A 72,089-nucleotide genomic window follows, 5' to 3' on the forward strand; every position below is an offset into this window, starting at 1 on the left:
GGTTTAGCACCAATACTCGGTTACAACAAACCACCAGTGTGTTAACACGCCAAGCAGATCATTCGTGTCCGTGTCTAACGTTGTGTAAAGTTTTGGGTTAGTTTTGACAGTTTGAATGAGTCCATCGTCAACTTATTCAGCCAGTTATCTAGTTAGCTAGAATAGTTAGCATACTAGCTAGCCATTGCTCTCTGCCAACGAAAAAAACCCTCCTCCCACGGCACGAACACACAGAGAGAGCCAAGCTAACGTTAACTAGTCACCCATGTCCCGAATTCCCTTGAACGACTCTGGTTACCAGTATGTAAAAACAAAACACAAATGTAGGTTATAACTTACCCTTAGTAGCTACTGTTAGCCAGTTAAGTGCAAAGCTAGCCACTGAATCAATTCAGCCAGTTCGCGTCTGTTCGCTAGGTCGTTCCAGCTATTGTTTAGTTAGCTATCCAGGTAGCAACAAGCTAGCTACATTTCGAGTACAGTAGCTACTAACTACCTAACGTTAACACTTCAGATAATGAGGTTAGAAAAACAGCTGAATGGTAGGCAGCTAGCTGGCATAATTACAGGTACTCTTAAGCGTGAAATAACATTGGAAACAACTATCCACAGTTGCTAATAGTTACCAGTAGCTACCCGCTAGCTAGTCCAGGTAGTGGGTTAGCTAGCCTTGTGCTTCACTGGGCTCAGCCGAATAAAATACTTACCTACAATAATTACCTACAATAACCTACGATAACTACCTAGATAAACTACCTACAATACCTAACTACAATCTACAATCTAAATACATGGTTTAAGTTTTACTCGACACCATATAAGCCAAGCCAAGCCAAGCTTACCTCCTGCCAGAGAGAGACACAACCTCACCCGACGATCCAGGGCTTAGTGATGAGCTTGGAGGGCACTATGGTGTTGAATACTGAGCTGTAGTCGATGAACAGCATTCTTACATAGGTATTTCGTTTGTCGAGGTGGGATAGGGCAGTGTGCAGTGCAATGGCGATTGCATCATCAGTGGATCTGTTGGGGCGATATGCAAATTGTAATGGTTCTAGGGTGTTGGGTAAGTTGGAGGTGATATGGTCTTAACTAACCTCTCAAAGCACTTCATGATGACAGAAGTGAGTGCTATGGGGCGATAGTCATTTAGTTCAGTTACCTTCACTTTCTTGGGGACAGGAACAATGGTGAACATCTTGAAGCAAGTGGGGACAACATTATGTGCGATGCCCAGGGCATGAAAGGTTTCAGTGACTGTTGTAAGCCTGTTTAGAAACATTAAGTTATTTAAAAAGACTGCTTATTGTTTTTTGTTGACCTTTTTGTCAAAAAATGCATCTTCCACTTTAATCTGTTGGTCCTAACTGTCAAATCACGGGAATTCCGAAGTCCATGGTGCTGAATCCGCTTGTTGGCTACATTTGCCTGTTTGTTTGTCTTTTTTTATTTTTTTTTATTTAACCTTTATTTAACTAGGCAAGTCAGATAAGAACATATTCTTATTTACAATGACGGCCTTCCCCGGCAAAACCCGGAGGACGATGGGCCAATTGTGTGCCGCCCTATGGAACTCCCAATCACGGCCGGATTGTGACACTACTGGCCAAATCAACGGCGATGGTAGGCTATAGCTATATATATTTTGTAGAAGTAACGGTCAGTGGAGCGATTATGGTGCCTCTGTAACTGTAGACATAGCCTATTTAAAACAAGTTGTTGTTATATTAGAATTTGATTAGAATTATTCACTGTCGGGCCTCCCGAGTGCCGCAGCGGTCTAAGGCACTGCAGTGCTTGAGAAGTCACTACATATCCGGGTTCGATCCCGGGCTGTGTCGCAATTGGCCCAGCGTCGTCCGGGTTAGGGGAGGGTTTGGCCGTCCGGGATGTTCTTGTCCCATCGCGCTCTAGCGACTCCTGTGGCGGGCCGGGGGCATGCACGATGACACGGTCGCCAGTTGTACGGTGTTTCCTCCGACACATTAGTGCGGGTTAAGCAAGCAGTGCGGCTTGGCAGGGTCGTGTTTCGGAGGACGCATGGCTCTCGACCTTCGCCTGTCCCGAGTCCGTACGGTAGTTGCAGCGATGGGACAAGACTGTCACTACCAATTGGGGAGAAAAAGTGGTAAAAATTAAAAACAAACAATAACAAAAAAATTACATTTATTCACTGTATTTTTAGGTCTTATCAATAGTGAATTTAATCTTGCTTCTTGACAATATTTGGCATGTCCATGGCTCAGACACTAACTGTCACGTCTACTCCTGCTCCCCCTCTCCGGCGCTCGAGGTCGTTGGTCTACTAACCACCGGTCCTGGCAACCCATCATTACGCACACCTGGCAACCTTCATTACGCACACCTGCGCCTCATCATTAGGCACACCCGGACTTCATCACTTCCCTGATTACGCCCCCTTTACCTAGCACTCCGTTGTTATCACCAATCAGGCAGTATTGTTTATGTGTTCATGTTCAGACGCTACTCTTGTTCGTTTATTCATGCGGTTGAGAGTCCTGTGGTTGCCCTCCAGGCCGACATCCTGGAGGTTTACCAGGATCTCCGGGAGGTTTTCTCCAAGACCCGCACCACCTGTCTCCCACCTCATCGCCCCTGGGACTGTGCCATCGACCTGCTAACAGACTCTGTGCAGCCGCGACTACCCCCTGTCGGTGGCTGAAACCAAGGCTATGGAGGAGTACATCCAGGAGGCTCTCCAACAGGGTTTCATCTGCCCATCCACCTCCATTGCGTCGGCTGGTTTCTTCTTCATGGCCAAGAAGGAGGGGGGTCTACGTCCGTGTATTGACTACAGAGGTCTCAATGGCATCACCACCAAGTACCGCTACCCCCTCCCGTTGGTGCTGCCATCGAACAGCTCCGCGGGGCCCGTTTTTTTACTAAGCTGGTCATGCAGAGTGCCTACAATTTGATCCGCATCCGTCATGGGAATGATTGGAAGACGGCCTTTAGCACAATGTCTGGTCACTACGGGTACTTGGTGATGCCTTATGGTTTAGCCAATGCTCTGCCGGTGTTCCAGGCATTCGTTAACGAGTTGTTCCGGGACATGCTTGGGTGTCAGGTGGTCGTGTATATCGAATACATCCTGATCTACTCGGCCACCTTGGAGGAGCACATCGCCCGCATCCGGGTATTACTGGGATGCCTCCTGGAGAACCATCTGTATGTCAAAGCGGAGAAGTGGCATTTCCATCAGGCCGCCGTCTCCTTCTTGGGATATCGGATCAGCCCGCAGGGAGTGGTTATGGAGGAGGTTTGGGACACTGCCCACGTGATGCCCACGTGAGGCTCCAACGCGCCGTACGCTGCCAGAAGGAGCAAGTGGACCGCCACCGCAGTGAGGCACCCATATTCCATCCTGTTGATCACATCTGGCACTCCACCAGGAACCTCCTGCTCCGCCGGAAGCTGAGCCCCCCGTTTGTAGGGCCATTCAAAGTCCTCCGGAGGGTCAATGAGGTAACTTACCGATTACAGCTCCCCACTAACTACCGGATCTCACCTTCTTTTCACGTTATCCTCCTCAGGCTGGTGGTTCCTGGCTGATGCCGTCCCCCACGACACCCCTCCACCTCCCCTGGACATCGAGGTCAGCCCTGTCTATGCTGTCAGATCCCTCCTGGACTCCTGACGTCCTGGGGGTCGGCTCCAGTACCTGGCAGACTGGGAGGGGTATGGTGGATGACATTCTAGATCCCAACATCATCCGAGATTTCCACCTTCGCCGTCCGGACCGGTCAGCTCCTCGCCCTCGGGGCCCGTACTCCTGTCATATCTACTCCCGCTCCCCCTCTCCGGTGCTCGAAGTCGCCGGTCTACTAACCACCGGTCCTGGCAACCCATCATAACACACACCTGGCAACCTTCATTACGCACACCTGCGCCTCATCATTAGGCACACCTAGACTTCATCACTTTCCTGATTACTCCCACTTTATCTAGCACTCCGTTGTTATCACCCATCAGGCAGTATTGTTTGTGTTCATGTTCAGACGCTACTCTTGTTTGTTTATTCACTCTATGTTCGTTCTTATTAAACTCACCGACTGCACCTGCTTCCTGACTCCCTGCGTCTTCGTTACACTAACATTCGAATAGAGTTGATGACAACGCAATACATAACAGACTGTAAATACACAACTTGAAGTAACCACATATTTAGCTATGGAGCACGTTCTGATTGGACAGTGAGGGGTCAAGCCTCGACACACCTTTAACTTGTTTATTCATCAAAACCCAACCCTTTCGCGCAAGCTACTGCACCCATAATTCTGGTTGTGAAATTTGCTAAGATTTTCTGACACACCTGTGAACCTATAGCGCTACCGCCAGCGTTTAGATTTACCATTGTGTTAGGTTTGTTAAAATAGAGCCCCTAATGTCAAGCCACTGCATATAGACTAGCATCCATTGACAGTAGTACAATATATACATATGCTAACAAGTTTTTAAGTGTTTAGATATGTGATACACTGTAAGATACAAATAAATAATAATCTCAAGCATAACGTTGGTAGAAGAATTCACCATTAATGAAAAATGACAGAGCTCAGCACATACATCATCCTAGTGTAAAATGAGATATCCACACCCTCATGTACATAATCACTTATCAATTATTACACAAGAACAACCCAAAACTTCACCACTGGTAGGTCAACTGGTTAAAGATAGTGCTTATCTAGCTTGTAGACCTACAGTGGACAGAGAGCAGAAACCAGACAGCCCACTCCTGCACAGACCTCCTCCTGCTCTCCTCTCCTGCTCTTTATCAGGAAATTAAAAACCACCTCTCCTCCTCCACTTCCTGTATTTGATTAACCCACTGACTCACCCAGCGCTGCAGTCACTATGGTAACCGAGCTACACCGCTAAAGTGTTCTGGTAGTCGTGCTGTGTCATATCTCTCAACTTCTGGGGTCTTCATGAAAGAGAGGCTTTGATGGATATCAAAACAATCAAAAACGTCAATTAAAAAGGCGAGAGAGATTTACTCCTCTGTTCATGGAGATGCAGTTTATCAGTAACACTCTTTAATGTTATCAAAAGAAGATTTACTCCTCTGTTCATGGAGATGCAGTTTATCAGTAACACTCTTTAATGTTATCAAAAGAAGTGTCTTTCTCATGCTTACACATAGATAATATGCAATACCATCACCATGATTAAATATGAAAGCATTTCTTTTTTTACTGACTTTTGACTTTTCACCTAAATTTAAGGCTAGGCCATGGCCCTCTTATTGGTCTTTGATCACTTACAGTATATTTCTCCTTGCAAAGCATTAGTCAGTACAATTCAATAAATACAGACACTGACACAGCTATCGGTCTTGTTGGTTGGTACCTGGTACTAGTAGGTCTACTGTCATTCTTCCATTGCATGGGGCCAGCTCTCTTTCTTCCACATTGTAGGCCAATGTTTTCTGTAATAGGGTAACTGACTGTTATGTCATAACAAAGTTCATAATGTCAAATATTCTGCATTCTTATTTATATCCATATGCTAAAGTAAAAGACCTACATCCAGACCAAATCGCACAAGACCTTGTATAGGCTAATTGCTAGTTTTGCAGGTGCTAATAGGCTATGAAAGAACCATCAATTGTTCAAAAACTCCAAGGTAAAGATATTGCAATAAATACATTATTGGTCAAACATCTATTCATATATGTATCTAAGCTGTTAGCTGCATCTAAATTTAACTAGATAGCTACATTTATACAATCCGCGGCATTGTGTTGTTCCAACGTAACCCATTTGATGTCACGTGACATCCACTTTCCTTCGTCATCATCCCAACGTATTCCACGCGCCAGCAAGCGAGGAAGTACCAGGCAGGCAGACAGTGTATGCATACAGTCGCGAGTTGTTTATTTACTAGATAGACAGTGTTAGCGGTGTAGTTGACGGCCAATCTGCATTTCTCGCCACCTTGAGTGTTTTCTTTCGGTACATCTGCAGACGTAGGAGTCAAATTGGTTGCCGCTATCCGACGAACAGCATCAGCTAACGTTAGCTGGCTAATAGTTAGCGAACAGCGTTTACTTGCCAACAACTCAACTTGGCAAGATTTGCAATCATTTTAGTTCGCCTAAAGGCTATATGAATTGCCATTATTAGCAGTTGCTCTGATGCTGGTTGCAACGAAATTCTTTTAGTAAGGTTAGCCAGCCAGTTGTAGCTAACTATCAAGACGCTACGATGGAACTCATGCTTGCAAGCTCATCCTCCAAAACGTCTTCCAATATAATGAGGTATGCATGCTCTACGTGCGTGTCCCTGCAAGCCCTGTAGCTTGCAAACAGACTGATGTGAAGATATTTCTATAATCGTAATATTGTACAAATAACAATAGTTAACCAATAGCTTCGTTTTCTACAAGGTAAAGGCACACTTTGCTTTATCTTGGCCAGGTCGCAGTTGTAAATGAGAACCTGTTCTCAACTGGCTTACCTGGTTAAATAAAGGTGAAAAAAAAAAAATAATGCTGTAGGGGGTAGGCTATTGTTATTATGTCACCAACACTTCAGTCTTATCACACCATTCCATGCTCATTTCCTGTAGGGAATAGGTAATGATGCAGGATGACTAAAGACCCTATGCACCATGGCACAGACTGAAGTTCATTGGGACCACCAGATACCCTTACCAAAGCTTGCCCCACTCCATGCCAAAATCATTGTGGCACTGGTGGCACTGCTCTGCTTTATCAACAGCTATGATGGAGACTTTGTGTTCGATGATTCCGAAGCCATTGTGAATAACAAGGTAATAATATGATCTACTTATCACATACTCAATACATCTTCTGAGGTACATCTTAAAAGATGCAGTGTCTATAAAAGCATGATCTATTCAAAGACTGTATTGTGTACATCATTTCATCAGTAGCTTAAAATAACCTCATAGCTACAGTGCATACTGCATACAGTACAAAGTATACTTATGTCATATTCCAAGTCTTACTTATACACATCAATGGATGTGTAATAAAATAAAAAAATCCCTGGCCATCTAAAGTTGTTTTTTGTCATGTCTCTTTTCTGATGTGTCTCTCTCACAGGACCTGAACCCAGCCACACCCCTCAACAACATCTGGAGAAATGACTTTTGGGGAAGTAACCTGAGCAGCAACAACAGCCACAAGTCCTACAGGCCGCTCACTGTCCTCACCTTTAGGTAGGTTACACACATGCATGCCATGAACACTCACTCACTCACAAGACTGTCTGCAAGGTAGCTCTGTCAATGTACAGACAGACGGACAGATCAAAAATTTGGCTCATAAATGCCTCAATTCATCCTAACAACTTTCTATCCCATGGCCGAGCAGGCGCACTCAAGCCTAAGATCACCATGCACAATGCCAAGCGTCGGCTGGAGTGGTGTAAAGCTCGCCGCCATTGGACTCTGGAGCAGTGGGAACGTGTTCTCTGGAGTGATGAATCATGCTTTACCATCTGGCAGTCCAACGGACGAATCTGTGTTTGGCCGATGCCAGGAGAACGCTACCTGCACAAATGCATAGTGCCAACTGTAACGTTTGGTGGAGGAGGAATAATGGTCTGGGGCTGTTTTTTATGGTTCAGGCTAGGCCCCTTAGTTCCAGTGAAGAGAAATCTTAACGCTACAGAATGACATTCTAGATGATGCTGTGCTTCCAACTTTGTGGCAACAGTTTGGGGAAGGCCCTTTCCTGTTTCAGCATGACAATGCCCCTGTACACAAAGTGAGGTCCATACAGAAATGGTTTGTCGAGATCGGTGTGGAAGAACTTGACTGACCTCAACCCCATCCAACACCTTTTGCATGAATTGGAACGCCGACTGCGAGCCAGGCCTAATCGCCAAACATCATTGCCCGACCTCACTAATGCTCTTGTGGCTGAATGGAAGCAAGTCCCCGCAGCAATGTTCCAACATCTAGTGGAAATCCTTCCCAGAAGAGTGGAGGCTGTTATAGCAGCAAAGGGGGGACCAACTCCATATTAATGCCCATGATTTTGGAATGAGCTGTTCGGGCAGGTGTCCACATACCTTTGGTGATGCAGTGTAAAAGGGAAAGCAATTAGAGAGATGGGTTGGCTGTCAGTCCTGGTGTGTGTTCACAGAAAACTATGCTAGAACTAGCCTATATTATAAAAGCCATGCACCGAATAGGCTGCAACTGTCTGTGCACAGGACTACTTCACGATTCTAAACCAAACTGCTATTCATTTTGTTGCTGATATTTGGACTCATCACATTAAGTATTACAACCAAACCTGGGTTCAAATACTATTTTAAATATCTAAATTACTTTCACATACATTCGAAGTACACTGAACAAAAATATAAATGCAAGGTCACAGATACCTTAAAAAATTGTAGGGGTGTGAATCAGAAAACCAGTCAGTATCTGGTGTGACCACCATTTGCCTCATGCAGCGTGGGAAATCTCCTTCGCATAGAGTTGATCAGGCTGTTGATTGCGGCCTGTGGAATGTTGTCCCACTCCTCTTCAATGGCTGCTGGATATTGTTTGAGCATCCCAAACATGCTCAATGGGTGACTTGTCTGGTGAGTATGCAGGCCATGGAAGAACTGGGACATTTTTAGCTTCCAGGAATTGTGTACAGATCCTTGCGACATGGGGCTGTGCGTTAACATGCTTTAACATAAGGTGATGGCGGCAGATGTATGGCACGACAATGGGCCTCAGTATCTCGTCACGGTATTTTATCAAATTGCCGTTGAAAAAATGCAGTTTTGTTCGTTTTCTGTAGTTTATGCGTGACACCATGGGGCACTCTGTTCACAACGTTGACATCAGCAAAGCCATACAAGGTTTCTGCCATCTGTCCGGTACTGTTGAAACCGGGATTAATCCGTGAAGAACACACTTCTCCAGCGTGCCAGTGGCCATCGAATGTGAGCAATTGCCCACTGAAGTCGGTTACGACCCTGAACTGCAGTCAGGTCAAGACCCTGGTGAGGTTACATGTGGTCTGCGGTTGTGAGGCCTGTTGGACGTACACTAAAACGACATTGGAGACAGTTTATGGTAGAGAAATGAACAATAAATTATCTTGCAACAGCTCTGTTGGACATTCCTACAGTCAGCATGCCAATTGCACGCTCCCTCAACTTGAGAAACCTGTGGTGTTGTGTGACAAAACTGCACATTTTAGAGTGGCTTTTTATTGTCCCCAGCACAAGGTGCACCTGTGTAATGATCATGCTGTTTAATCAGCTTCTTAATATGCCACACCTGTCAGGTGGATGGATTATCTTTGCAAAGGAGAAATGCTCACTTACAGGCATGTAAACACATTTCTGCACAATTTGAGAGAAATAAGCTTTTTGTGCGTATGGAAAATGTCTGGAATCTTGTATTTCAGTTCAGGAAACATGGGACCAACACTTTACATGTTGTGTTTGTATTTTTTGTTTTGTATAAGTATTCAGATATATTTTTTATTATTAAATAAGTACACAATGTCCCATTGTATCTCTAGCTAAGCCAATTTGATAGTACATGTAGGTACTGTGTTGGTATCATTGTGTATTATTGATATCCCTGTATCATTACTGTTTGTAGAAATCATGCTGTTATCATTGTGTATTGACATCCCTTTATTATGGACGCAGACTCAACTACCTCATGGCTGGTGGGCTGCACCCAGTAGGCTTCCACGTGCTAAACATCGGCCTGCACAGTCTCATATCAGCGCTGATGATCGACATGTTCTCAATACTGCTCGGTGGCTTGGCATACGATGGGAATGGGAACAGGATCAGTCACGCACCCAAAGCCTCTCTCCTGGCTGGTCTTCTCTTTGCAGCGCACCCCGTTCACACCGAAAGCGTAAGTAAACAAAAAATGTATGGGAGGGAGGGATGTAAGAAATAGTGAAAACACACAGACAGGTACTATGAAGCTACCGTTCTTGCATGGCTATCACATAATATTTGTTTGTTTTATTGAGATTGACTTGGGATGAGGAGACCTATGAGATGGATACTGTACGCAAAGATGAAAAGTGGGAGACTTGGGGATTGAACCCGGTCCCATCACAAGGGGCAATGCATAGTCCGGAGTCGGCAGTGCTGTTACTAAAACCTCCGGCACTGGAGCTATGATGACACTGGGTTGTTAGCTCTATAGAATCAGAATGGACTAGAAGGGAAGTCCTCAATCAAAGCAATATTCCGTGGTGGGTAATGGTGTAACGGCGGCCATATCTGGTGTACCATTTGATATGTAACATTTCGAACTGATAGACTTTGTTCAAGTTGCCCATTGTAACTTTGCCCAATTCTATGATTCCCCCTCTGGAAAACAATATCTCTTCACTTACTTTCCAAAATAATAACAGCCTCATATCACAACATGTTCCAACAGCCGTGGGTGTTTGTTGTATTAAACATGCGTTAGAGACATGCCAGGAACAAAGGCCCGTCTCAGTTGGGGTGTGCATCGGAAAGGTGTGCGTTTTGAGCGAGGCCCAGACTATTAGAAGCTTATTCAGACCCGGTGGTGGTGTGTGAGGGCTGCGGTGGCCGGCTGAATGACTGAATTCTGTCTCTCGTACAGCAGTTAAACCCCTCTTTTTCTCTCTAAGGTGGCAGGGATTGTAGGCCGGGCAGACCTACTGTGTGCACTGTTCTTCCAGCTTTCCTTTCTGACCTACTGCAAAGCCTTCAGAGGAGGTGGGTGTCGTATGCATGAAAGATGGTGTGTCATGGTTGCTTGAATGTATACAGAGAGAGTAAGAACATGCTTCACATCTATAGACAATGCACACACATCTCATTCATGTTTTCAGATTTCTTAAGTTAACATCGTTGATCTCTGTCTTGGAAGCATATCCATAAATAAATAAATAAATATATATACAGTGGGGAGAACAAGTATTTGAAACACTGCCGATTTTGCAGGTTTTCCTACTTACAAAGCATGTAGAGGTCTGTAATTTTTATCATAGGTAGACTTCAACTGTGAGAGACAGAATCTAAAACAAAAATCCAAAAAATCACATTATATGATTTTTAAGTAATTAATTTGCATTTTATTGCATGACATAAGTATTTGATCACCTACCAACCAGTAAGAATTCCGGCTCTCACAGACCTGTTAGTTTTTCTTTAAGAAGCCCTCCTGTTCTCCACTCATTACCTGTATTAACTGCACCTGTTTGAACTTGTTACGTGTATAAAAGACACCTGTCCACACACTCAATCAAACAGACTCCAACCTCTCCACAATGGCCAAGACCAGAGAGCTGTGTAAGGACATCAGGGATAAAATTGTAGACCTGCACAAGGCTGGGATGGGCTACAGGACAATAGGCAAGCAGCTTGGTGAGAAGGCAACAACTGTTGGCGCAATTATTAGAAAATGGAAGAAGTTCAAGATACCGGTCAATCACCCTCGGTCTGGGGCTCCATGCAAGATCTCACCTCGTGGGGCATCAATGATCATGAGGAAGGTGAGGGATCAGCCCAGAACTACACGGCAGGACCTGGTCAATGACCCGACGAGAGCTGGGACCACAGTCTCAAAGAAAACCATTAGTAACACACTACGCCGTCATGGATTAAAATCCTGCAGTGCACGCAAGGTCCCCCTGCTCAAGCCAGCGCATGTCCAGGCCCGTCTGAAGTTTGCCAATGACCATCTGGATGATCCAGAGGAGGAATGGGAGAAGGTCATGTGGTCTGATGAGACAAAAACATAGCTTTTTGGTCTAAACTCCACTCGCTGTGTTTGGAGGAAGAAGAAGGATGAGTACAACCCCAAGAACACCATCCCAACCGTGAAGCATGGAGGTGGAAACATCATTCTTTGGGGATGCTTTTCTGCAAAGTGGACAGGACGACTGCACCGTATTGAGGGGAGGATGGATGGGGCCATGTATCGCGAGATCTTGGCCAACAACCTTCTTCCCTCAGTAAGAGCATTGAAGATGGGTCGTGGCTGGGTCTTCCAGCATGACAACGACCCGAAACACACAGCCAGGGCAACTAAGGAGTGGCTCCGTAAGAAGCATCTCAAGGTCCTGGAGTGGCCTAGCCAGTCTCCAGACCTGAACCCAATAGAAAATCTTTGGAGGGAGCTGAAAGTCCGTATTGCCCAGCGACAGCCCCGAATCCTGAAGGATCTGGAGAAGGTCTGTATGGAGGAGTGGGCCAAAATCCCTGCTGCAGTGTGTGCAAACCTGGTCAAGACCTATAGGAAACATATGATCTCTGTAATTGTAAACAAAGGTTTCTGTACCAAATTTTAAGTTCTGCTTTTCTGATGTATCAAATACTTATGTCATGCAATAAAATGCAAATTAATTACTTAAAAATCATACAATGTGATTTTCTGGATTTTTGTTTTAGATTCCATCTCTCACAGTTGAAGTGTACCTATGATAAAAAATTACAGACCTCTATATGCTTTGTAAGTAGGAAAACCTGCAAAATCGGCAGTGTATCAAATACTTGTTCTCCCCACTGTATATATATATATATATATATATATGTATATGTTCCAGGCAAAAGTTTGGACACACCTACTCATTCAAGACATCAAAACTATGAAATAACACATATGAAATCATGTAGTAACCAAAAAATTGTTAAACAAATCAATATTTTATATTTGCGATTCTTCAAAGTAGCCACCCTTTGCCTTGAAGACAGCTTTGCAAACTCTTGGCATTCTCTCAACCAGCTTCATGAGGTAGTCACCTGGAATGCATTTCAATTAACGGGTGGGCCTTGTTAATTTGTTGAATTTATTTCATTCTTAATAAGTTTGAGCGAATCAGTTGTGTTGTGACAAGGTAGGGGTGGTATACAGAAGGTAGCCCTATTTGGTGAAAGACCAAGTCAATATTATGGCAAGAACAGCTCAAATAAGCAAAAAATTGTTTATTAACCATTTTATCGTTTGAATATTTAATGCATAAACCATTTTATCGTTTGAATATTTAATTTATGAACTACGTCTAACTCATCTATGGATGTCTTCTGCAGGTAGTGAGAGAGATGAGAAGTTTTCCATCCATTGGGTTGCTGTAAGCCTCTTGCTGTGCTCTGCGGCTATGCTCTGCAAAGAACAAGGCATCACAGTCCTGGTAGGGGCATCAAAATATCCTCCCCTTACTACTAAATAAATGCGACTTAGCAGCCGCTTTTATCCAAAGTGCATAGATTTTTTGTATGTGTATGTGATCCCTGCGGGTACATTGTGTTTGACTAAGCTTGAGTAATGGAAGCCAAATACATTTGTAGCCTATATTTAACTCTTGTGAACTTGACCCAGCAATTCTCTGATGAAGATGTGTGTCGCTGGTTTAGATTGTGCTTGAATGTCTAATCTCTAATGTTTCTCATCTCTTCTCTCAGGGGGTGAACGCTGCCTTTGATGTCCTTCTGATCTGTAATGTAAATGTCTATGAGCTGAGCCAAACGCTGTTCCTCAGGAGGAAAGCAGAAGATGTGAGTAACTAGCATACTACTTACAGTGCATGCCCAATACATGTCTTCATTCTACAAGATATGCTAGTGTGGACCTTGGAACAGTGACACTCCCTAGGGTTAGTCGGTATCCAGATTTCCATACCTTCATAATGTTCCTGTACCATACCGGGGTATACGGTACTACCAGCACTGCACACAGGGGGCGCTATTCCTTTCCAAACGTAAAGAATATATATTATGCTAACAAATGCTTACAAAGTACTAGCGAGTTCCCATAGCAGACGCTAGCTAAATACTAATAAGCGCAAGCGAACGAACAATGCAAGGAAAGACAACCCAGCTCATAAAGTTATACAATTATCTCAAAAGGCTACTTGCACTTGATCCAGGAGGGGATTGATTGTCTCTGCTGTTACCAATAAGTTTGATAGCTTGACAAGCTAGCCACCTATAGCTAGCAAGTTAGCTAGGTTTCTCAACTCCACGATATGTTCATCTCGGTGGAGTTGGGTTGCGATAACTGTGGGCGGAGTCGCTGTCAGTCGATACAAGGTGGTTGTATTTGACAAAAGTTTTATTAAAGTATGGATTTCAGCAAACAAAGGAACGTAGCTACAGAGAACAAACACGACTCAACGTAGTCGGCGGTTCAATCCTCCCACAGTCATCTCCGCCAACTCCATTGATGTGATGTACAGTGCATTCGTAAAGTATTCAGACACCATATCTTTTTCCACATTTTGTTACGTTACAGCCTTACTCTAAATGGATTAAATTGTCCCCCCCATCAATAAGACAAAGCAAAAACAGGTTTTTAGAAATTTTTGCAAATTGATTAAAAACTGAAATATAACATTTACATAAGTATTCAGACCCTTTACTCAGTACTTTGCTGAAGCTCCTTTGGCAGAGATTGCTGCATCGAGTCTTCTTGGGAATGACTCTACAAGCTTGGCACACCTGTATTTGGGGAATTTCTCTCATTATTCTCAAGCTCTGTCAGGTTGGATGGACAGCTATTTTCAGGTTTCTCCAGAGATGTTAGATCGGGTTCAAGTCCGGCCTCTGGCTGGGCCACTCAAGGACATTCAGAGACTTGTCCCGAAGCCAATCCTGCGTTGTCTTGGCTGTGTGCTTAGGGTCATTGTCCTGTTGGAAGGTGAACCTTCGCCCCAGTCTGAGGTCCTGAGCGCCCTAGAGCAGGTTTTCATCAAGAATCTCTCTGTACTTTGCTCCGTTCATCTTTCCCTCGACCCCGACTAGTCTCCCTGCCACTGAAAAACATCCCCAATGCTGCATAAATGTTTTGGTACCCTTCCCCAGATCTGTGCCATCGACACAATCCTGTCTCTGTGCTCTACAGACAATTCCTTCGACATCATGGCTTGGTTTTTGCTCTGACATGCACTGTCAACTGTGGGACATTATATAGACAGGTGTGTGCCTTTCCAAATCATGTCCAATCAATTGAATTTACCACAGGTGGACTTCAATGAATTTGTAGAAACATCTCAAGAATGATCAATGGAAACAGGATGCACCTGAGCTCAATTTTGAGTCTCATAGCAAAGGGTTTGAATACTTATGTAAATAAGGTATCAATTTTATTCGTAATACATTTGCATACATTTCTAAAAACTTGTTTTCGCGTTGTCTTTATGGTGTATTGTGTGTAGATTGAGGAAAAACATGTATTTAGTCCATTTTAAAATAAGGCTGTAACAACATGTGGAAAAAGGGAAGGGGTCTGAATACTTTCCGAAGGCACTGTATATTGTGGAGTAGAGAACTAGCAAACCAAATGTGACCGACTGGCTCAAATCGGTCTTATGTAGCAACATTTGAAATTGTGTTTTTTACATTGGATAAAAGTAGAGACTCAGAGCTACAAAAGTGTATATCATACACTGCATTTGAGGAACAATGGGAAAGTAATTCTGCTTTGAAAGTTGATAAACTTGTAAAATGGCCTTTGAATGTTTTGATACCTACTGGAGAGCTCTCCTTTCTCTACACCCATTCAGCATTGCTCTTAAGCCAGCCTCACCCACCAATCTCTTTAAGGATTCACATGTGAGGTCATGTGCTAAACAGTGAGTAGTGTAGTAAAGATTAAGACTAAAAGTAGTAGCCTACAATAAGGAAAAATTCCAGGTAAACAGAAAATGTCCAGATAAAAATATTTTATAAATATTAGATGACGCTTACCCAGACACGCTTATCTAAATTCATGTGAAAGAAATGCTATAAGCCCCAGCCACATCTTGCTAAGTGGATGGGTCTCTACAGAAGGTGTAAACGGTACAGCCAAGTGGTTACTTGCATAGTAGCAATATCAGAAATAGTGTCAATATAAATAAAATAATATACAGTATGTACAATAACGATATCAGTGATAGATGATGTTACGAACCCCGTGGCTTTGAACGTCTAGGGTGATGGACATGAGACCCGTAACATAATTCATGTAAATTATAAGTGTGACATGGAACAGTGAGAAGGAAAAACTACACGACAACCATAAACTACCGTCAAACACAAATGGTTTATTTCTGAACACACGGTAACGGTTTGGGAAAAAGGGCTGAGCAGGACCCAAGAAATGAAACAATAGTGTAAAACACACCTAAACTGATCTTGCCTGCCTCAAGAACCGCTAGGCTACTGCTACCATACCAAAATACAGTGGGTGGTCCGCTCAGGTCTAACTAGTGTTTATAGACAGTTCTTTCTACGGGAAATGTATGCCCAAGGGCAGCTAGCTCAAACTCCCCTTTTCCCAGAAACACACAATAGTTACCAAACAGAGTAACCAGCAACTTAGTGAGTACTCTAAACACAGGACATCACAGTATCCATTACTCACATACAAAACAGTGGTCTAACAGAATTACCAATCATAGTAACCAGCAACTTAGTGAGTAACCAAAAACAGGACACCACCGTGTCCATACTCACATACTGAAATATTCTCTCTCTCTCAACAAACACAAGACTGGTTTTTATACAATGGGATGTGTGATTGAAAAAACGAGTAACAGGTGGTGCACTGCACAGGAATGTTCACTGATTGGTCCAATCAGCAGACACCTCAACGACCACCAATCAGGAACATACAGGACACCTGTGATTAGGGCAGAAGGAGAGAAACACACAAAAACACAGGATACCTGTATCCGTAACACTCCCACCCTTAAAAGAGCAAACCACAATGGTTTGCGACACACGTACCATCACAACACCCAAAATTCACTAATCATCCTGCCGGGATAAAAAAAAACCTAGATCATTACACACGAGACAAAGCATCTGCCAACACATTATCCAACCCCTTTTTGTGGCGGATCTCCAAATTATAATTTTGCACGACAAGTGCCCAACGCATAAGGCGTTGGTTCTGGTTGTACATCCGGTGGAGAAAAACTAAGGGGTTATGGTCAGTATACACTATCACTGGTAATGCACTGGAACCAACATAAACTTCAAAGTACTGCAGAGCTAACAACAAAGCTAGAGCTTCTTGTTCAATGGTGGAATAGTTTGTCTGACATTTGTTAAATTTCCGTGAAAAATAACAGACAGGATGGTCCACTCCACTCTGGCCCTGCTGCAGTAGAACAGCACCAGCACATCTGGCACTTGCATCTACCTCCAGTTTAAACGGTCGTTCAAAATCTGGCGCAGCAAGAACAGGAGTACTACATAAGAGTGCTTTAGCAGTGTTGAAAGCAGTACAACAATCTTCAGACCATACAAATTTTCTCGCCGGACTGAGCAAATCCGTTAATGGAGCAACTACCGCAGAGAAATTTTTACAAAAACTATGGTAGTAGCCAACCATCCCTAAAAAACGGCGTAGCTCTCTTCTGGTGGTAGGTGCGGGAAATGCGTTTATAGCTGAGACCTTGGCATCTACAGGGCGCACCTGACCATGGCCGACCTGTTTACCAAGATAAGTAACAGTGGCCTTCCCAAACTCGCACTTTGCTAAGTTCAGGGTTAGAGAAGCGGTTGCTAGACGTTCACACACTACCCTTAGAGTTTTAACATGATCAGACCACTCAGTTGAATAAATTACCAGATCATCAAGGTAAGCACTACAATTAGGAACTCCAGCCAATACTGTGTTAACCAGGCGTTGGAAAGTGGCTGGTGCGTTCCGCATCCCAAATGCCATGACAGCATATTGTAGGAAGTGATCTGGGGTCACAAAGGCAGAGATGTCGGAGGCACGTGGGGTTAACGGCACCTGCCAGTAACCTTTTAGAAGATCTAGTTTGGTTACATAAGTAGCAGCACCAACAGTATCAATACAGTCATCCAGTCTGGGTAACGGGAACGAGTCGGGCACTGTGACAGCATTGACTTTCCGATAGTCCGTACATAATCTGGATGTCCCATCAGGTTTAGGAACCAGAATGCACGGAGAACTCCAAGGACTTGAACTTGGCATAGCCAGGTTATTCTCCAGCAAATAACCGACCTCACCCCTCATTATCTTTCTCTTAGCGACGTTGACACGATAAGCATGTTGCTTGATAGGTGCAGCGTTTCCAACATTAATGTCATGTTCTAACACATTTGTACATGTAGGAACATCATTAAAAAGACATGGAAAGCTGTGTAATAGTCTCACAATATCATCTGACTGTCTGTCCGTTAAATGAATCAGGCTTGACGGGAGAGACAGCAGCATCTCTGAATTGGGCAATCTAGCACACTGCTGCTGAGTATTGCGCAACTCCAAACCATCTCCGTCCACATCATTAACATGACCTCCCACTACAGCCGTAGCAGCAATAGAGACAGCCGACTCGGCCAGTTTCTCTGGACTGTCTACCTGAGTGACGGGTCTGGTGTGGTATGTCTTCAACATGTTAACGTGGCACACAGATTGGCGTTTTCTATCAGGAGTCTGTATCACGTAGTCAGTTTCACTTAGTTTCTTTTCAATGACATAAGGACCAGAGAAACGTGCTGACAATGACGCTCCTGGCACAGGCAACAATACAAGAACTCGGTCACCTGGCTGCAGTGAACGAGAAACAGCCTGTGTGTCATAGTGTCGTTTCATCCGTTTCTGTGAGGAAGACAGCGCTTCCTTTGCTAGAGCACAGGCAGCATGTAGGCGCTCACGAAAGCGACTAACGTAGTCCAACACATTTTCTTTCACACACAACTCTTGTGACAAAAACTGATCCTTAAGGACTTTCATAGGTCCTCTCATGGTGTGTCCAAACACCAGTTCAGCTGGGCTGAACCCTAGGGATTCCTGTACTGTCTCACGGACAGCAAACAACACTAGAGGAACTCCCTCATCCCAATCTTTCTCAGATTCCAAGCAATATTTACGGAGCATAGACTTCAGGGTCTGATGCCAACGTTCAAGCGCACCCTGAGACTCTGGGTGATATGCGCTTGACACACGGTGTGTAACTGACAAGGATTTTAACACTTGTTTGAAAAGTTTAGAAAGGAAATTCGTACCCTGATCAGTTTGTATCACCTTAGGTAACCCAAAAGTTGAGAAGAATTTGATCAACGCTTTACTCACCACTGGAGCAGTAATCCTTCGCAGAGGAATGGCCTCTGGGTACCTGGTGGCCACACACATAATTGTCAACATAAACTGGTTACCAGATTTTGTTTTTGGTAATGGTCCAACACAATCAACCATCACATGTTCGAAGGGTTCACCTATGGCCGGTATGGGACAAAGAGGCGCGGGGGAAATAACCTGGTTCGGTTTCCCAATTACTTGACAGGTGTGGCAAGTCCGACAGAACTGAGCCACATCTTGTTTTAAGCCATGCCAAAAGAAATGTCGCAAAACTCGATCATAAGTCTTGGTGACTCCCAGATGTCCGGACCACTGGTGATCATGAGCGAGGGATAAAACATTTTGTCGAAAGGCTGTAGGAATCACTATTTGGTAAACAGCATTCCAATCTCCGCCAGCGTCAACATGGGATGTCCATTTACGCATGAGGAGATTACCATCAATGAAGTATGCCATGTTTTTCTTCTTTAGCTCCTCCTCTGAGACAACACTAGAAAAACATTTAGCCAGGCTAATGTCAACCTGTTGGTTAGCGATCAGCTGCTCACGAGTAACTGGTAACTGTATTGCCTCAGCAACAAGTTCCACATCCTTCTTCCTTTCTCTGGGCTGTTGGTCAGACTGCACCAGCTTACCAGAGGTAGCACCCGAACTATCCTCTGGGTCACACTCTCTGAATAGAATCGTGTTCGACAAATCTATCACTTCACCCACTTGTCGTGCTTGAGCACGTGTGACAGCACAAGCGGGGAACACATCTGGATAACCCTGTGCCAGCTCCTCGGAGAGAGACTGGTCACTTTTATCCAATACCTCCAATACGGGTATCACCTTTCCTCCGGCAATATCGTTGCCCATTATAAATGTCACACCTTTTACTGGCAACATAGGACGTACGCCAACTCTGAACAATCCACTGACTAACTCAGAGTGTACGTTCACAAAGTGCAATGGCACTGGAACAAATCCCATTTCAATTCCTTGTACTAACACACTGGAACCACAATATGTATTACTGGACAAGGGCAACACATCAGCGAGTATGAACGACTGCGCCGCACCAGTATCTCTGAGGATTCTAACTGGACGCTGAGACGCTTCGTCATCTGATATAGAAACAAACCCCTCAAAAATGAACGGTTCATAACTGTGATCTGGGACAGGGACTTTCAAACCACATTCACTATGAGGCCTCTGTCTTGAATCCGGCCTTACAACCGTACGAATCAGCCCAACACCCGTTGGCGGCCTGGCGTGCTGAGGCATCCCCGGTTTGCGTTTTAGCAGAAAGCAATCATTAACCATATGTCCCACCTTATGACAATAGAAACAGTGACGCACATCTTTTGGGCGTGCTGGATGTACTGCTGGTCGACTAGGACTAAAAGTTAGCAACTCTGCAGCCCTGCTCTCTGTACGAGCCGAAAACACGCTCTTATGCGTCAACACAAACTCGTCTGCCAATACAGACGCTTCCGACAGTGAGGATACTTTCTGTTCGTTCAGATAAACTACAATGCGTTCCGGTAAGCAATTTTTAAACTCTTCTAACAAGATTAACTCCCGTAGAGAGTTAAAATCAGTTACCTTACTAGCACTGTGCCATTTGTCAAACAGATTTCCTTTGTCTCTAGCAAACTCCACATAAGTCTGAGTAGGAGACTTTTTATGAGACCTAAATCTCTGTCGATATGCCTCAGGAACAAGCTCATAGGCACGAAGAACAGTAGCTTTGACCACTTCATAATTCAAACTGTCTTCAAGAGGTAGCGCTGCCAGAACCTCTTGGGCTTTACCTGTTAGTTTACACTGAAGTAATAGGCACCATACCTCTTCGGGCCATTTCAATGCTACCGCTATACGTTCAAACACACTGAAATAGGAATCAACCTCTGACTCCCTGAACACAGGTACCAAGGTGATCTGCCTACTAATATCAAACGTAGCAGCCGACACAGCTGGTGAGGATGGCTCACTAGCAGGCATAGTATGAGCAGAGACTAACCTCGCTGTTTCTGCCTCTAGTTCCATTTTACGCATCTCCAGTTCTTGATCAAGCCTACGCGTCTCCAGTTCCATCTTACGCGTCTCCAGTTCTTGATCAAGCCTACGCGTTTCCAGCTTGTCTAGCCTGATTTGTGCCCGCTCTTCCGCCTCCATTTGGAGCCGTGTCAAGCGGACATCCATCCTGGCATCACTGTCAGTCAGTGGGGAGAGTGGGTCATAACGGGGCAATGTGGCTGGAGCCTTAGCCTCGTCCTCAGACACTGATGGGCTTACAGGAACAGCAACCACCTCCCCTACAGGAGCAGCAGACTCAGGCGGCGGTAACTCAAGCACACGCTCGTTCAACAATATCGCTAGCACTACTTCCCTAACTTCTGCTTTCACTAAACCCCTCGGTATGGGTGCAGAAAAGTGGTCAGCCAAAACCTGTAGATCCACTCTACGGCAATTCTCAAAAACCTCCCACGTAGGGTTTTCCAAAAATGCTTCCAACTCAAAAGTAGCCATCCTACTAGCAACACGAGCCGTCGACTACTGAACACAAAAAAAACAGGTAGTTACAGCTGCCAAGCTCAACACTGAACCAGACACTTACTAATTTACATGCGTAGCCTGGGATAGATCCCAGACGAGCCCCCACTTTATGTTACGAACCCCGTGGCTTTGAACGTCTAGGGTGATGGACATGAGACCCGTAACATAATTCATGTAAATTATAAGTGTGACATGGAACAGTGAGAAGGAAAAACTACACGACAACCATAAACTACCGTCAAACACAAATGGTTTATTTCTGAACACACGGTAACGGTTTGGGAAAAAGGGCTGAGCAGGACCCAAGAAATGAAACAATAGTGTAAAACACCCCTAAACTGATCTTGCCTGCCTCAAGAACCGCTAGGCTACTGCTACCATACCAAAATACAGTGGGTGGTCCGCTCAGGTCTAACTAGTGTTTATAGACAGTTCTTTCTACGGGAAATGTATGCCCAAGGGCAGCTAGCTCAAACTCCCCTTTTCCCAGAAACACACAATAGTTACCAAACAGAGTAACCAGCAACTTAGTGAGTACTCTAAACACAGGACATCACAGTATCCATTACTCACATACAAAACAGTGGTCTAACAGAATTACCAATCATAGTAACCAGCAACTTAGTGAGTAACCAAAAACAGGACACCACCGTGTCCATACTCACATACGGAAATATTCTCTCTCTCTCAACAAACACAAGACTGGTTTTTATACAATGGGATGTGTGATTGAAAAAACGAGTAACAGGTGGTGCACTGCACAGGAATGTTCACTGATTGGTCCAATCAGCAGACACCTCAACGACCACCAATCAGGAACATACAGGACACCTGTGATTAGGGCAGAAGGAGAGAAACACACAAAAACACAGGATACCTGTATCCGTAACAGATGAGGTAGTTATATGCATACAATCAGGGGTAAAGTGGCTGAGCAGCAGGATAAAAATAATAATAATATTAGCAGCAACGTATGGTGTGTGTTAGGAGAGAGTCATTTGAATAGAGGCACTGCAGATAGTGCTGATGACTGGTCCGTCTGAACCACGCATGAACAAGGGAATCTATATTCGGAGAGCCTCTTTCTGTCCTGTCCTTGACTTTGGTGCAGGGCATGTGATGTCCATAGCCTCTATGTCGCAAAACTCCCTGATCTTCTCAAAAAGATACGTTTGTCTAGCTGTGTCCAGTCCAGGTGGTGCTTGAACAGGCAGACCATCTATGGGAGGAAGGATGTCAGCATTGCGCAGCAGCTGAAACCTGGTCCCGACTTGAGTCCGAACGCTCCTTGGCGACAACAACACCAGGCTCCAGAGCATCGAAGCTGTAAAACAGGAAATAAAATAAAAAATTGAGAAGACATTAAAACCTTGCAAAACATAAATTCAGCTCCCAAGTTTAGATAAGAAGAATAACCTCATACAATGAAAATTATATTCACATGAAGTGCTGGTACTGTTTGATCTGTGGCAGTGGCCTGGAGTAAGGAGTCAGGTGTTGTTGCCAGCCATAGCTTTCCACCAGCACCGTACCATCCTACTGTCCAACCAGCTGTGGGATGTTGACCCCTGTCACAGTGCTGTCCTTCACAACACCAGCAATCTCAGACCGTGTTCACTCTGGTCTTTCTGAAGCGCTGCTTGATGAGGCCGAAGCAGCAGTCGGGGGCAAACTTGGTGTGGCCTGTGATCAGGAAGTGAAGGCCCAGACTTTGGTGGAGCTTGTGCGTGGTCCACCAGGCACAATACCAGAGCACAAACTTGTTCTTGTTTTGGCCACTGCAGTTATCACAATTCAGGTCCACGCGTATTTCCCCAACTCTGTAATTGGTGAAGAAATGGTGCATGCAGTTGATGACTGCGCTGCTGCCTTTGCTGGAAGACATGCCTTCATCAATCAAGTAGTTGACTTGTTGTGGTATTCCTTCACAGCAGACACCAAACAAGCCACAATGCGAGGAGTTTAAAAAGTAGATGAGACCTGGCTGCATAGTGTCAGAAGGATAGTGCACCTGCAAACAACAAAAGATTGTCTCACCCCTGTCTGTCTGTCTTAACACAGCTCAGTGAAAGGCATTTGCCTGCCTCATATATATATATATATATATATATATATATATATATATATATATATATATATATATATATATATATATATATATATACATACAGCTGTGGAAAAATTAAGAGACCACTGCAAACATTTTTTAAATCAGCATCTCTACATGTATGACAGCCATTCCATTCCAGTGTCTGTTGAATTCCAACATAGGCACACCTCATTCTAATGAATTAGGTACTGATTAGGTGATCACCTGAACCAAATCTTATTTAACGAGGAAAAGTATCAAAACCACTGCTGTGGTTATCACTATCCTCTTGCAATAGGACCAGCTGGATGGCAAAAACAGTGCTAATAGTACCTCAAAAGTAATATTAATAAAAAAAATAACTATTGACCATGCCAAAAGAGTTGAAAAGGAAAGTTTTGAGTGAGGAAAAGAAGGGTTCAATTCTGGCTTTACTGGCAGAGGGATACAGTGAGCGTCAGGTTGCTTCCGTCCTTAAAATTTCAAAGACGGCGGTTCATAAGAACAAGGTCAAGCAGCAGACATTGGGGACAACAAAGCTACAGACTGGCAGAGAGCGAAAACGACTCTATACTGACCGGGATGACCGCCATCTCATTCGAATGTCACTCAACAACCGTAGGATGACATCAAGTGACCTACAAAAAGAATGGCAAACGGCAGCTGAGGTGAAGTGCACGGCGAGGACGGTTCCAAACAGGCTCCTAGGGGCAGGGCTGAAGTCGTGCAAAGCTAGAAAAAAGCCCTTCATCAATGAGAAGCAAAGAAGAGCCAGGCTGAGGTTTGCAAAAGACCATAAGGATTGGACCGTAGAGGACTGGAGTAAGGTCATCTTCTCTGATGAGTCCAATTTTCAGCTTTGCCCAACACATGGTCGTCTAATGGTTAGACGGAGACCTGGAGAGGCCTACAAGCCACAGTGTCTCGCACCCACTGTGAAATTTGGTGGAGGATCGGTGATGATCTCGGGGTGCTTCAGCAAGGCTGGAATCGGGAAGATTTGTCTTTGTGAAGGACGCATTAATCAAGCCACGTACAAGGTTGTCCTGGAAGAAAACTTGCTTCCCTTTGCTCTGACATTGTTCCCCAACTCTGAGGATTGGTTTTTCCAGCAGCACAATGCGACATGCCACACAGCCAGGTCAATCAAGGTGTGGATGGAGGACCACTAGATCAAGACCCTGTCATGGCCAGCCCAATCTCCAGACCTGAACCCCATAGAAAACTTCTGGAATGTGATCAAGAGGAAGATGGATGGTCACAATCCATCAAACAAAGCCGAGCTGCTTGAATATTTGCGCCAGGAGTGGCATAAAGTCACCCAACATCAATGTGAAAGACTGGTGGAGAGCATGCCGAGACGCATGAAAGCTGTGATTGAAAATCAGGGTTATTCCACCAAATATTGATTTCTGAACTCTTCCTAAGTTAAAACATTACTATTGTGTTGTTTAAAAATGAACATGAACTTATTTTCTTTGTGTTATTCGAGGTCTGACAACACAGCATTTTTTTTGTTATTTTGACCAGTTGTCATTTTCTGCAAATAAATGCTCTGAATTACAATATTTTTATTTGGAATTTGAGAGAAATGTTGTCAGTAGTTTATAGAATGAAACAAAAATGTTATTTTTACCCAAACACATACCTATAAATAGTAAAACCAGAGAAACTGATAATTTTGCAGTGGTCTCTTAATTTTTTCCGCAGCTGTGTATGTATGTGTGTATGTATATGTGTGTGTATATATACACACACACACACAGTACCTGTCAAAAGTTTGGACACACCTACTCATTCAAGGGTTTTCCTTTATTTTTAATATTTTATACATTGTTGAATAATAGTGAAGACATCAAAACTATGAAATAACACATATGGAATCATGTAGTAACCAAAAAAGTGTTACAAAAATGAAAATAAATTTTATGTTATATTCTTCAAAGTAGCCACCCTTTGCCTTGATGTCAGCTTTGCACAGTCTTGGCATTCTCTCAACCAGCTTCACCTGGAATGCTTTTCCAACAGTCTTGAAGGAGTTCCCACATATGCTGAGCACTTGTTGGCTGCTTTTCCTTCTCTCTTTTGTCCAACTCATCCTAAACCATCTCAATTGGTTGGAGGCCAGGTCATCTGATGCAGCACTCTATTACTCGCCTTCTTGGTCAAATAGCCCTTACACAGCCTGGAGGAGTGTTTGGTCATTGTCCTGTTGAAAAACAAATGATAGTCCCACTAAGCGCAAACCAGATGGGATGGCGTATCGCTGCAGAATGCTGTGGTAGCCATGCTGGTTAAGTGTGCCTTGAACTCGAAATAAATCACACAGTCTTACCAGCAAAGCACCATCACACCTCCTCCATGCTTCACGGTGGGAACCACACATGCAGAGATCATCCGTTCACCTACTCTGCGTATTTGTGAGACGCGGCGGTTAGAACCAAAAATCTCAAATTTGGACTCATCAGACCAAAGGACAGATTTCCACCGGTCTAATGTCCATTGCTCGTGTTTATTGGCCCAAGCAAGTCTCTTCTTCTTATTGGTGTTCTTTAGTAGTGGTTTCTTTGCAGCAATTCGACCATGAAGGCCTGATTCACGCAGTCTCCTCTGAATAGTTGATGTTGAGATCTGTCTGTTACTTGAACTCTGTGAAGCATTTATTTGACCTGCAATCTGATGTGCAGTTAACTCTAATGAACTTATCCTCTGCAGCAGAGGTAACTCTGGCTCTTCCTTTCCTGTGGTGGTCCTCATGAGAGCCAGTTTAATCATAGCACTTGATGGTTTTTGCGACTGCAAGTTCTTGAAATGTTCCGTATAGACTGATCTTCATGTCTTATAGTAATGATGGACTGTCGTTTCTCTTTGCTTATTTGAGCTGTTCTTGCCATAATATGGACTTGGACTTTTGCCAAATAGGGCTATCTTCTGTATAACACCCTACCTTTCACAACACAACTGATTGGCTCAAACGCATTAAGAAGGAAAGAAATTCCACAAATTAACTTTTAACAAAGCACACCTGTTAATTGAAATGCGTTCCAGGTGACTACCTCATGAAGCTGGTTGAGAGAATGCCAACACTGTGCAAATCTGTCATCAAGATAAAGGGTGGCTACTTTTTTGGTTACTACATGATTCCATAAGTGTTAGAAAATGTAGAAAATAGTAAAACATTTAAGAATAACCCTTGAATGAGTAGGTGTGTCCAAACTTTTGACTGGTACCGTATATAATTTTAAAAATCATTATAAAGGAGGAAATGTTGCTTACTTGTTGAGCAAAAATAAAGCTGTAATGCATCCTGATGTCTTTGCTTGCTGGTTCAGTAGGGGCCCCCAGAGACAACGGCAGGTCTTGACAGGTGGTCTTGCAGTCAGCAACCATCTTCTGGTAGACACACCACTGCTCTTGCTTCTTCAGCTTGGCTGACTTAACATCTTCTGGCAGATTGGCAGATCTGAAGACCTGATAGTTGTTCCTCTGGCACTGCCAGCACAGGTCTGTCCTGGGCTTAGTGCTTGAGATGTGGGGCAGCAATTTTCTCCACAGATTCCTGAAGGAAGACAGCCCGACTACACGTACCTCTGGAAAATACAGACATAATGTGAGATCAATAAAAGTAGTGCCAATCATGTTGGAGGTTTTAGCATTATTATACAATAGATAGCCGTAATCACCGTCAGACACACCTGGATAACTTGATGGGTCGTCAGATAGCTAGTTAACACTAAGCTTTAACTTGGGGTCTTTTGTTTAGTCATGTAGCTAGCTAGCTAAAAATGCTAGCTAAACAATTAACCATCATCTCAATCCATAGAGTATTAGCAATACAAACTGATTGTCATAGCTAGTTTAAGTTAACTAAATAGGTTCAATGTTAGCTAGTTAGCTAGCTAACATTAGGCTTTAACTAGCAATGCGAAATGGCATTCTGAGATAACATCACTACACACAGATCACACATGTAATGTTAGCTAGCAAGCCAGCCATCTAACGTCAAGTAGCTAGCTAACAGTAAGCTTTAACTTGGGGTCTTTTGTTTAGACATGTAGCTAGCTAGCTAGCTAGCTAAACAATGACCCATAATCCCAATCCATAGAGTACTAGCAATACAAACCGATTGTCATAGCTAGCTAAGGTTAACCAAATAGGTTCAATGTTTGCTAGTTAACTAGCTAACATTATACTATAACTAGCAATGCGAAATGGCATAATATCTGAAACTGTAGCTAGACTCTTACCTGTATACATGGATGAACGCTTTACGGCAGACTGCAACCCCTTTCATTAAATAAGACGTCCTGTGTCGTTTCCTTTTTGTTTGTACAGCTTGCTTGGCCCGTTGTGTCAAGTCACATTCCAGACATTCCACTGATTTCAAAACTCGGTCAACATCTTCCGTGACAACAACAAAGTTGATTGCTGTTTCTTCCCCATCACTGTCATCAGAAGAGTCTACAATGTCGTCTTTGTAACCTGCAAAGTTTTTTTTGTGTGTCTCTGAAAACATTTGAATGACAGAGCTTGAGGAATACACTTCGCAAAGAGCAAATATAACACCAGATTTCGCTGGCTTAACTAAAGGGCGTTAACGTTACCACAGAGGTGAATGTTCTTAGCACGGTACTTACTTTACATTTGGGCATACCATCCATTGTTTGTCACGACCTGACACCCTACCATGAGACTTCACGTAAAGGTATATGCCCAGGGCGCATTTTTGGCACTTTATTGAGCTGGCAAGCTGGTATTGTCCAGTCTTAAGGCATCTGCATGCTTCCCAGCCGAAACAGTTCGGAAATGTTCGGGCATATAGTATGATGACATTTTGTTACGTTTTTGTACTTCGGTAAGTTTTGGGGGGGCTTTTCGGGCACAGGACATCTTTTCTCGAGGCTTGCTGAAGTCAGTAGCCGAAGTCTATGCCCTTTTTGTCGGTGATTGGTCAACAGAAGAGATTCTTCAATAAAGTCTTTGTTGTCATTCAACGAGAGACGACTCGTGTTCATGCACAGTTTTTCATTGATAAATACTGCACCAAACATCTTAGTTAATGTAAAATTGCATGACTAAGATCTCCTCTGCAAAAACGTCAAAATTAATAGAAGATTTCTTGAGTTAACTTAGATTAATTCTGACTATTTTGAGGAAGTGTGTACTGGCTACAGCGTCTCAAAATGGACGAGCAGTACTATTGCCGCCCTCAGGACAAATAATGAAATGCACGATAAAGTGAAATTCTATGAAGAACAACTTTTTTGCAGAGCGTTTGCTCTGCATCTTGTATAGGTCCTTTTCAATGGATCAAATGCTGATACAAATACATCGGTAAAAGGCTAATATTGGCCAACTTAATATTGGTAAACCGATAGATTGGTCGGGCTCTACCTCTTACACTAATTATGTTGCATTTCTTGCTACACTACTGTATATGGGCTTATGTTATACTAGGGAAGTTGTGTTTCCGTAGCTAGGGCTGACGGTGAGGATTTCACAAATCAACAACCTCTGCGTAATCAAAACAGTGGCTCTGTGAGAAGGTGATAAAGTTCACAATTTGCAATTGTTATGTAAATGCAAGCAGAAAAGTACCAGTTGCCTGGCTTTGGCCCCATGTGAGAGCATGTCCGCCGGAGCCATGGCCCAGTGCTGGCCCTGCATAGACAGAAAAGTTTGAGCCTTTTGGGTGAAACACTGGGCCATGGCTTTTCCATAACATCCTGTATGGAAAAACACCATAATAGCCATCTAACATGTACTGATCATGTACCCTGTGGTTAGGTAAGTGTACTTAATTTCGACTCAGGATGTTGTTGTTGTTGTGGACGCCTCTACACTGAATGATGCAAACATGATTAGTTATGCAAGATGTATGAATTATTACTATGTGTGACAGGATGTTTGTCTGGTGTGTGCCGTGTCAGGTGAGTGAGCGAGTGCGGACGGGCCTCCTGACCCGTTTGGCTCTGCTGGCCATGGGCGGAGCCTTCCTGCTGTATGCCCGCTGGAGAATCATGGGAACTGGCCCCCCCGCCTTCACCGAAGTAGACAACCCAGCATCCTTTGCAGAAAATGTATTTCTCAGAGTGAGTCATGTTTTATGTATTTTAATGATACTGGATTAGAGTGTGTAGGCTAAATAACTATTATTATGGCTATTTGTAACCTCGCCCTCCTTTATGGAGGGAAATTATTTTTAAGAAAGTTATGTCAGGACACAAAATCTAAATGGATTAACTAACCATACTTTGATCCCTTCATTTTTTGGTTTTGGGTAGTATTTTTAGGACTTACTCTTAACAGTTGAAAACATCTAAATATCACCCTCTCCCCTTAAGTCTAGTACACTAGAGGGCGGCGTTCCCGTGGTGTGGGCAGCAATTTTCATGCTGCTGGTCGGAGCGGGCGGTCAGACAGACAACTTTGGGATGAAAATATTTTTGTTGTCCCGCAGATTATTTGGAAGCGGTCATCTTTCTGCATTGTATGCGTTAGCCAAAGCCTACCTATTGTATTAAAAGCACATATTTTTCACATTATTCACACACTCAGAATTTGCTACTCCAACTTCAGTAGCCTACCCCTTTTCTCCTAGTTGGGCGTGCGAGTTCAAATACGCCTAGTAAGTGTGGTCTCATTGAAATAGAGTAGACTGCCTACATGGGCGGAGAAACACATGACAGTTAACTCAAATATGAACACGGCGCCTTTTCATTTTTTAATAAGTATTGATTACCCATTTATTTGTCTCTGCCTGCAAATTGGCCTCCTAAAAGATAGGCTATATCCTATATGCAAAACGTAGCAAGTGTCGCTGTCATCGTTCTTGCTGCTTCAATTTCAGTAGCCATACGTGCAAGATCAGGTGTGGTCTCAATTATATAGACTAGGCTATAGCCTATGCATGGGCGGAGAAGCACTGGGCAGTTATCTTTCCAAGGAAATGTACTTTCTAAATATGATTAAGCTATAGTTTACTACACTGCCTAGAAATAAATATTGATCACCCATATTTCTCTGTTGGAAAATCTTCCCACTCCTTAAAGGTAGGCTATAAAAATTGCTCAAGAGAAAGGCCAAGTCTCTCCAACTCTGTTCTCTTCAAACTACATCTAGCATATTGGCTGATATAGCCCAGTAATACAGATAGCCTAATATATAATGGGCCACGTGAGAATCTCTGGTAATTTAACCTATTTCTTAAGTTATTTTTGCGCATTTGATATTGCCAATAGGGCAAAAAAATGCTGTGACCATGGTTGGCAAGTGAGCTGCGGCACATACGCCTAAAATAACATTGCGGGACTGCGGTTGGGTTTGGGACCAGTTCTTGCGGTAGTGGGTGGGAGTCGGACAGAAAGCCAGCGGCTGTGGGCGGGGTGGGTATGAAAAGCTGCGGGTGGGAGCGGGATGAAGAAATCAGTCCCGCGCAGACCTCTATAGTAGTACACCAATCATAATCGTATCAATCCATTGATTGTCTGTGCTTTTTTATTTGAAATGTTCTTATTTTGTCTCTCTCTCCCTCCCCCTAACCTCTTTCATTCTCATCCCCTGTCCTGTTCTGTGTGATTGGCAGATAGTCAACTATAATTACTACTACTCACTGAATGCCTGGGTGCTGCTGTGTCCCTGGTGGCTGTGTTTTGATTGGTCCATGGGCTGTGTGCCCCTCATTAAGTCAGCGTTTGATTGGAGGACGGCCTGGCTGCTGCTGCTCTGGTGCTTCCTGATAGGCTTGATAAGCCAAGCCTTATGCTCACAGGACAGCCAGAGGAGGAGGTAGGAGAAAGTCCAGCCGACACGTGCATGCACACACACATACACACACACTGTTGTCAAGATAAAACATGTTTGGTCACAATGTTGCACACTCAGTTATGAACAGTGGATCAAATGTACTGTAATGTGACTCAAGCATCAAATCTTGGATCACTTTATAGAAACTTTCAGAATAATATCAGCTGACTTACAACTGGATATTACACAGTATGTCTATTTGTTGTAAGTACTATGTAACAGTGTTTTTTTAGGAGTCCAAGCAGTGATAAAGAACAATGGCCAGCACACTGAATATGCTGTGACGAGGATCCTTTGAAATGTTGCAAATTAAGGTGGTAATTAGAAGCATATATAGTGTGCAGGCCTTTCTGTTTTGTTCTACTATACTTCATTAGCCCAGTGTTATGTTTCCACTTCCACCAAGGTTTTTTTTTAAAGGATGTTGGTATGACCACAAACCATTACCTTTTCTATAGACGGGTCAAAGCAGTGAAACACACACCCACCTCTTCCTCCTCACATCCTGTTCACTGCAGACCCTCATTCAAAGAATATGTGTGAGTTCAGGTGGGCCGACCCAAAGTGGTGAAGGTATGCAACAACCCCTCCGCCACTGATCTTCAACACGGGGGCCTCACAGGGTTGCAATCTCAGCCCCTCCTGTACTCCCTGTTCACCCATGACTACGTGGCCACACTTGTCTCCAACTCAATCATCATGTTTGCTGACGACACAACAGTGGGAGACCTGATTACCAACAACGATGAGACAGCCTACAGGGAGGAGGTGAGAGCCCTGGCGGAGTGGTGCCTGGAAAATAACCTCAACGTCAACAAAACGAAGGAGCTGATCGTGGACTACAGGACAGCAGAAAGAGCACATTAACGGGGCCGCAGTGGAGAGGATCAAAAGCTTCAAGTTCCTCGGCGTGCACATCACTGAACCTGAAATGGTCCATTCACACAGACAGCATGGGGAAGAAGGCGCAACAGCACCGTCGCATCACCGGGGGCACACTGCCTGCCTGCCCGTTCTCCAAGACATCTACAGCACCCGGTGTCACAGGAAAGCCAAGAAGATAAGTAGTACCCGAGCCACAACCTGTTCACCCTGCTACCATCTAGACCGAGAGACTGAGAAACAGCTTATATCTCCAGGCCATCAGACTGTTGAACAGTCACCACGCGACCAATATACATTGATTTGATTTGGGCCTCTGCATTTCAGCAAACAAAGGAAAGGAGGGATGCTCGATAACAAAGGTATGAATCGGAAAAGACAGCTTATCACAACTGTGCTAGGCTTTTCTAAGAAATGACTATGTAAGTGACGTCAGATCAGTGTGTGCACCAGTGTGTCTGCACACAGGAACTTGGGAGGGGGGCTACTATATAACACATCTTGACAAAAGAGCTACCACTCACTGGCAGGGCAGAATGGAACACACTTCACTCTATATGCTACTCTTAGTGAGTACATACATCTATGCTGGACACACTCAAGGACTAAAGGCTGTTCTCACTGCATCCATGGCCACAGATACTTGAAAATAAACTGTTACTCTCAGATGTCTCTTACTGAGCTGTGAGATGCAGGGGAGCTCTACTGGATGGATAGTGAAGAGGTACACAAGCAGTGGATCTACATACCAGTGGCGGTCGGTGCCGTATTAAGATGAGGGAGGACCTTTTTTTTTTTTCATGAGCATGGCTTTATTTCTATTACAACATATTGGTTGACTGTCATTCATATTCCCATTCACCCAGTTCAATATAAGATCGATAGGTTTAAGGTACTACATGATACTCACATTTTCCCTATACCCATCATGAGGTTGCTACAACCTAGCCTTTGAATGAAAGTTTACAACATAGGTGCACACAGGTTGAGAGAAAAATTTGAGGTGACATACACATGGACTGACAGTGACACATTCAATACCGCCTTGCACACTCTTGCCTGCATCTAGCTGATCTAAGGTGTAATAATTAGTCCAAGTTTCTATTGGACAAATTCAGGTATGTTTATCCCCTTTTTGTTCCGTTTGCTTCCGTTTAAGAAACGTTTTTCAACAGAATTGGTGGAATGAATACACCCCTGATCACGCATAAACACACAGTTCACTTTCATAGCAGCCACGTCGTATTCCTTCTCGCATCTATCCGCTCTACTCCTCTCAACTTTTCCCTTCGCTTGTGGACTTCAGTGCACAACAACATCAGCTGTAGGAGACCAGGTGAAAAAACCTTTCCAAGCCAAACCATATTACCGCTACACACAGCCTACATTGTTGTCAACATATTAGCTAAAGTAACGTCATAGTAAACGTACAGTTGAAGTCGGAAGTTTACATACACTCTTATCTCCCTCACTAACTTTAAGCATCAGTTGTCAGAGCAGCTTACCGATGACTGCACCTGTACACAGCCCATCTGTAATTAGCCCACCCAACTACCTCATCCCCATATTGTTATTTATTTTGCTCATTTGCACCCCAGTATCTCTATTTGCACATCATCTGCTCCACATCTATCACTCCAGTGTTAATACTAAATTGTAATTATTTTTGCACTATGGCCTATTTATTGCTTACCTCCATAACTTACTACATTTGCACACACTGTATATAGATTTTCTATTTTTCTATTGTGTTATTGACTGTACATTTTTGTTTATCCCATACAGTGGGGAGAACAAGTATTTGATACACTGCCGATTTTGCACGTTTTCCTACTTAGAAAGCATGTAGAGGTCTGTAATTTTTATCATAGGTACACTTCAACTGTGAGAGACGGAATCTAAAACAAAAATCCAGAAAATCACATTGTATGATTTTTAAGTAATTAATTTGCATTTTATTGCATGACATAAGTATTTGATCACCTACCAACCAGTAAGAATTCTGGCTCTCACAGACCTGTTAGTTTTTCTTTAAGAAGCCCTCCTCTTCTCCACTAATTACCTGTATTAACTGCACCTGTTTGAACTCATTACCTGTATAAAAGACACCTGTCCACACACTCAATCAAACATACTCCAACCTCTCCACAATGGCCAAGACCAGAGAGCTGTGTAAGGACATCAGGGATAAAATTGTAGACCTGCACAAGGCTGGGATGGGCTACAGGACAATAGGCAAGCAGCTTGGTGAGAAGGTAACAACTGTTGGCACAATTATAAGAAAATGGAAGAAGTTCAAGATGACGGTCAATCACCCTCGGTCTGGGGCTCCATGCAAGATCTCACCTCGTGGGGCATCAATGATCATGAGGAAGGTGAGGGATCAGCCCAGAACTACACGGCAGGACCTGGTCAATGACCTGAAGAGAGCTGGGACCACAGTCTCAAAGAAAACCATTAGTAACACACTACGCCGTCATGGATTAAAATCCTGCAGCGCACACAAGGTCCACCTGCTCAAGCCAGCGTATGTCCAGGCCCTTCTGAAGTTTGCCAATGACCATCTGGATGATCCAGAGGAGGAATGGGAGAAGGTCATGTGGTCTGATGAGACAAAAATATAACTTTTTGGTCTAAACTCCACTCGCCGTGTATGGAGGAAGAAGAAGGATGAGTACAACCCCAAGAACACCATCCCAACCGTGAAGCATGGCGTGGGAAACATCATTCTTTAGGGATGCTTTTCTGCAAAGGGGACAGGACGACTGCACCGTATTGAGGGGAGGATGGATGGGACCATGTATCGCGAGATCTTGGCCAACAACCTCCTTCCCTCAGTAAGAGCATTGAAGATGGGTCGTGGCTGGGTCTTCCAGCATGACAACGACCCGAAACACACAGCCAGGGCAACTAAGGAGTGGCTCCGTAAGAAGCATCTCAAGGTCCTGGAGTGGCCTAGCCAGTCTCCAGACCTGAACCCAGTAGAAAATCTTTAGAGGGAGCTGAAAGTCCGTATTGCCCAGCGACAGCCCCGAAACCTGAAGAATCTGGAGAAGGTCTGGAGGAGTGGGCCAAAATCCCTGCTGCAGTGTGTACAAACCTGGTCAAGACCTACGGGAAACGTATGATCTCTGTAATTGCAAACAAAGGTTTCTGTACCAAATATTAAGTTCTGCTTTTCTGATGTATCAAATACTTATGTCATGCAATAAAATGCAAATTAATTACTTAAAAATCATACAATGTGATTTTCTGGATTTTTGTTTTAGATTCTGTCTATCACAGCTGAAGTGTACCTATGATAAAAATTACAGACCTCTACATGCTTTGTAAGTAGGAAAACCTGCAAAATTGGCAGTGTATCAAATACTTGTTCTCCCCACTGTATGTAACTCTGTGTTGTTGTTTTTATCACACTGCTTTGCTTTATCTTGGCCAGGTCACAGTTGTAAATGAGAACTTGTTCTCAACTGGCCTACCTGGTTAAATAAAGGTTAAATAAAAAATTAAATAAAAAAATAAATTAGCCAAATACATTTAAACTCAGTTTTTCACACTGCCTGACATTTAATCCTAGTAAAAATTCCCTGTCTTAGGTCAGTTAGGATCACCACTTTTATTTTAAGAATGTGAAATGTCAGAATAATAGTAGAGAGAACGATTTATTTCAGCTTTTATTTATTTCTTCACATTCCCAGTTGGTCAGAAGTTTACATGCACTCAATTAGTATTTGGTTGCATTGCCTTTAAATTGTTTAACTTAGGTCAAACGTTTCGGGTAGCCTTCCACAAGCTTCCCACAACAAGTTGGGTGCATTTTGGCCCATTCCTCCTGACAGAGCTGGTGTAACTGCGTAAGGTTTGTAGGCCTCATTGCTCGCACACGCTTTTTCAGTTCTGCCCACAACTTTTCTATAGGATTGAGGTCAGGGCTTTGTGATGGCCACTCCAATACCTTGACTTTGTTTTCCTTAAGCCATTTTGCCACAACTTTGGAAGTATACATTGTCCATTTGGAAGATCCATTTGCGACCAAGCTTTAACTTCCTGACTGATGTCTTGAGATGTTGCTTCAATATATTCCCATCATTTTCCTTCGTCATGATGCCACCTATTTTGTGAATTGCACCAGTCCCTACTGCAGCAAAGCACCCCCACAGCATGATGCTGCCACCCCTGTGCTTCACGTTTGGGATGTGTTCTTCGGCTTGCAAGCACCCCCTTTTTCCTCCAAACATAACGATGGTCATTATGGCCAAACAGTTATATTTTTGTTTCATCAGACCAGAGGACATTTCTCCAAAAGGTACGATCTTTGTCCCCATGTGCAGTTGCAAACCGTGGTCTGGCTTTTTTATGGCGGTTTTGGAGCAGTGGCTTCTTCCTTGCTGAGCAGCCTTTCAGGTTATGTCAATATAGGACTCGTTTTACTGTGGATATAGATACTTTTGTACCTGTTTCCTCCAGCATCTTCACAAGGTCCTTTGCTGTTGTTCTGGGATTGATTTGCACTTTTCGCACCAAAGTACGTTAATCTCCAGGAGACAGAGCGCGTCTCCTTCCTGAGCGGTATGACGGCTGCGTGGTCCCATGGTGTTTATACTTAAGTACTGTTGTTTGTACAGATGAACGTGGTACCTTCAGGCGTTTGGAAATTGCTCCCAAGGATGAACCAGACTTGTGGAGGTCTACAATTTATTTTCTGAGGTCTTGTCTGATCTCTTTTGCTTTTCCCATTATGTCAAGCAAAGAGACACTGAGTTTGAAGGTAGGCCTTGAGATACATCCACAGGTACACCTCCAATTGATTCAAATGATGTCAATTAGCCTATCAGAAGCTTCTAAAGCCATGACATAATTTTCTGGAATTTTCCAAGCTGTTTAAAGGCACAGTCAACTTAGTGTATGTAAACTTCAGACCCACTGGAATTGTGATACAGTGGATTATAAGTGAAATATAGTGTCTGTAAACAATTGTTGGAAAAATTACTTGTGTCATGCACAAAGTAGATGTCCTAACTTGCCAAAACTATAGTTTGTTAACAAGACATTTGTGGAGTGGTTGAAAAATTAGTTTTAATGACTCCAACCTAAGTGTATTTAAACTTTCTACTTCAACTGTAGCTAATAGAACTAACACGTTAGTAAACCTGCTGCAATCATGCAGTAACGTTAGTGTACAGTCAGTCAGTAAACAGTTTAGCAGTTACACTGGCAGGCCCCTGTGGCAATAAATTATTAAAACCAAAAGTTTACCTTGACTTGGAAGAGTTCAAGTGTTGTGTTGGATATTCATAGCCAGCCAGTTAACATGGCATCCCTCTGTTTGATCAGGGTGTTTGAGTAGGCTAAACTAACTAGCTGCATTTGCAGAGTAGGCTAAACTAGCTAGCTGCCGTAGGCAGACCTGGCTCACAAGAAAAGACAGGCTATGTGCACACTGCCAACAAAGCGAGGTGGAAACTGAGCTGCACTTCCCTATCCTCCTGCCAAATGTATGACCATATTAAAGACATATTTTCCTCAGATTACACAGACCCACAAAAAATTTGAAAACAAATCCAATTTTGATAAACTCCCATATCTATTGGGTGAAATACCACATTGTGCAATCACCGCAGAAAGATTTGTGACCTGTTGCCACAAGAAAATGGCAACCAGTGAAGAACAAACACCATTGTAAATACAACCCATATTTATGTTTTATTTATTTTCCCTTTTGTAGTTTTACTATTTGCACATCGTTACAACACTGTACATAGACATAATGACATTTGAAATGTCTTATTAGAAGCCAGTTCCATCTAATAGTCTACTCTGCAGTGAAGACAGGAAGAGTTACAGGTGAACTAAGTGACGTGACCTTTTGCTCAGATTGAACTCAAAGAGAAGAGGAACTCTAAGAAATCTATGACATACCGAGCCGCAGATCCCTGAGAGAGGAGAGGAGCCACAGGAAGAGGACAGATTGACACTTTTAAAACCTTTTTTAACCATAGCTGTTTTTTTAAAAAAAGTTTAAGAAATGGCCTGGAATGATTTGGTATGGTATTACGGAAAATAAATGGAATACTTATTTCATGAAAATTATTATAAAGTATTATTTTCACCCTGTGACTCTTGTCAGAACATTGACCCTGGGTCTGGTGCTGCTGGTAGTCCCCTTCCTGCCCGCCTGCAACATCTTCTTCAGGGTTGGCTTCGTCATTGCAGAGAGGGTCCTCTACCTCTCCTCCGCTGGCTACTGTCTGCTACTGGCCTACGCCCTGGGACACTGCTGCGGCCGCTGGAGCAGACGCAAGGTAGAGAATATACACACCCTTGGCCAGCTAAAAGATACACATCACATACATTTGACCTGATTTTAGAGGTTCTCCACATGTTTGGTCACCTGATCTAGTCTTTTGTCAGACATGGAAAAGAGGGAGGATTTTAAGACTGTTAGGATGGAGCTCCTGAATCAAACAGGGTTCACTTCATTGCCTTCACTTCATTGTCCTGTCTTAACGGATGGTCCTCTTGTGTGTTGTAGGGGCTGCTCCGTGCCTCCCTGCTGGCCCTGCTATGTGTGTATGTGGCTCGCTGTGCCCTGCGCAGTCACCAGTGGCGCTCCGAGCAGAGCCTCTTCACCAGCGCCCTGTCAGTCTGTCCCCTCAATGCCAAGGTGCTGTCTGTCTGTCTGTGTCTATCTTTCTGGCTGGCTTGTGTGTCTGTGTCTGTCTGTCAGGATGGCTGGTGCATCAATTGGTCTGTCTCTGTCTGTCTGTGCCTCTTTGTCAGACCATATTATGTCCTCAAACAGTCTGGAAAATGATGCCCAAACTATTCAAAATATGTTGTATTTATATTTTATTTTATTTGTTTGTTTTTATTTCATTTTCACTTTTCCTGCCTCTGCCCCTCTCCAGGTGCATTATAATGTGGGTAAGAACCTAGCAGACAGAGGGAACACCAGTGCTGCCATCAAGTACTACAGAGAGGCAGTCAGGTACGAATACTACAGGTTCACACTCTTAATATGAGTTTTTCTATAGTTCTATAGTATGGCTCTTGGGTACATGTAGGTTACATTCCAATGTCCATACTAGTATACCACTTATACCCAATACATTGTTTCATACTAGGTGGTATGCTACTGTGGATATTGGAACAGAGACGCATTGGAAAGCATATGTCATGATGATACTCCATAATTTATCAAACCCACGGTCTGAACCATTGAACCTCAGGATTGTTTTAAAGGTACTCCATGTTAATTTTCTAGCTGTGTTTTGTGTCAGGTTACACCCTAAGTACGTCCATGCTATGAACAACCTGGGCAACATCCTGAAGGAGAGGAACGAATTGGTGGAGGCAGAGGAGCTGCTGGCTAAAGCTGTACTCATACAGTAGGTGGACACACACACACTGACCTGCACGCATGCACATAAACACACACACACACACACACACACACACACAAACAGAAAAAATCACCAATTATTTATTAGTCTTTGATTTAACACAAAACAAAACATTCCAGACATTAAATGCAACTGTTGTGTTCTTCTGAGAAACATCTTCTATTTGTTTTGTTCCAGGCCGGACTTTGCAGCAGCGTGGATGAATCTGGGAATAGTGCAAAACAGTCTGAAGAAGTTTAAGGAAGCAGAGCAGAGCTACTGGAACGCCATCCAATTCCGGAAGAAATACCCTGACTGTTACTACAACCTGGGACGCCTGGTGAGTACATAAGTTGGACTTAAAGCCACAATCCGAGGTTGGACTTAAATCCACAATCCGTAAAATGTCCTACCGTTAAACAGTCAATACAATTTACACTCATTAATTATTGAAGAATATGTTATTAAATGCCTTATGAGCTTAGTACTGTTATAACCCAAAATCTAAGGTTAAATCAACTACATGTTTAAATCTATCATGTTGATCTCATGGACTGGCAGTCTATGCAGAAAAAGTTAATTCAATGGATTTGAGAGTGGTAACTTTTCCCGATGAGGTACTGTAGCTTGTTCTGTTCCAAACCTAGTGGCAGGGCTGCTGTAAGCCTCAAATACAGACTTCAGATTGTGGCTTTGATGATTCATAGTATATTGAGTGAAGTTACTAAAACATAAATGAATGAAGGTGATGTGGTTTGCTAGAATGTTAATATCTAATTTCCTCTCCAGTATGCAGACCTGAACAGACACCTAGATGCTCTGAATGCGTGGAGGAATGCTACAGTACTGAAGCCTGACCACAGCCTGGCATGGAACAACATGGTCATACTACTGGACAACACTGGTAACCACACTCACACACGCACACACACACTCACTACCACATGCACGCGCACCACATACACACACTACTAACACACACTTTCACAGACACACATGCATGCGCAGCCAGGGCTCTAAATAAATAAATACATATTGGTAGCACTGGTGCACTTAAAAAAGTTAAGAGTACAACATAAAATCTAGGAGCACCAGAAGACATATAGCATATCAGGCCAATATGAATTCTAGCTACTTCTGAAGCACGTAACGCTCTATAAACAAATATTCAACCCTGTAAAGACGTGTTTTTTCTAAAAAGCTAGAATGTTGATACAAAAACCTGTCATGGAAATTACTAAGTCGTTTGTGCAATATTAGGTTTCTGCATTGTGTTAAAGCACTACCTATTGAGATGCATTATATTAAATTCTACACTGTCTCTTTAAGAGCATCAAGTTTGAGTGAGGACTCTCAAGAGATCAGTCATTCATTCATTGCTGATCATTGATCTTCTAAAGAAGCTATCTTTCTTTCTGTGCCCCCAAATGTTTATATATACTGGTAAAGTAACCAGGTTGTTAGCTTGCTAGCTAATGAGGTAACATGACTGAACAAGGTGTAAACAAATTAGTGGTTTTATAATAATAATAATAATATGCCACTTAGCAGACGCTTTTATCCAAAGCGACTTACAGTCATGCGTGCATACATTTTTGTGTATGGGTGGTCCCGGGGATCGAACCCACTAACCTGGCGTTACAAGCGCCGTGCTCTACCAGCTGAGCTACAGAGGACCACGAATGACCCGCGACATGGTTTATGACGAGAGCCTAAAAACGTACATTTTGGTCCACCAGCCACTGTTGCAGATAGATTAAAAAATCTACCAACCACTCAGAATTCTTACCAGCCAATACATTTATTCGCCATAATAACACCAAAAAATACCCCCAAACATTGTGTAGTTTTTTTCCTCTTCAGGTTTTCACTCTCAAAATCACACCTTTTCAATAGAGAAACCAAATTGGATATTCTAAGTCCACAAGAATGCTTAAACCACATCAGGAGACCACATTTGAGGTCTGGGGAAGAAATAAATACATATTTTGGAGGGTATAGTTGCCCTTTTAATTTCAATTGTGCACCTCAAGAGAGGTGTTTGGCTGGCGGTGTTTCTGTACTGCATGCGCAATAGCAGAGTTTGTAAAACAAAAGACACCCGATTGATACAAATCATCATGATATCATATTATTCTGTCAGGTAAGTCTACTTAGCAGTTAACATTTAATTTGGAAAGTTTTATGGGAAAGCCTTAAGAAATGACTATTTCGGCATCACTATCTGGCAACGCAGTGGTAGACACAGGCATTCCCATACCTTTACGTCTTCAGAAAGTTGCAAGAAATACAAAATAATAATATTCTTTACATGTAGGCTTTGGATTACACAAATCTGCGCTCGCTTTTTTCTCTAGGGCACTTAGAAACAACTGCACAGTGAAGACTATCATTACAACAATTATTTTTCTGGGAGCATATATATCTAGGAGCATAAGCAACCAAAATGGTCGTACATTAGAGCCATGTGCGCACCACATACACACACCTCTAACACACACTTTGACGCAAACACACCACAGTTGCTGTCTAATGGGAGATACTTTGAGTGACAATACCCATCACTTGCTGTGTTTTGTGCCCAAATTTTGGATATTCAAAATCCATCTTTAATAGTTGAGTAATGGATGAATTTCCATTGATTACATGTGCCGCAGAGTTAGTCAAATGCCTCATATTTTTACTCATCCATCCATACGCAAAGATTGTTTCTGTATGTTAACAGCAGTGAAGACAGAGACAAAGATTTAAAAAATGTGATCGAAGCGCCCAACGTGATTAGACCGGAAGAGCAGGAACCAGCAATGCTTGAAATTTATGTATTAAAGCTTTGTGTGTGGAGTTTTCTAAAGGCACTCTTCCCTGCCGTGTGGAGAATGCGCTGATTTCCAGACATTGGCGCCGCTTTTGTCAGAAGCTTCTCCCGAGGGGGGCGGGGTCTCCCAGGAGGGCCCTGGAACCATCCAATCGCCAGCCAGCGTGGCCATGATCAAACGCAAGGCAGACACAGAGAAGTGCCCCCTCAGAATTCAGAATCCCCCTCCTCCACATAATATCTTCCCCAAATCTGCCAAGACTTCATCTCACCAAAAAGCATAAAGTAACCGGGGTGTGCTTCCTTTCTTCTCTCTTTTATTGCACAGAGTCAAAGCAGAGCTAGCGCACACACACAAAGCACATGTGCACAGAGCATGACTCAGGGCCTCTCTCTCCACCCCTACCCATCTCCCTCCCTCCCTCTTGCTCTCCCTTCCACCTTCCTTCCCTCCCTCCCTCCCTCCCTCTATCTCTCTCCCTCCCACCTTCCCTCCCTGGTCAGACAGAAAGACAGACAGGTCTCTGACAGAGATCAATAAGCCAGTGGTCCTTGTGTTCAGCTCCTAATTAGGAGGCTAAAGCGTTCTTCCATGTGTGGCGAGGGAAAACTCTGCTTTACAACACACACATATATACACACACACTGGGCGCTCAGTTTATATTGGGTTTCATCATTTTATCCATGCTAAAAAGGTATAAGCACTTGCTTTAAAGCTCTGTACATTCGTACAAGCAGTTGACGTTTGTATTCTGTGAATGCATTGACTTCCAATGAAGACTTTTAAAGCTGACTTGTAGTATGTCAGTTTTAAACTTTGTTATCCTCATGACTTGAATTTCCACCTTGCAGGTCCACAGGCTTTGAACTAGCAAGTTCAATCTCACCTGTCTGTGTGTCTGACTATCCGTCTATCCTTCTCATGTCTATCCCTTCTCTCTCTTGTCGTCTAGGCAACCTAGCCCAGGCGGAGGCGATTGGCAGAGAGGCCCTAAAGCTCCTCCCTAACGACCACACCATCATGTTCTCATTGGCCAACGTCCTGGGCAAACTACAGAAGTATAAGGTCAGTAAGCCCAGTGAGAAATTACTTACAATAATTTACCTCAACTAGGGCTGTGACGGTCATGGAATTTTGGATGACTGTAATTGGTCAACCAAATGACTGTGGTCACCGTTATAACCATTGGAATAGCAATTGTAGACACATTTTCTCCTCTCCTCTGCTCCTGACTGCATGTGCTGCCATAGAAATAGAATGAATAAAACAGACGTCCTCATTCAAGTCAATGATGGCATTATGGGTGGACTGGCGGCCATTGCGAGTTTACCCATAGGAGCAAAGCTAGGTTGAAGATGACAAAGGTTAAGATGAGGATTCTAATATCCCGTAACTCTTTGCAACAATGGGACCAGCTATGCAAGTTAGCAACGGCGCTGGTAGTTTGCAGCGGCGCTGGTCACATGAATGTTTATTTTCTAAAAGCTTTCACATGGAGTCCTAACCTTTATCTTCAACCTAGGAGTAAAGCAGGAAGTAAAAGCAGGAAGTGTACCTGTCAATATGTGCTGTGATTTGTTGATTCAACTCAACTGACATTACAAAAAATACATTACATTGCATGAGCCACATCAGTTAACATAATTTGAATGAACATTCTACATTAACATGGAAATTATTGTATCACAATACCAGTCAGCCATTGCGAGTGTACCCATGTGTTTACCAGTCAAATTTCCAGGGTTAGAGGTTCCAAGCCCGTTCTATTTCTGTGTGTATGCTGCTGCTGCAAGGAGGGGGGCATTGCCTAGGCAACAGAACACTTGTTTGCTACAACACCTTGCTTGTTTCGGCAAGGAGCAACACATTTCCATCACGTTAAGAGTCCATGTTACCGCAGAAACAGACTCAACCGCATGAATGTCCGACCGTCCCGTCTTCGCTCAGCTGGTAATTGTACCAGCCCTAACCTCAACCCAATCCGAACTTCAGATAAGTGCATGTTTGACAATCAGCATTGAAGTCAATGGGATTGAAACTATTTTTTGGACTGCACTCCTAATTGCAGCCACACACACACACACACACACACACACACACACTGAAACACGTCCTGTGTTTTGTGCCCAATCAGGAGTCCGAAGGCTTCTTCCTCCAGGCTCTGAGGATCAACCCAAATGCTGCCAGTTGCCATGGCAATCTGGGTAAGACCAGTGGGCTCCGAGTTACGTTTGATGTCGACCATAGTTCTTATAGACCCACAAAAATGTTTTTCATATACAGTATATTTCTCTTTCGTATTAAGACACTTGCCACGTAAATAAAGCCATAGTACCTCCATGATATTCAATGTGGTATATTTAATTAATTGTTTTGGGATAATGTGATAGGTTTGGTCTCAAGCAAGAGTAACACTTAGAAACATTGTTGGTCAAACATCATATGAAGTAAATTAATGGGCCACCTTCAGTAGGTACAAGGTGGAACATTGCAGATAGAAATGTCATGAATATAGGCTGACGTGAATTGTGATTCCTTATTCTTAACATCAGAGGCATGTTTATTCTGAATAATTATGAGTGTTCCACAACATGTGTCTTTGGCATCACAATAATGTATGTGTCTCTCCTCTCTCTCCCCTCCATCTCAGCGGTGCTGTACCATCGCTGGGGGAAGCTGGAGCTGGCGAAGAAGCACTACGAGCTGTCTCTGAAGCTGGACCCAGACGCCCCAGGCACCCGGGACAACTACAACATGCTGCGACGCAAACTGGACCAGCTTTACAGGACCACACCACCCTGAGGGACTCAACCACTGACTGCATGCTGCGACACACACAAATAACTGTTCATTCCGGCTTTGTACAGTTTCCATTCTATTTAAGAAATAAAGACTTTGTTCTGTGTAACAAGTTCTGTTGCTTGTCCCCCATGATGAAAACGGGGAGGAGACTGTGGATCGGTCTCTGTCCATCCGTTCGTACGTTAGAAACGCGATGTCTCACAGCACTGGCCCGATTTTGACTAAACTTCGGTGAATGATACTCTTCCCTTACTGAAAGAACTGGCAAACCTTTGGCCAATTTGCGGCAAGCTCATATTTTCACATGCAAATTAGTGTTGTGGCAAATTTGCAGCGAATTGTGAACTTCTGGCGAATATTCTGTTTGCAAATTTGTTGCAAACTCAGTATGAATATGCAAATAAGATCAGGGTTACTGTGTGTTAACATTGAAATGTATCTACATAAACCAAATCACAAAACTTTAAATAAACTTGCTTCTCACAAAGAAAACTAAACAGACTATACTGAAGAAAAATAAATGCAACATGTAAAGTGTTGGTCCCATGTTTCATGAGCTGAAATAAAAGATCCCAGAAATGTTCCATATGCACAAAAATATTATTTCTCACAAATTGTGCACAAATTTGTTTACATCCTTGTTAGTAAGCATTTCTCCTTTGCCAAGATAATCCATCCATCTGACGGGTGTGGCATATCAAGAAACTGATTAAACAGCATGATCATTACACAGCTGCACCTTGTGCTGGGGACAATAAAAGCTCACTAAAATGTGCAGTTTTGTCACAACACAATGCCACAGATATCTCAAGTTTTGAGGGCATGCTGACTGCAGGAATGGCCAACAGAGCTGTTGCCAGATAATTTAATGTTCATTTCCTACTATAAGCCGCCTCCAACGTCATTTTAGAGAATTTGATAGTACATCCAACCGGCCTCATGTGTAACCACGCCAGCCCAGGACCTCCACATCCGGCTTCTTCACCTGCGGGATTGTCTGAGACAAGCCACCTGGTCAGCTGATGAAACTGAGGAGTATTTCTGAATGTAATAAAGACCTTTTGTGGGTGGGCCTGACTCCCAAGTGGGTGGGCCTTTGCCCACCCATGGCTGCGCCCCTGCCCTCACATGTGAAATCCATAGGTTAGGGCCTAATGAATTTATTTCAATTGACTGATTTCATTATATGAACTGTAACTCAGCAAAATCGTTTAAATTGTTGCATGTTGTGTTTATATTTTTGTTCAGTATAAATGTACTAAATATTTTAAACATGTATTCAATGTCTTAACAGATAAAAATCAATCCAATACAACTTGAAATCATCTGCATGCTAATGAAGAAAATAGCAAAGACTGGATATTTCCCAAATAAATTGTTTATCGAATCTTTTTATGTAGGTACAACATTTACATGAGAGAAATATGAACACTATGGGGATGTTGACCTTAAGATGTTTAAAGGGGCAACTACAGAATTTACATGAGCTAAGTGATAACTGAGCAATAGCTTTCAACCAGTGGAAGTTTAAAAGATAATTAACAAAATGTAAATAATTAAAACAACTAAATCAAACCCAGTTCAGAACTATTGCCTTTTTGAGCTAACTTTGGAGATAGCGGCCCAGTGGAAGTCCTTTGTCCAAAGCTTGTTGAATGCATGCACTGAAACAATCAGGAACCGCAAAACAAAAATAAAATTAGGATACTGAAAACAATTGCTGAAAACATTTTCTATTTTGGTATCTTAAGGTAGACTCGGCGGGTTTGGCTTTTCGGAAATCGGGGTCAGCTGTTACAAAGTTGCCTTGATTTTGCTATGCTTCTCACTGACACTGGCATTCTATATACACTGAACAAAAATAAAACGCAACATGCAACAATGTCAAATATTTTACAGAGTTACAGTTCATATAAGTTCAGTCAATTGAAAAAAAATTTTTTTAGGCCCTATGGATTTCATGACTGGGAATACAGATATGCATCTGTTGGTCAGTATCTGGTGTGACCACCACTTGCCTCGTGCAGCGTGACATCTCCTTCGCATAGAGTTGATTAGGCTGTTGATTGTGGCCTGTAGAATGTTGTCCCACTCCTCTTTAATGGTTGTGCGAAGTTGCTGGATATTGGCGGGAACTGGTACACGCTGTCATACACGTCGATCCAGAGCATACCAAACATGTTCAATGGGTGACATGTCTGGTGAGTATATAGGCCAAGTACAAGGAGCCAGTCGTCTATTAGTTGTCTTGAAGGCGTCTTTTAGCCTTGTAACTGATTGCTTCTAGAAAGAGCGAAGGAACAACACATGATCAAGATGTGCTAGCTACTAGTTTAAAGCAATGAAATATCTAATTGTTACAAAGAATGAATATATGGGCTACATTTATGAGAATAATACATGCATTTGCTTACCTCATCAAGCTTTAAGGAGATACTCATTTATCAGAATAAAAAGTGTTGTGAGTGCACCACAAACATCTTTCCAGGGTGTTTATGTATCCTTCTCCCAATACGGCCTCTTCCAACACAACGGGTTCGGGAAGGGTATCCATCTGCAAAAGTTGTCTTGCGTTGATGTCAAGTCAGCTCATATTGTTGCTACCTTAGCTGTTGTGCTAGCTAACATGCTACTGAACAGTGACACTGGCATATTGACATGGTATTAAAAGAGCAACGTATTCACCTAAAATGTGTTTAGGTAAATCATTAGTTAGCTAGCAATCATATTAATTGTGCAAAAATGATAGCTAACGTCCGCTAGCCAGTCAGTGGTGCTGCAGATTGAAACTGGTATCAACAATGTTTCACTCGGTCCCATAAAAAATGACTTTGCTAACTAGGCATAAATTAGCTAACACAATTTAAACGTTTAATAGGAAGTTTAATAAATAAGTTAGACACTCACCAGAAAACTTTGGTAGGTAGCTAGCTGGATAGCTTGGTTTCCATTTTCCAACAGATCTTTCTAATCCCCCTGATTGGTCATCAACGGTTACTGGTCTTAGAACTCGTGTTCACCAGAAACGACTTCTGGTAATCTGTTTGCCACTAGCGGCAATAAATATTGTTGCCACAGATTCAAACAGAATTTTAAGAATTGTTTGCTGGTAAAAATCCTTTGGTGAAATGTTTGCCACTAGTGGCAATAAATATTATTGTTGGCAGCAGATTCACCACTAGTGGCAAACTTCTGGCAAAATTTTGTGGCACACTATTCAGTTTGAAGCAAATTTGTCACACAGTTGCGAGAAGTTTGACGCAACACATTCATTTTTGTAAGGGTTGCCATAGAGATCCAGCATTTAAACAAAATTACACTGATTGGCCCAAGGTGGGAGCTATAGTAATTATCTGACATTTTGTGAGTCACACCAGAGCGGATGAAGCAAGAGCTCAAGCAAAGATTATGAATAACAATAGGAGTTGTTGTCCACAAAGCAGCACAGCGGGCTGTCTAGCTCCCGCCTATCCTTTCTTTGGATTGGTGGATACATGTCATTATTGTAATCCTTTTTGAATATTCGATGAGGGTTGTTGACGTCAACTGCCTGTATTCAATGGAGAGACTTGCTATGCTACAAGCCTCATGCCATGAATATGCATAGCCATCTCGAGACAACTCCGATATAAAGTGTTTTTTCTCAAAGTTGCCGGAATGTCACGTGTCCTACTTATATCAATACACTCGTAACAACTTAAGCATTACGAAACTTCTATTCGATCAACTAAACCAAACGTAGAAAATAAGCCATAAATGTTTTTGTTGACCAAATTTGACACACTCATTGACCCCAATACAAAAACTCCTTGCTTGGTGGGTGAAACAATTTTAAAAAACGCCATCTGCTGGAGGGAGACAGATTTTCCACCGAGTTGGGCCTCTCTTCCGCTCTGGCTCAAGTGATTTAGGTGCCTTCTAGGGCGTCTGGGAGGAGCTTCTTCCTCTAAGGCCAATGTTTAAGCTACTCTGCCAATTCTTCCCCATCAGCCAATCAAATTCAAAAAGCAAACGTGACATCGCATGCTTGAGCAAGAATAACTATTTTCTACAGTAGTGACCTTTACAGCTAGCTAACGTTAGCACATGAAAAGGGTAAGCACATTGCATCAAAAAATGACAAGACTATTTTCATAACTCTCTAAAACACTGAAATGGGAAGACAATTTCCAAATTATGCATGCTGACATCTAGATTAGCTAAACTGCTTTGCTGGTTAGTTATCTTTTCAAAGGATCTAATTTAGCTTGCTAGCTGCATATTGGCTGGCTATTTAGCTAACGTTTTTAATCTAGCTACCTACATATTGCAGCCAGTACAGCCAGTGTTGTAGTACACAAGACTAGTCTCGAGTCCGGTCTCGAGACCACATATTGAGTGTCTTGGTCTTATCTCGGTGTCAGATACATTTGTACTTGGTCTCAGACAGTGAGGACTCCTAATTTCTTCCAGAGACAAGTGGAGTTTAAAACTCATTATCAGCTTCCATTCAGTCAGCGCATAAAATCGCTTCGCCAGGCCAAATATACAGTGCCTTCGGAAAGTATTCAGACTGCTTGACTTTTTCCACATTTATGTTACATTACAGCCTTATTCTAAAATTGTTTAAATTGTTTTTTTTGCCCTCATCAATCTACACCCAATACCCCATAATGACAAAGCAAAAACAGGTTTTTAGAAATGTTTGCTAATATCTGAAAAATGAACAAATTAAATATTTTGTTTACATAAGTATTCAGACCCTTTACTCTGTACTTTGTTGAAGCACCTTTGGCAGCGATGACAGCATCGAGTCTTCTTGGGCATGACACTACAAGCTTGGCACACCTGTATTTGGGGAGTTTCTCCCATTCTTCTCTGCAGATCCTCTCAAGCTCTGTCAGGTTGGATGGGGAGCGTTGCGGCGCAGCTATTTTCAGGTCTCTCCAGAGATGTTAGATCGGGTTCAAGTCCGGACTCTGGCTGGGCCACTCAAGGACATTCAGAGCTGCACACTCATGCTGCCTGTAGATTATATTCCAATTAGGCGATGTGTATGCACTTGTTATTTCTTGGTAGTACAAAAAATATTGCTATCATGTTGTAAATCACAGCTGGCCTGGTACATCACAGCTGGCCTGGTACATCAGTTTCAATGACTGAATATTCTGGACAAAAACAGACGAATGTAACTAAGGCTGGGAATGTCAGTACAATCAAACTAGCAAGGGCAATAATCACAAGTCAGTCATAACGTGGCTTTTAGACTAGCGTATCTATTTATGTAGCAAGCTAAAAACACGGAGCCTAACGTTAGCTAGATAGCTAGCTGCTAGGAGGATGTCATGTCATGCTATTGGAGGAGTGGGTGAGTGACAGTCTTTTTCCCCTCATATCATTTTTCGGTGGCTATACACAGCTAGAGATGCAGGTGTCATTTGGTTGGCTAACAAGAACTTGAACGACTGTTTTCCAGTTAGCATATCTCTTGCGTTCGCAAATTCATTCTGGCTAGCTACAGTAATTGTAGGCAAATAAAGGAATACTTATACAGTAACGCTATAGATAACATGGAAACAGCCTGTTCTCTCATTTGTGTCTGGAAGTAGCTAACTAGCAAGCTAGCCATCTTTAGCCAGTTAGCTTGGGTGCTTGGTTGGGACAAGCATGCATTGGCAGGCAAGCTGCATAAAGACAAGGAGGCTACAATTCCCCATCGTTTATCAGTGCAATTTTGATGGCCAACTAGCTGAAAAATTTGAGAGAGTTTATCTAATGTTCCTTCTTTAGATTTTAGCTCATCTTTCTCTGGCTAGCATTAGTTGTTGATCTTGTTGTTGTTGATGTGCATAACAGAGCGAGAGAGAGCCTACCTTTTCATAGTTTGATCAATAGGACTGTAAAGTTCCCAAATGTAAGAGGACTCCCGTGGTGTTTACCTAGTTGCAGAAATCCATTCAGGTGTATTTTGTGGCTTTTGGCGAATGCGTTCTAATGATCTAAATTCGCGCTGTTGCAACTGCCTGTCAACACAGTCCAGTTCAAAGTGAATGTGGCAAAAGGCTTGTTTGTATAAAGGCCTACTGTAGCTCTGTTTGGCTATAGCGCACCGGTCTGTGTAAACTTTGGTACTGGACAAGACATATGTTTTTATTTGGTTATATTTACTGCAGTGTCTATTAATTTTCCAAACGCACGGCCCCTTTCCCACTCTATATTGCTATAGAATTTTCACAAATGCCTTAGTATATGTAATTCCCAAACATTCTAAGAATTTATGAAAATGTGAAAATAACAATTTATAAGTGGTCGCTTGTCAGAACTTATTTTTAAAAGTGTCATATTATTCCTCGGGGTGTATATGAACGGATCTTAATAAGATTTAATGTTGCTGAAATGCTGTCAGTTCCACTTGAAATGCAAGCATGTTATTTTCAAAGAGATGGCTAACAACAGCAAGCGCGCTGCTATAAAAAGCACAGTTCCACTCAACAGATGATGATCATTTGAAACTTAACTTCTTGTTGAAAGGTATTATTGAAATGGGAGAAGCTAACAAATTAGCAACACCATCCTTTTTGATAACACCTGCTGCAGCTGCTGCAAACTAGCCAACAACAAAAGCTAGCTAGCTAGACCGTGGGAAAACTACTGCTCTTTATTGCGCAGTGACCTGTTGGCCTTCAAGAAGGCAGAAGTTTCCATACGTTTTTGTAAAAACGGTCCCACACATTAAGTCAAAATGTGATTGGTTGATTCAACTGTCACTCCAAAGTTGTGCCCTAATACAGTTAAATGGCAGATGCCTTTATCTAGTTTATGATGGCCTAGCCAATGGCTGACTTAGCTAGCTAGATTTATCTCCCCAGAGACCAGCAAAGAAAAATCCTGATTGGATCTTTTTTCTTCTTCAGTGTTAACCCTTTCTTTTCCAACAAAAACTGAAGAGATTAAATCAGAACATCATTTTAAATAATAATAATAATATTATTATTATAATTATTTTATAAATCCTTAGCCCTTTTCTGAAGGCGTAGAAGGCCCATTGTTCCCCACTGTGTTTGGGTTAGTAATAATTTGTAGAGTGGCTCTATTTTCCCTCAGCATGCATTTTTTTACTATTCTGAATCCATATGTTCTGAAATATGAACACAGAAATACTGGACATTTTGAACTCCTATTATGGTGGTGATTTGACAAAATTACAATCATGATCTTGAATTGCACTCGCATTTTTCTGGTCTCGGTCTTGACTCGGTCTCGGACCACTTGTCCCCCTCCCGGTCTCTGTCTTGCTTTAGGTGGTCTCAAACACAACACTGAGTACAGCTACTACTTTTACTAACTGATTAGCTAGCTATTTTCTCAGGAGCAATGAGCTACACTGAACAAAAATATAAACGCAACATGTAAAGTGTTGGTCCCATCTTTCATGAGTTGAAATAAAAGATCCCAGAAATACGCATAAAAAGCTTATTTCTCTCAAATTGTGTGCACACATTTTTTACATCCCTTTTAGTGAGCATTTTATCCTTTGTCAAGATAATCCATCCACCTGACAGGTGTGGCATATCAAGAAGCTGATTAAACAGCATGATCATGATACAGATGCACCCTCTGCTGGGGACGATAAAAGCCCTCTTTAAAATGTGCAGTTTTGTCACACAACACAAAGCCACAGACATCTCACGTTTTGAGGGAGTGTGCAATTGGCATGCTGACTGCATGAATATCCACCAGAGCTTTTGCCAGAGAATTGAATGTTAATTTTTCTATTATAAGCCGCCTCCAACGTCGTTTTAGATAATTTGGCAGTACGTACAACCAGCCTCACAACTCCAGACTACGTGTAGCCACGCCAGCCCAGGACCTCCACATCTGGCTTCTTTACCAGGGGATCGTCTGAGACCAGCCACTCGGACAGCCGATGAAACTGTGGCTTTGCACAACTGAAGGATTTCTGCACAAACTGTCAGAAACCGTCTCAGGGAAGCTCATCTGCATGCTCGTCGTCCTCACCAGGGTCTTGACCTGACTGGAGTTCAGTGTCATAATCAACTTCAGTGGGCAAATACTCACCTTCGATTGCCACTGGCACGCTGAAAAAGCTGTTTAATGATATTAACGTTGTGAACAGAGTGGCCCATGGTGGCGATGGGGTTATGGTATGGGCAGGCATAAGCTACGGACAACGTACACAATTGCATTTTATAAATGCCAATTTAAATGCACAGAGATACCATGACAAGATCCCGAGGCCAAATGTCGTGCCATTCATCCGCCGCCATGTTTCAGCATAATAATGCAAGGCCCCATGTCACAAGGATCTGTACACAATTCCTGGAAGCTGAAAATCTCCAAGTTCTTCCATGGCCTGCATACTCACCAGACATGTCACCGATTGAGCATGTTTGGGATGCTCTGGATCGATGTGTTCCAGTTCCCACCATTATCCAGACACTTCGCACAGCCATTGAAGAGGAGTAGGAAAACATTCCACAGGCCACAATCAACAGCCTGTTGCGAAGGAGATGTGTCACGCTGCTTGAGGCAAATGGTTGTCACAACAGATACTGACTGGTTTTCTGATCCACGCCCCTACCTTTTTTTCAAGGTTTCTGTGACCAACAGATGCATATCTGTATTCCCAGTCATTTGAAATCCATAGATTAGTGCCTGATGAATTTATTTCAATTGACTGATTTCCTCATTAGAACTGTAACTCAGTCAAATCTTTAATTGTTGCATTGATATTTTTGTTCAGTGTATAGAATTTCTTTTGTTGTTGTTGTTGATGGTTTCCCATTTCATTGAACTCAACAAGTAATTCAACATTTGATTTTGTGATGATGGTAACAATGATGTTGACTGATAGTGTATGCATGCCTTTCCTATTGCCTTCGTACGAAATGGCACCCTATACACTATATAGTGCATTATGTAAAAAATAAAAAAAACATACACGTTGTAACTATTTTATGTTAAACAGAACAATCATCAATTTATTCTCTGTTATAATGTATTGGCCTCATGTTGCAGCGCTAGTAAGTCCAAGTAAATGCATTCTACAGCATTTGGTGTTTAGTGTTTGAGAGAAAGGCGTGAAGAAATGAAGAAACACACAATAGTTTAATTAGGTTTCCCTCCCAGCTTGCATACAAGGAAAGCCTGTGGGGGTGACTGCAAGTTGAGGTTTACAACTTTACTATTTAACCAACGCAAACAACTAAAAAGAAGGAAAAAAGTTAGCCTTGTGAAACCAGATGGTTCGCTAAGAAACAGAATGTGAGCTCGCGGGATCAGGCTGGTTATGGCCAGAACAAAGTTGTTCTACATGAGAAAAAATGTCCTGAAGAAAAACAAAAATGATGTGGATAAAACTGGATTATTTTATAATTTAATAAAACAAACATCTCTAATGAGATTCAACGTCAGGTAAAACTCATAATTATAACAAAATAACCCAGATTATTGATCCACAATATTTAAATGACTCACTATTTAGATATACACAACACAAGATTGGACTGAGCAGAAAGTCAAAACTCATAGTTCGTTCAATGTACATATTGAGTAAAAAGAAATGCAACCTCTAACATTATGTTCCACATTAGACAGAAGAGAGTGATAGGGTTACCATCCCTGGGTTGAGGCAGAGCAGGGGCCTGTTCAGAGAAAACGGGAGCAATACCTGAATTTGTCCAATATGAACACCTGTTTTTGTTTGCCATTGCAGCAAGTTTTTGCTACGGTGTACCCTACTGAACACAACCCAGGGGTCTGTGTGAATGACAGTCAGTTCTCCCCACTACCTGGGGGTCAGTCACTCCACCTACCACTTTAGTGTATTAGGCCTATCCCTGTGTTGTTCAGGCAGAGCAGAAGTCTAGGTGTGGGTCACCTCACCTGTCCACCTGGGTTAGGGTTCCTAAATATAAATGTCACCCTATTCCCTATATAGTCCACTACTTTTGATTAGAGCCCTACGGTGTAGGGAATAGGTGCCATTTGGGACACAGGCCTAGGGTCACGCCACCTGCCCCCCTCGGTTAGTCAGGGTTAGGGTTACTAGAGTCAGAGATTCCTTTTGAATACTTTTTCAAATGTTCAATATGCGCTGGATTTACAGTGGAGTTGTTCATTGGTTGTTGGAAATAACATGAATATTTCAATGACAACATATGGAGCCTTGAAAATATAATTAGAATTTATAACAAAGTAAAAAACAAACATTTAGCTGTTAGCTAGGCAAGTTGTTGTATTTTGAAGCTTAAAATCTAAACTAAGACGTTTTGTAGTTGGAATTGCAGAATGTATTTTGAGAATTTAGATGTGAGCTAGCAACTTCTGACAGACTGGACTAGCAAAAAATGGTTGCTTAGCAACTGCATACCAACGTGTTCTGTGGAGAAAAAAAGTGATAGTTCCAATATTTGCATAATCATTGTGATTGGAGGATAGCTGTGAGGGTGATCGAATCAGGATCAAATAGGCGATATGCACAGGCGAGCATGACGTATTTCTGGTTAAATCTCAGGATGGATGTAAACTTCCGGTTATCGTAGAATGCTGTGCTACCGTATGCTAGCATTGAATGCTTGTCGTCAAAAACATCCGAAATGGTTAATTTTCGTCGTCGTGGTTGTTGTTTATCTTAATGTTTATGTTAATGTTTTTACTTGTAATACTTTGTCTTGACTTATAACACGATGACGTGTAAACGTACGAAAGTGTCCTTTAAAAAATGGGATGACAGCTCTTCCAGCCATCACTGCTGTGTGCCGCAATGTAGTGTCTGCCAGATGCAATTCTTCTGTTAGTTTTTTTTTACTTTTCCCAAAGACAGTGAATTACATAAACGGTGGGTGATTAACATTCGACGAGTCAACTTTCTTACAACAAACACACGAGTCTGCAGCCGACACTTTCTAAGTGAAGATGTGATAGCGCCTCCGACTCCAGCTGGGCGCAGACGTCTGAAGAAGGGAGCTGTTCCAGTGCTGTTTCAATGGAACAATTTCAGTCTTCCAGCCCCACAGCCCGGAGTTTGGAAAAGGACCGAGCGTCCCAACACAGAAACCATGAATGATCCGTCTGTGGAATTGGACTGTCCTCCTGACCATGACTACTGCAACAGTACTGAACCTGCTGCGCTGGATATGTCCCTTGACCACAATGAAGAACTTTGTGTACTTTCCTACTGTCTTGCACCACTTGGCTATTCTGTCTCCCACCACTTACCTATTGTCTTGTGCCATTTACCTACCTTCAAACAGTATTGGCAGAGCAGTAGGTGAGTGGTGCAACATTGTAGCCTAGTACCAATAACAACAGTAGAGTGAAGGTTTTGCTCCTAATTCCTCTTGAAAAGTAGAAACATCAAGTACAAAAGCAAGGAAGTTGGGCCATATGTTTATAAAGAAAGAAGTAAAGATGACAGGACAGTTTTGAGTAGAACATCAGCAGTTTGAAGAATAGCTGAGTGGAATATGTTACTGTCATTGCAGTCATCAAGTCAGGAATAAGTAGTAATCTCATTATTGTTTACATTTCAAACCAAACTCCAATTTGTTAACAACAGACCCAACAACAAAGCATGGCAATTCCCACTCAGCTACCCTGGTCTGTATTAGGCTACCACTGTTCAGCTATCGTGAAAACCACTAAAGTTCTAAAGTGTTGTCTTAGCAATGGCAATCAAAGCTGTGGTAACATTAAACGAGTAAAACATGTGTTGAACGGAACCTTGAACAAGTTCAACAGAACTTTGAACGTGTCACTTAATCTAGTCCTACTCTCAGCTGGTGTGGTGGCTTTAGTTTCTTCATTGAGCGGTAGCAGTGGGCTCTCACAGAGATCTCATTGGTAGCCCTGTTTTTACCTGATACTTTCATAAAAGTACAAACACATGAAGTGAGAGGTATATACACATGATTAAACTTTATTTAAAGCATGATTAACCTGAAGCAGGACGGAGTCATGACTTAAAACACCAAAGCAAGGCTTCTAGCTCAGGCTAGCTAGCGTTAGCATATTACCTTCAAAGTTGCAAAGAAAATAAGAAACGTAACATTTGAAGCCTTTATCCAGTTTGCTACGTGGTGTCGTACTGGATGTCCGGACGACCCTCCGTATATCATTAACAGATACTTTAGGCAACTCCTGCAAACACCTTGTAAACTTCATCTCTGCCATCATAACGGTCTACTGTCACTGTCTAATGTTTTTTTCCGGTAACCGGAAATGCCCAAGCATCCTTACGCCAATGCGGAAGTGATGCGTGCATAGAGCCTATCCTCTGTTCTCCTCAAGCATATTAATGATATAACATTCATTTTTGAAGATGGCAGAAAGGCCAGTCTCTTTGGCACATGACATGGAGTACAGGGAGTGGATTAGACTGGTACCCAGGCTAACTGCCTTCTATTTTTTAAGACATTTTCATTTTTCTTTGTTAGAGCGGCCACCTGAGTATCTGTTCAAAATAATGATTAGTCTGTGGTCACACACGATAACTGACATTTGTTAGTCACACGCGATATTGCAATTGGCCCAAGGGGGTGCACTGCATCATTCGTGGGGGACGACATGTTTACAGTTGCCTTGTTTAGTCTGAAACATCCCGTCTAAATCTTGCTATCCCAGTAAAAATACATGTTGTCTTTTCACACGCACACATACAGACGCGCACACACACACACACGCGTAACACTTGATGGGGGTATAGCATTCACAACACCTTTACTAGACCAGTCATGAGTGGGCGCCTTAATTTTATTTTTTTACCCTGCTATGCAATCAAGCTCCCAAGGTTTGATTCCATATGGCTTTGCTTAAAGATCTTGTAAGTAGCAGGTGCTCTAGAAGCTAACACTAGTCACATGTCTATGTAAGATTCTGTGTTTCATCTGTGTGGCCTGGTTCCTGAGGCCATGTGGAACCCATCCTCGGTGAACCCTCTCCTCTTTCATCTCTGACCCCCATGTTATCTCAGCTGTGAGGAGCACAGTGCATTTGTGTATCTAGAACAGGCATTGTAAAACTGTGTTTAGCTTGGATAGCCCTCGGGAGCATACCTGGGTTCAAATAGTATTTGAAATCTTTCAAATAGAATAACTTTATTTCCCGTATGGTCCCCTTTCGGATTATATACTATTCTCTCCTTTATCTGTGCTTGATTGAGCTTGTCTAGCACAATGTAACCAATGGGATAGTCAAACGTACAAACCTCGCCTATCTGCCAGTTACACTCCAGCCATGCTCAAGCAAACTGTCAAAGTATTGATTTCAAATACTATTTCAACCCAGGTCCGCTTGGGAGTGCCATAGGTTGCCATACTGGAAGTGTGCTGCTTATTGCATTCTTGCACAATACGCTATATTATTTTACTCTGGAGGAAAAAAGAATAGTTCAATCATTGTTTACTGTCTGTGAGGTGCATCAGCAGATGGGGTTCTGTCATTCAAATGGTTTGTGTTACTGTGTTTATTTTGATTGACATCTCTGTTCTTTTCCTAACTGGAGTGGGGTCAGGACCCTTCACCTCTCCTCCATCCCTCCTTTCCTCCCTCCTCTTCCCATCCTCTGTAGTTTTAATGTAAGAAAGGTGTTTTGACCACAGAACTTTTTTTAAAATCTTGCATCTTACAATTTTTCCACCTAAAAGAGCAAAACCAATGTTTCAATTAAAAAGATGGCCATCATTTTATCATCAGGTTATCAACTTTATTTTAATCAACATTTGTTGACACTTTCTTACACAGATAAAAATGAACATTAACAGTTTTATTATGATACTTTACTTGTGCAGAAAATAATGGTCATACGGTGTGAGGCATCAGCATTCTCGCCCCTTTCCTCAGAAAGGTGTTTGGCCAGGGAAGTTTTTCTGAAGTGTCCACCAAGGTGACGAGGGGTCAGCTGAGACAGCAAGTCAGCATCGGCGGCCATCGCTGGATGAAAACATAGAGGCTTCAAAGAGACGGGATGAGCTCCCTCACGGCTACACACACATAGTCGCTTTCGCTCACACACACGCTCACAAACACAGTATCACACACACAGTCTTTTTCTCACACACACACACACAGTATGGCACACAGACAGTCACACATGGACACAGTCACACATACACTCTCTCAGACACAGTCTCACTCTCTCCCTCTCACACACTTCGGCTTCTCTGAAAGGATACCGCCGAGGGAAGCGCTGACCCGGACCCGAAACATCAGTCAACAAGTGTGCACTCCGGGTTCAAATGTCAATGCACTATTTTTTCACCTGCTTCCCTCGGCTCGCAGGAAACTTTTGAAGCGCTGGTGGCAGGGCTGGTGTGTCTCTCCTTTAAGGCCCGCAACATTTCTTTACACATGCAGTATAATACACAAGTTGTGACTGAACACAGCCCCTTTGATGATGTTACTGATACACTCGCCGGGGGGGTGACACGACACCTGATCTGGATGGTTTTTACCATCAATGGCAGTCTTCTATAAGTACGACCTTCTTGTACATACACCACTAGTATCCACTAACGAAATTACACCCTTGTTGTGTAACTGTTTTTTTTTGTTGCTCTGCTTTGATGTAAAGACACAATGTTTGAAATGACAATAAATAGCTTATACACACAAACACACACAGCGTCCCATTGAAGATCAAACCCAGGCTCATCATTGGATAACATCTTGCTAAGGTCACTTAGTTCAGTCGGACCCGCTATGGATATCCTGAAACTAAAACGAGATGAAAAAGTGGATCAGTCGGTGGTTTCACAAACCTAAAGATTTTTGAGGGCACTGAGTTTCCAACGGAGCTCCCAGCACTGAATGGAACTGAGTGAAACTGTCGGAACAGTCGGCTCCTGTGTATGTTCTACTACATCCTGGTCTCTCTTCTGACACAATCTCTGTCTCATCCTTTTTTATCTCATCCTAGGCCTGAAGGTGGATGTCGATCCATATTGTTCTGGCTGGCTGGATACCACATACACCACACTCATCAGTAGGGAGTAGACATTTTGATCATAATAACCTTATATTATCATAAAGTGTTTGTTGGGATTAATTCCCTCCCCCCCCGTAAACATTGTCTTCATTAGCTATTCTGACTGACAAGAACCTGGTGTCCTAGGGAGTGACATTAATAGAAGATGGGTTACCTACCGGTGCTTTATGAAATGTTCTCTTACTGTGGGGTTTTCACTTCACACTTATCTGCTAAATCTCCCTGACACAATTAATTAAATACTGGTACACTATATATACAAAAGTATGTAGACACCCCTTCAAATTAATGGATTCAGTTATTTCAGCCACACCCGTTGCTGACAGGTGTATAAAATCGAGCACACAGCCATGCAATCTCCATAGACAAACACTGGCAGTAGAATGGCCATACTGAAGAGCTCTGACTTTCAACGTGGCACTGTCATAGGATGCCGCCTTTCCAACAAGTCAGTTCGTCAAATTTCTGCCCTGCTAGAGCTGCCCCGGTCAACTGTAAGTGCTGTTATTGTGAAGTGGAAACGTCTAGGAGCAACAACTGCTCAGCGGCGAAGTTGTAGGCCACACAAGCTCACAGAACAGGACTGCCGAGTGCTGAAGCGTAGTAAGTTGCAACACTTACTACCGAGGTGGGGTTTTAGGAGGGGTTCTGAAAGACACTCATGGGGTTGTCCACTGAAAGTTTACTAGCAACAACAACTGTAACCTAAAAAACACCCACCATGAGCACCCACTTAATTTGCCTACTAAGAGGCAAACAAAAGAAAAACCCACACCAAACTTAAAGACAGGAAGCGAACCAAAAAGGTAGAGCAAAACGAAATCAGGGAAATCACATACAGTAAAGGATTGTTTGTCTAGAAATCAACATAGGGCGTGCCAACTAAAGGTGTTAGCCCTCCGCATTCCATCAAGACACTCTTAAATAACACCTGGGCCAGCACAGGTGAAACACCTTCCCACTAAACAGATGGACAAGCCAGCACAGGTGTAACGTACTGACTAACGAGAGGTTTCACCGATCGGTGCGCCCCACGTGCTAAAGTGCTATACGTCAAAATATAAATGGAAAAACCAAAACATGTAACACCTTCCCCCTTAAGACAACAAATATATCCTATATTTGCTCACCATCAACAGAAAGTTTGCTCACCACCAACAGAAAACAACTTTCATTTCACAACTTAAATGTGTATCAACTTATAATGCGTCGCCTCCAATATAAACTGGCTGTCAACAATTAAATATAGGACAAAAACAGCCACTTTTTTTTGTAAATATATACACTGCTCAAAAAAATAAATGGAACACTTAAACAACACAATGTAACTCCAAGTCAATCACACTTCTGTGAAATCAAACTGTCCACTTAGGAAGCAACACTGATTGACAATACATTTCACAAATTATAGGCAATTAGCAAGACTCCCCCAATAAAGGACTGGTTTTGCAGGTGGTGACCACAGACCACTTCTCAGTTCCTATGCTTCCTGGCTGATGTTTTGGTCACTTTTGAATGCTGGCGGTGCTTTCACTCTAGTGGTAGCATGAGACGGAGTCTACAACCCACACAAGTGGCTCAGGTAGTGCAGCTCATCCAGGATGGCACATCAATGCGAGCTGTGGCAAGAAGGTTTGCTGTGTCTGTCAGCGTAGTGTCCAGAGCATGGAGGCGCTACCAGGAGACAGGCCAGTACATCAGCAGACGTGGAGGAGGCCGTAGGAGGGCAACAACCCAGCAGCAGGACTGCTACCTCCACCTTTGTGCAAGGAGGAGCAGGAGGAGCACTGCCAGAGCCCTGCAAAATGACCTCCAGCAGGCCACAAATGTGCATGTGTCTGCTCAAACGGTCAGAAACAGACTCCATGAGGGTGGTATGAGGGCCCGACGTCCACAGGTGGGGGTTGTGCTTACAGCCCAACACCGTGCAGGACGTTTGGCATTTGCCAGAGAACACCAAGATTGGCAAATTCGCCACTGGCACCCTGTGCTCTTCACAGATGAAAGCAGGTTCACACTGAGCACATGTGACAGACGTGACAGAGTCTGGAGACGCCGTGGAGAACGTTCTGCTGCCTGCAACATCCTCCAGCATGACCGGTTTGGCGGTGGGTCAGTCATGGTGTGGGGTGGCATTTCTTTGGGGGGCCGCACAGCCCTCCATGTGCTCGCCAGAGGTAGCCTGACTGCCATTAGGTACCGAGATGAGATCCTCAGACCCCTTGTGAGACCATATGCTGGTGCGGTTGGCCCTGGGTTCCTCCTAATGCAAGACCATGCTAGACCTCATGTGGCTGGAGTGTGTCAGCAGTTCCTGCAAGAGGAAGGCATTGATGCTATGGACTGGCCCGCCCGTTCCCCAGACCTGAATCCAATTGAGCACATCTGGGACATAATGTCTCGCTCCATCCACCAACGCCACGTTGCACCACAGACTGTCCAGGAGTTGGCGGATGCTTTAGTCCAGGTTTGGGAGGAGATCCCTCAGGAGACCATCCGCCACCTCATCAGGAGCATGCCCAGGCGTTGTAGGGAGGTCATACAGGCACGTGGAGGCCACACACACTACTGAGCCTCATTTTGACTTGTTTTAAGGACATTACATCAAAGTTGGATCAGCCACTTTAATTTTGAGGGTGACTCCAAATCCAGACCTCCATGGGTTGATACATTTGATTTCCATTGATAATTTTTGTGTGATTTTGTTGTCAGCACATTCAACTATGTCAAGAAAAAAGTATTTAATAAGATTATTTCATTCATTCAGATCTAGGATGTGTTATTTTAGTGTTCCCTTTATTTTTTGAACAGTGTATATGCACACTTTTTTTAAATGTTACAATATTTTTCTTATATTTTTATGTTTTATTTTTCTAGCTGCCTAAAACTGAAGTTTGAGAAACAGGGGTTTAATAAAGGTAAAATAAAGTATGTTTTTAATACTATCACCCACCTGGAACAAGCGCAACCAAAACAATACTCATCTCCAACACGGAAAAACGTGCGATCAAAATAAATTGTGAGCCAGGGCTAAACATAAAACACAAATATTTTTGACTGCCCACCCTTGAAAGACAATCAGCAACCAAGTTGTCCTTTCCACAGACATGTCTGATTTCAAGGGGAACTCCTGCAATATCGTAGTACCTTTCCTCTTGTGATTTTCCTCAGTGGGATATTTCCATACAGATAGCAAGGTCCATACAGAAATGGTTTGTCGAGATCAGTGTGAAAGAACTTGACTGACCTGCACAGAGCCCTGACCTCAACCCCATTGGACACCTTTGGGATGAATTGGAACGACGACTGCGAGCCAGGCCTAATCGGCCAACATCAGTGCCCGACCTCACTAATGCTCTTGTGGCCGAACGGAAGCAAGTCACCGCAGCAATGTTCCAACATATAATGGAAAGCCTTCCCAGAAGAGTGGAAGCTGTTATAGCAGCAAAGGGGGGACCAACTCCATATTAATGCCCACGATTTTGGAATGAGATGTTCGACGAGCAGGTGTCCACATACTTTTGGTCATGTAGTGTATTTTCTCAAAGCTTAGACTGAATGAGATGTGATGCCTGGCGATGTGCAGATTTGCCAAATTTTAATTAAAGATATATGTCAAAGAAGCACTACACTCAAGTTATGACCGCAGATCTCAGTAAGAAATTGGCCTTTTAGGCTAATTGTTGGCCACATACTGTACATAGAGATGTACTCACTTAATTTGAATTCCTGCACAGCAGGAAATGCAAACTTTGAGTGTTTTCGAGTGAATTCGAGATTTAAAAAGGCTTCTAAAGTTTGTAATTCCCACTTTAAAATGTCAGATTTTGATTTATCCTAACAGAAATGTATCAACCCCTACATAAATGTCCATTAAATATAATCCACATAATTCAGATTTCCTGTTGCTGCAGGATTATTTTCCTGCTGTGAGAAACTGGTAAAATTAAGAGAGTACATCTGTACCTCTATCCTGTGGAATCACTTTCAAGCTCCATCATGGTTGCATGTTCATTTGAACACCCCTTCCCCACCTCTAACCTACCCCCATCATCTGAGAGAGGTCTTCTCGGTCTTCTGACAAACTTCTTATCAATCTGACAGATTTTCTATGGGATTAAGGTCTGGAGACTGGCTAGGACACTCCAGGACCTTAATGTGCCCCTTCTTGAGCCACTCCTTTGTTGCCTTGGCCGTGTGATTTGGGTCACTGTCATGCTGGAATACACATCCACTACCCATTTTCAATGCCCTGGCTGAGGGAAGGAGGTTCTCACCCAAGATTTGACGGTACATGGCCCCGTCCATCGTCCCTTTGATGCGGTGAAGTTGTCCTGTACCCTTAGCAGAAAAACACCCCAAAAGCATAATGTTTCCACCTCCATGTTTGACGGTGGGGATGGTGTTCTTGGGGTCATAGGCAGCATTCCTCCTCCTCCAAACACGGCGGGTTGAGTTGATGCCAAAGAGCTCGATTTTGGTCTCATCTGACCACAACACTTTCACCCAGTTCTCCTCTGAATCATTCAGATGTTCATTGGCAAACTTCAGACGGCCCTGTATATGTGCTTTCTTGAGCAGGGGGACCTTGCGGGCGCTGCAGGATTTCAGTCCTTCACGGCGTAGTGTGTTACCAAATGTTTTCTTGGTGACTATGGTCCCAGCTGCCTTGAGATCATTGACAAGATCCTCCCGTGTAGTTCTGGGCTGATTCCTCACCGTTCTCATGATCGTTGCAAATCCACGAGGTGAGATCTTGCATGGAGCCCCAGGCCGAGGTAGATTGACAGTTTATTTGTTTTTCTGGCATTTGCGAATAATCACACCAACAGTTATTTTTTTTTATTTTTTTTAAGGGGGTAGATCAGCTTTAATATTGCAGATAGATTGTAACTTCCATCAATGTAATTGTCTGCATCACTTCCAATCCCCCATCTGTTTTTTTTATTTTTCTCGCATACATATACACATACATACACATATACAGTGGGGAGAACAAGTATTTGATACACTGCCGATTTTGCAGGTTTTACTACTTACAAAGCATGTAGAGGTCTGTAATTTTTATCATAGGTACACTTCAACTGTGAGAGACGGAATCTAAAACAAAAATCCAGAAAATGACATTGTATGATTTTTAAGTAATTAATTTGCATTTTATTGCATGACATAGGTATTTGATACATCAGAAAAGCAGAATTAATATTTGGTACAGAAACCTTTGTTTGCAATTACAGAGATCATACGTTTCCTGTAGGTCTTGACCAGGTTTGCACACACTGCAGCAGGGATTTTGGCCCACTCCTCCATACAGACCTTCTCCAGATCCGTCAGGTTTCGGGGCTGTCGCTGGGCAATACGGACTTTCAGCTCCCTCCAAAGATTTTCTATTGGGTTCTGGTCTGGAGACTGGCTAGGCCACTCCAGGACCTTGAGATGCTTCTTACGGAGCCACTCCTTAGTTGCCCTGGCTGTGTGTTTTGGGTCGTTGTCATGCTGGAAGACCCAGCCACGACCCATCTTCAATGCTCTTACTAAGGGAAGGAGGTTGTTGGTCAAGATCTCGCGATACATGGCCCCATCCATCCTCCCCTCAATATGGTGCAGTCGTCCTGTCCCCTTTGAAGAAAAGCATCCCCAAAGAATGATGTTTCCACCTCCATGCTTCACGGTTGGGATGATGTTCTTGGGGTTGTACTCATCCTTCTTCTTCCTCCAAACACGGCGAGTGGAGTTTAGACCAAAAAGCTATATTTTTGTCTCATCAGACCACATGACCTTCTCCCATTCCTCCTCTGGATCATCCAGATGGTCATTGGCAAACTTCAGACGGGCCTGGAAATGCACTGGCTTGAGCAGGGGGACCTTGCGTGCGCTGCAGGATTTTAATCCATGACGGCGTAGTGTGTTACTAATGGTTTTCTTTGAGACTGTGGTCCCAGCTCTCTTCAGGTCATTGACCAAGTCCTGCCGTGTAGTCCCTCACCTTCCTCATGATCATTGATGCCCCACGAGGTGAGATCTTGCATGGAGCCCCTGCCCGAGGGTGATTGACCGTCATCTTGAACTTCTTCCATTTTCTAATAATTGCACCAAAAGTTGTTGCCTTCTCACCAAGCTGCTTGCCTATTGTCCTGTAGCCCATCCCAGCCTTGTGCAGGTCTACAATTTTATCCCTGATGTCCTTACACAGCTCTCTGGTCTTGGCCATTGTGGAGAGGTTGGAGTCTGTTTGATTGAGTGTGTGGACAGGTGTCTTTTATACAGGTAACGAGTTCAAACAGGTGCAGTTAATATAGGTAATGCGTGGAGAACAGGAGGGCTTCTTAAAGAAAAACTAACAGGTCTGTGAGAGCCGGAATTCTTACTGGTTGGTAGGTGATCAAATACTTATGTCATGCAATAAAATGCAAATTAATTACTTAAAAATCATACAATGTGATTTTCTGGATTTTTGTTTTAGACTCCGTCTCTCACAGTTGAAGTGTACCTATGATAAAAATTACAGACCTCTACATGCTTTGTAAATAGGAAAACCTGCAAAATCGGCAGTATATCAAATACTTGTTCTCCCCACTGTATATATACACATACATACATATATACATACATACATATCCTTTAAAAATATATATATTTCGCTTTATTACTTTCCAACCCCACCATCCCCTCCCTAATTGGAGTAAACTAGTGAACAACAATGCTTAGGCCTCTACTTCATGCTTATACATACTATATACATTTTATGGACACAGTCACTAATTATATTCTGTTTGTTTTTACTCTGAACTTCCTCCGATCATTTTCATGATGTCCATCTGGTATGCTTCTATATGCCATATCTTTCTAACTGTGCTCTTTCACAAAAGCTCACAATATATAACCTATATACTTATTATGGACTAGTTATATTGTTGTTATTAGTTGTTGTTATTAGTCCCATCCTTCAGCTCCATTCAACACCTCCCATCTATCTCTTAACACCATCCATATTGGATTGCACCAACTGTTGTCACCTTCTCACCAAGCTGCTTGGCGATGGTCTTGTAGCCCATTCCAGCCTTGTGTAGGTCTACAATCTTGTCCCTGACATCCTTGGAGAGCTCTTTGGTCTTGGCCATGGTGGAGAGTTTGGAATCTGATTGATTGATTGCTTCTGTGGACAGGTGTATTTTATACAGGTAACAAGCTGAGATTAGGAGCACTCCCTTTAAGAGTGTGCTCCTAATCTCAGCTCGTTACCTGTATAAAAGACACCTGGGAGCCAGAAATCTTTCTGATTGAGAGGGGGTCAAATACTTATTTCCCTCATAAAAAAATTCTGGATTTTGTTGTTGTTATTCTGTCTCTCACTGTTCAAATAAACCTACCATTAAAATTATAGACTGATCATTTCTTTGTCAGTTGGCAAACGTACAACATCAGCAGGGGATCAAATTATTTTTTCCCTGACTGTAATTGATGTAAAACGTGTCAAGGCATCAACTTCAACCAACGGTATTACATTTTACATTTTATGTCGCTCTTATCCAGAGCGACTTACAGTTATTAAGTGCATACATTTTCATACTGTATCTCTCCCATCCCTACACTTTCTCCCTTCTCTAACACCAGAGGTAAGGGATGATGTTCACTGTGTCATCATTAGACTGGCAGTCCTTATTAGGTAACAGCTTGTCACAATCCTACCTTCGCCTCAGCGTCCTTCCATCCCTCCATCCATTTAATGCCACATTCCTTGCATCCCTCTGCCCCTTCTATCCGTCCAAAACCCTCTGCAAATTCTATCCCTCCACCCCTCCAGCTACATCTCCCCATACATCTATCCCTCCGCCCCTACCACTCCTTCCTTCCTTTTCATCCATCTGTCCCTCCACCCCTTTATGGCCACGTCAGAAAGAGGGACCCTCCCTGTCCCTTCCATTTGCACTCTTTAAAAAAAAGTTGCTATCTAGAACCTAAAACGGTTCTTCGGCTGTCCCCATAGGAGAACTCTTTGAAGAACCCTTTTTCGTTCCAGGTTGAACACTTTTGGATGTAAAACCCTTTCCACAGAGGGTTCTACATGGAACCCAAAATAGTTCTACCTGGAACCAAAAAGGGTTCTCCTGTGGGGACAGCCGAATAACCCTTTTGGAAACCTTTTTCTAAGAGTGTAGATAACATTACATGGCAAGCCCCTGGTAAACACGCTATTACCCGCATCACCAGACAGTGGGGCCAGTAGGGCAAGGGGTGACATTTGGTGTGGGAACATTCGGGATGGGACCCCGCCTGTCACCCGGGGCACAGGCAGGCCTCTCCGTCTGCTCCATGCGCTCTGTCACTTAGAAGAGCGCTGCTGTCACTGGTTGTTGGGACCATTGGCGGGACCACCGTGTCCACGCGTTGTGGCATTTTCAGTAGGGTTCGCTGTCACACCCTATCCCAGCCACCCTCCCTAGATCGCTTGAGTATCCCGGGTGTCCACTACTGGTGATTAATCATCCAGAGAAGCCAGATTCTGATTCATTCATTCTTTGTTCAGATCAACATTAGCTGATGCCTTAGCGACAGATAAACTTTTGAAGTCCTGATGATGCCCAGGGCTCTGCTGCAATGATCTAATGGACATACATTATATTGGTACACTGCCAATTTGGCCCCCATTACCCAGTCTGGAACTGGAATCATTGCCAAGATTGATTCTCATTTGTGTAGCGCTGCCCAGGTGATGAGATAGTACTGTATGATACAGTCTATTATCTACAGAGAAAACAATTAATTGCTAAATTGCTAATATTTAATATAATAGTCACTAACGCTTGTGTAGTAAAAAACTGAACATCTGATGTTACTTTTTTGTATTATTATATTCTGTATGGAAATAGAGAAAATGTTATTTTTTGGGGCTGTGGAGAAGCCGGGAGAAAAGGGAAGGGTGGTATAATTTTCAGCAGGAGCCCTCTGAGGCTTGTTTTGCAAAACAAAACGAAGCAGCTAAACCCCTTATTGAAAAAACATAGTGCAATGAGATGGAAATGTATTAACTGGCACCAGTTAATGCGTGCATTATTCATTTCGGGTGAGCATGAAAAATGATCTAAAGAGGTCTGAAATTGCAGACGCGCAGGCTGACTGCACAGTGACTGGGCTCGCTGGTTCGTTTCATCCCTTTGGAAGAGGGGTGAAAGAGGGAGGGATGGATAGAGGGACAGAAGGATGCCGGGACAGAAGGATAAAAGGTTGGGAGAGGAGGAAGTAGAGAATGATAGAGGGATGGAGGGGAGGAGTGCTCATCCCTCTCTGGACTTTACAGTAACAGCTGTGCTCCTCTCACGAGGGGGCGTCGGCAGGGCTGGGAGAGGGGCCGGGCTGGACAGATGGACGGACACCAGAGCCTGGGACCACCACTGTTATTAAAAATACAATATCTGCTGCTGCTGGACCGGCCTGTGTGTGTGTATGTCTGTCTCTTTCTACCCCCCTTCCCCTTTTGTCTCTCACTCTCTCTTTCTCTCTCTGTTTTCATTTTCATTTTTCAAACCCCTCTCCCTCTCCATCCGCCTTCTTTCTCTCTTCCTCTCCATTCTCTTCTTCCTTCTCTCCATCTCCCCAGCACTGCTAGGAGGTGGCTGGGGCAGGGAAACTGCGCCAGTGGCATATGGCTTTTCACTGCGCTAAACATCCATACAAAAGACAGACCCATCAGTCATAGCTTTGGCCCGATGAGGGAAGCGAGCCGCTCTCTGATGAACGGTGTTACCGACTTACCTGCTGCTAAAACATTACCCCAGAAACACCTGCTTTCCCACAAGCCCACATAACATTAAAACCCGCACAGCCTGTGAAAAGTTAATACCAGGCCCTCATGAGTACACATCATGTACGCTAGGTTATACCAAATAATAGCTAAACTCTCTTAACCCTCAGCTAGGAACCCCAGGTTAAGCCTTCACAGGCCAATTAATGCACAGCATCTGCTGGAGCCTATACAGTGGAAACACGTTAAAGAAACACCTTAGAGAAACATGCCAAAGACACACTCTAAATAACTTCCCAACCATTTAAAACAATCAAAGTGGAGGGAGAGGTAGCTAGCTAATTTCCAAGGTAAAGCAATTGCTTCTCCTAGATTAGACCCAAATGAAGCCATTCTTTCTCTGGTCTCTGGGATTCTTTCTATGGTTCTACGGGTGGAAACAGAAATTGGCGGGTTCTTTGTTCTTGGTCTCGAAGCCTGGCGTTCTTCTGCCAAATTTAACAGAAGGCTCGGAGGGGTAGCGGGGGCCTAACCCAACCCGGTATCACCTTCTGCTACGGAGCGCCGAGCAGCAGAGGGACAATCAGCCCTGAACCCTGCTGTCTGACGCACAAAATGAAAAGACTCTAATTGGGCAAGGTTTTTATTTAATTTTTTTACACTCACATTTTTTACGGCAGGATTGCTGGATTATGAAAAAGCAATTAGACCTCGGAGCTACGACATTAATTTGTTTTTCATCAATCTCTTTCTCTCTCCCGCTCTTTCTCTCTGAAAAAAGCAAACCGTTTTTATAGGGTTCTTTTAGGACTGTATTGTTGATTTGACTGTAGATGTTTTTTATTTTTGGGTAGGCCTACTCCTGTGTCATACCTTTCAGAAATTGATATAATTTAGTAGGCTTTTCTGGCTTGGATGCAAGAATAATAACTTCATACACTGCATGGATAAACATGTCTGCACATTTGTAAAAAGACAAAAGGTGTTTATGAATTAATTGGGATATTAAACATGACAGAAAACTGGCAATGTTATAGATCAAATCAGTTTGAGAGCCTGAGGGGCTGTAGTTTTTCAATTGTGCCTGTAGGGGCAGTGCTGCCCAACAAAAACTACATCCCTAAAATCTCCCCAGGGTTCAACTGGGAGGGAAAGAGATTGAACACGTTTTGTAAAGAAACATGTTATTAAAAAAATACACAAATACTACCACAAATTAAATAAAATGAATGACCATGAACAAATGTGAGGGAGTGGGTCAGATAGTATTATGTATAATTGTAATAAATAATGAATATGCTAACTTTAATTAAACATCTTTGTTTTGAATGTCTTGAAAACAAAATGTTAACACACATGAAATGAAAACATACACAGATTTTTACAAAACAAATACTCAATATGTACGTTTTATCAGACATTTATATTAAAAAGTATTCCCAAGAAATGTGATTATATTCCCAGTAGTATTATTCATTTCTACACAACAAACAACTGATTTAAAAAACAATACATGTTTGAAAAAGTACAAAGTAACATGTAAAATGCCAATGAAAATGTAAAATGTGTTGCATTACAGATACCTTGGCAAACTCATTTACATTACTAAGTAAAAGAAAGGGAAACAAATGTGTGATAAAAGTTATCAAAACAAATACCTCGACCCCAGAATTTCTAACCAAAGAACCATTGCCTTTTTCTCTGCTCAAATACAGTGGCTAATTTCTTAAACAATTCAAAATAGATTGAATTAACATCTCAGTCTTTGTGTTTTAATGACTAAGATAGCTAATCATGGAAATGAGCATCATCCAGGATTTTGCATTGAAGAGCAGAATCAAAATCTAATTTTCTAAACGACTGTCTTTCCCCTCAGCATCTGTTGGTAATAGCATACAACTGTTAGCATCCTAGTAAATTAGCCAATTCATTTTCAAATAGACGCTATAGAGCATAGACAAGCCAGGAGGCTTCTAGAAAATCTTAGAATACACTGCCAA

General features: G+C 42.9%; 1 protein-coding gene across 1 annotated transcript; it reads left to right on the plus strand.

Moving 5' to 3' along the window:
- The first annotated feature begins 5,831 nt into the window (after positions 1 to 5,831).
- On the plus strand, positions 5,832 to 45,467 carry tmtc4 (transmembrane O-mannosyltransferase targeting cadherins 4). The gene is made up of 18 exons (XM_041863673.1): positions 5,832 to 6,283; positions 6,594 to 6,797; positions 7,093 to 7,208; positions 9,659 to 9,875; positions 10,633 to 10,720; positions 13,037 to 13,137; positions 13,409 to 13,501; positions 29,604 to 29,765; positions 31,259 to 31,461; positions 38,489 to 38,663; positions 38,894 to 39,025; positions 39,270 to 39,349; positions 39,642 to 39,749; positions 39,942 to 40,083; positions 40,533 to 40,647; positions 43,512 to 43,624; positions 44,694 to 44,763; positions 45,210 to 45,467. Exons 2-18 carry the CDS (start codon positions 6,636 to 6,638, stop codon positions 45,359 to 45,361), a joined length of 2,229 nt encoding a protein of 742 aa, XP_041719607.1. The 5' UTR covers positions 5,832 to 6,283; positions 6,594 to 6,635; the 3' UTR covers positions 45,362 to 45,467.
- Positions 45,468 to 72,089: the final 26,622 nt, after the last annotated feature.

This window comes from Coregonus clupeaformis, chromosome 40, assembly GCF_020615455.1.
Source record: "Coregonus clupeaformis isolate EN_2021a chromosome 40, ASM2061545v1, whole genome shotgun sequence".
NCBI classification, from domain to species: Eukaryota; Metazoa; Chordata; class Actinopteri; order Salmoniformes; family Salmonidae; genus Coregonus; species Coregonus clupeaformis.

Coding starts and splice junctions, on each gene's coding strand:
- tmtc4 (XM_041863673.1), top strand. CDS start 6,636: ATGGCACAGACTGAAGTTCATTGGGACCACCAGATACCCTTACCAAAG. Junction 13,138..13,408: donor AACAAGGCATCACAGTCCTG/GTAGGGGCATCA, acceptor CTCTTCTCTCAG/GGGGTGAACGCTGCCTTTGA. Junction 44,764..45,209: donor CAGTTGCCATGGCAATCTGG/GTAAGACCAGTG, acceptor CCTCCATCTCAG/CGGTGCTGTACCATCGCTGG.